This window comes from Netta rufina (assembly GCF_964035555.1).
Source record: "Netta rufina genome assembly, chromosome: 17".
Lineage (NCBI taxonomy): Eukaryota > Metazoa > Chordata > Aves > Anseriformes > Anatidae > Netta > Netta rufina.
In genome coordinates this window covers 5,338,321-5,407,730 of record NC_140141.1, presented here as the reverse complement: position 1 = coordinate 5,407,730, position 69,410 = coordinate 5,338,321, and the positions used below count along the sequence as shown (strand labels likewise).

The window sequence follows — 69,410 nt, the reverse complement described above, 5'->3', positions numbered from 1 at the left end:
TCTTTTTTTCAAGGAAGTTTCTAACCTTCGTGGTTGCAAGGAGTCGCTGTCTCACCGCAGGCTGCAGATGCACCAGCACCGATCCTGCCCAACCCTGGGGACGGGACACAGCTCTGCTGAGCGGGACCTCTCCGTACGCTGCACACACCTGTATCAGCTCAGGGTTCCCCCGCTGGCAAAAGTGGAACGGAAAAGGGGCTGCACTGATGCTGGGGAGAGGTGGCAGCTGCTGCAAGGACAAGCATGGCAAAGAGAAGAGGCAGCTCACAGGGATGGAGATGGACGAGAATGGAAAGTAGGAGGCAGGAGAAGAGGGATAGAAGCAATTGTGGGAGCAGAGTAAGAGACTGAAGAAATGTAAGGGTTAGGTTGTCACATAGAAGTTATTTTCTTACCTTTGAGCTCAAAAATGCTTGTGCTGACAGCCCACCTAGGGCCTGAGGGAGAAGTGGGTAGCTCTGAATGCACAGCCCAGCAAGCACCACCGCCTGAGACTCACCCTGTCCTATGGAGGGGCCCCAGCCCCTGCCCCTGGCAGAGCTCCAGAGAGAGCCATGCATGCTGAGAAGGCACCCATGGCTACTGGAGAGTCTTTATATTTTATTAAATGACAATGGAAGGGAAAAAAAAAACAGATGGTGTTGGGCATGCCAAGAGATTGCCGAGTTTCACTGCTACCCACTTGGCCAGAGGACTGTTCAAGCTTACAGATACCCATGATGTGAGGTCAGAAGAGTCCCAGTTCATCTCCTGGAAGTACAGGACAGGAGCAGGGCGCAGCTCCCAGCTCTGCTCTGCACCTCTACCACCCAGCGCAGCACTGCCAGGCCGGTACAACGCGGAGAGCAGCTTTGCCTGACAGTGGCATTTCCGAGAGAGGTGACAGCCACCAGCCCGAGCCCACGGCCAGGCTGATGCTGGCGTGCACCAGGGCGGCTGCCATGGCCTGGCCATGCAGAAATAAAAAGGTGCCTACCAGCAGAGTGGGACTCAGCGCACTCCTCGCGCCAGGAGAGATGTCTTCACAGCACTGCACGTGCCTAATATTAATCTCCTGGTGTTTTGAGAAGGAGCTGTTCAAATATTTTGCTGGGAGCAGTTCTGCGGGTGTGAAAACATGCAGCTTGAGCAAGGTGGCAGGGCGCTGAAGGCTGAGTGATGGACCAACCTGCTGACAAGGGGCTGGAGGAGGACCGGCAGGTCCTGCAGCCTGCGTGGGGCTGGCAGGCAGCACGGGGAGCAAACACCTTCAGATCGGGGGTTAGGGAAAAGACACCCCCCCAGCTCCCACTTTCTCTGGATTAGCAGCATTTAAATTCTTTTTTCCAGAGGGCTGAAGTCTCCTGAAGCCCCAACAGCTGAAGGGGCTTTGCATGCTGGAGCTGTGAACCACGTCAGTGTGATAGCCAAGGGGCTGGCTCTGCGCGTACAGATCTCAGCAAACCTTGGGAAACCCGGCACTGCTCCAAGGCGCAGGGCTGTTCCCCCAGTCCCCCCACACCTTGACTCTCATCCTTTCGTGTTGAAGACAAAGCCATGGATGGTATCACTGACACGCTGGGATAAGGCAGCCAGGAAGCAGCTGCTGTGAGGGTATCTCGCTGGGTTCGGCATTGGGTGGGTGCCACGAGCCCTCCCACACCGCCCTGCAGCACAGGAAGAGCACGGAGCCAGAGGCCATGAAGCGCGGTGCCATCAGCCCTCAGCCCTCCACCTCCACCTGCAGCCGTCTCCGCGCCCTCCCAGGACTCCAGCAGGATGCTGCCAGGGGTCACTCACACGCCGCATACCCGAGGAGTGCCAAATGGCAGCTTTGCCACATGTCCACCTGTTTCCTGACCAACACGCACCCCGAGTGTAACCCACACCGGGCTCACGTCACCTCCGACTTTGCTCTGAGGTGTCAGATGGACTCAATTCATCACCTACTGTCTGTGGAGCAGACGGGAGGGAAGGGACAACCCCCAGGGGCAGAAGAGTCTCCGTCACATCTGCCGAGGCCCACAGCTTTGTCAGGGGGAGGCAGGGAGAAGGGTGCAGGACGGGGCCGTGCAGCCGAGGCCCGTTATGTGTCTGAGCCTTTCCACGAGAGAACTCCCAGCGGTTGTTAACGGGTTGCTCTCCTCAGCTGCAAATACCTGGATGCACGGGAGAGGGAGGGAGGTGGCATGGCCATACGCACAGCCCCCGTTCTCCCTAATGCTCACCTCTGTGTGACTTCCTTCTCCGTTCTTGTTTGCTCCTCTGCTGTGACTTTACCTTCTGTCTGAGCAAATATCACAGAGGAATCTCGTGTAAACAGGGTGACATGACATTTTTACAAGCCCGGAGTTCGAGATGTGTGCTTTCTTATTTGTTTTGGAGCCCCTACAGAGCTGGACACACAGGGGATTACCCCAGCCTTTGCCTGCGGAGGCAGCCGTGCTCTGCACAACCCGGCCTGGGGCACACGGGCTCGGTGCTGCTGTGAGATCGGCCCAGACCCGTCTGCTTTCCAGTAAGGGCAGCGCAGAGGAAATCACCCTGAGCTCACTACACTTTGTTCCTAGAAGCCACGCAGCTCTGTGTCTGTGTGCAGGCCAACCAGCCAGGCCGCCATGGCTGCCTGCTGCAGCTTTCCAGCCAGATTCTTCCTTCTGGTTGAGGACATCTTGTGTGGGTGAGGCGCTGGTGGCCGGCAGCACTGAGTGGGCATCCTGCTTCTAGCTTGGAGCAGGAGAGCAATGGAGTAGGAAAAACACCTGGCACCCTGGACTCCCAGTTCCCCTGTCACAATGCTGCCCTCCTGGAAGGGCTGAGGGGCTGTAGTGACTGATGGTGCTTGTTGGATGGGTTGTGCAAGGTGGCCTTGGAGCTCAGGGAGGGTTTTGTCTGTCCAAGCAGCAGCCTTGCGGCTCCTCTGGGCTAGTTTCTACCAGCTGTACCTTGTCAGGGCTCTGGTTCTGGCTTCCCAGTGGCTCTCTCCTCCTGTCTCCATCCCGGGATTTAGCACTCCAATAATACTGAATATACTTGAAAATCAGATACTGCCCTGGTGTGAGTGATGGCAGAGGGGCAGGGGGAGCAGTGAGCGCCCCGCTGAACCAGCAAGCTGCCGGCTGACCGGGAGCATCTTCCCACTGCTCCCTGCACGGCTGCCTCCCTTCCTCATCCATCATCCCTGTTTCGGGACCAGCCAGTTCCTATGAGGAGGCTGTATAATCCTAGCATAGCAACAGGCAGACTTTCAGTGGGGACACAGAGTGCTACTGAGGTATGAATCCTTTGGTTTTATTGATCCTATTCATTAGGCGTGTGTGTAAACGTGCACAACAGCGCTGCTTGTTGCTGGAGTGCGCACAGGACAAATAAACACCCCTTGCTCCACCACGGGGCCTGCCAGCCCAGCCCCTACAGTGCCTTCAAAGACCACGTACCTTTAGCAGGGCTTGCTGGAGGAGAAACCGTTCCTTTGTCACCAATGTCATAACTCAGCGCAGTTGATTTATTGCTTCCTGATTCCCTCTCTGCAGTCCCACAGTGTTATCGTAAGCGCGCGCTCCCCGGCAGGGTGACTGAAACCAGGGCCAGTTCCTGTCGTCTGCGTCAAAAGGATCGGGATCAGGTTTTATTAGAAACAGCATGTGGACAGTCTGAGCAAAGCCAGCATTGCGAGCACGCCTCCGGTGGCTGCAGGCTGGCAGGACGAGGCGCCCAGCGATGCCCGGCACGCGCCCGCCGGCTCCAGCTGAGCTGCGGGGATGTGGCTGCAGGGCCAGGCCAGCTCAGGGCACAGCCTGGGGTCACAGGGAGCTCAGCACGGGGAGGGGGGGAGAGACAGAGGCGATCAAACGGGAGGTGGATCAAAAATTTAATGGTTATGCCCTTTTAGCGGAAAATAGATATATTTTTCCCTACCTGGAAATACAGGAGGATATTTCTTCTTGGGCAGCAAATCGGCTTCCTAGTAACTTCCAAACCAGACACTTCATGGAGGCGCACTTCTCACCACAGCGTATCACAAAACGTACCTGTGCAGCTCATCTCCAGCAGAAGAGCCAATGCCTTTCTGACACTATTGATCTCACTCGCACTAGGGTTTGGCTTTACATTTCTTTCCCTGGAGCTGCCAGCATTTCCTGGTGGGGTGTCAGGTGTGTATTCAGTGGGACTTTTGTTTTGGCATGGAAGCAAAAAAGACGAGAGCAGACGGGAGAGGGGCTGAAGGCTCCTGGTAGGTTCGAAGGGATGCGCAGTAGTTAAGGAAGTTAAGTGGATTATACGGCATGGTTGTCTGCGGCTGCCGAGGACTAGACTCAACACGCAGGGGATCTTTCTTGGCCCAGCTGCCAACCTGGGCATGTGATTCGGGTTCGGCTGCAGATGCAGCCTGGAGAGCCCCTCTCCACGCCGCTGTCTGCCCCCAGCCTGCTTGGGCAAGTCACGTCCCCGCTCAGAGATGCTCGAAGAGGAAGCTAGCTTGGCTTCAGCTGAACTTTCTTTTTATAACCCGTGTGAGCTCCCGTGTTGACAGCTGGGTTTCGGTGTGCCTGTCTCCCGGGGACACCTGCACCAGGGGCTGCGCCACTTGGAACCCAGTCGTAAACTGGGACCTGAAGTGGGGCAACTTCCTGAGGAAGAGAAACTTCAAAGCCGAATCTTCCCCACCTAGATGCTGTCCGCTGAGCTGAGCAATCGCATATGGGGCTACTCCCAGTGAGGCTTTGCCAGGCTTAGACTTTCTCTAAACAGCTATTTTTAGGGTTGATGCCATAAATCCCACTCTCTCCCTCTTGCTGCTTCTTCTTATCTCCTTAAATCATGCGGTAGCAGCTGCTTGGCTCTACCTCTGGCTTCTCCCTCCAAAGGGCATGGAAACTATTTTGAAATGAAAATCCTTTCCCTCTTTTTGCGGTTGGGAAAGACCTGACCTACAGGAACCATGCCGCCGAGGTACAGCACCTTCCCGGTGCTTCAGCTCGCTGTGCTGCCCATCCGTGCTTTCCTCCCCTCTGCCCTGCTCCCTACAGAGGTCCGGTGGCAGTGCAGGCTCTGAGCACCAGGGCTTTGGGGCCAGGCTGGGAAGATCTGGATTTGGCTGATGAGGTTTGGAGGAGTTACGGGGTTTTGGAGGGTTGGCAACACATGTCAGAGCTCGGCCTGCTGCGTCAAGCCCGCTGTGTCACTCCGGATGTCGAGGCGGGTGCTCAGGTGTTGAGCCACCATGGCTTGTTCCTCTTGGTGTCAAATTAGTTATGATTCATGTGTTGCCATGACTTCACTTCCCATTAAAAAGCTGGGCTAGCAACCCAGCTCGTCTGCCGCCAGAGCAGCTGGCAGAGCACCTGGCCGCCTGCCGCCCTGCCACCAGCATGCCGGCGGTGGGACCTGCCTCCAGCCCCCTGCACCTCACCCCAACACAGGCTGGTGGCTCGCGAGGCAGGCGCACGTGGCTCCTGCTGCTGGGAGAAGAGCTCCTGGGGTGGCTTGTGTGGCTGTGCTGTGTGTGCAGGGCGGGGGGCCGAGGATGGGTGCATTTCTGCAGCGCCCTGTGCTCCTGTTTGCTCAGCTAACACATTTGCTCTTATTCAAGAGCAGAATCACAAGGGGATAATTTGCAAATAGCAACTGTATGTTAAATACTAATTTGTATGTACATGTTTGGGTTGCTTTCCAAAGTCCATTTATCATCTCAATCCCCCTGCATCTGCTGCTACGAGGCTTTCTGCCAACTCAGCAGAATGGGAACTCCAGCTAATCCTGCTTGCACTTGTCTCGCTCCCAGCACCTCCGGATGAGAAGTGAACATGGCTGGATCTGCCACGGGATTTCTCCCTCAGAGCCATACCAGGGCTTGGGTTGTGTTCGGGTTTCTATCCAACAGAAGATAGGAAGCATTTACATTCATCTGGCCTCGCTGGAGTTTCCACCCAGCTACCATTGTCACCGTTCGAAACGTCAAAAAACAGCCCAGACGCTGGTAGGAATCACACATTTCTCAGCTCCCCTAAACTTGGTACAAATTCGGGATGCACAGACAAGCTGATGTCTGAGATCTGTGGCCCATGAAGGTACATCAGCTTGTAGATGTGCCGTTCTGCTCCTTTCTGCTGGAGCTGCCACCGAAATGCAGGACTCGTTCATGCACAGCACAAGCACAGAGCCACCCACCTGCCCAGAGAGCTCGGGTGCTATGTTATACCTGGACCGGCACCTAATCTGGGCAGGTCGTTTCAAAGCTAACCATGAGAATTAGCAGCCCTGCTAGAAAACAGATGGAGGAGAATTTACTACTATTTCCTACAAGCCATTTAGGATCAAATCCAAACAGTCCCTGCTGCCCGTGGGCGTGCAGGTGGTGAAATCACCAGCACCACCATTTGCACAAAGCAGATCGGTGCAGCTGAGCCCAGAGCCCGTCTTCTGGGGAGGCTGGCATTGTGTGTGAGCTGGAATTTCCTGTAAACCAAGTGCCCCTGCAATAGAAAGAAATGGCCAGGAAACAGCTGCGCACAAGCAAAGCACTTTTACTACTTGCCTGATGTTTTCCTCAGCATCACATTTTCATATTACTTTTTTTTTTTTTCAAAATGCTTAAATCCTGTGCAAACAACCTTTTTCTCACCAGCTTCCTGCGTGACAGTAGCCAAGAGAAACAGCTTCATTTGGGGTGATCTGTTTAAGCCACACACCATATTGTCTGGGAATATGGGGACCAGGGATTATTCAGTGGAGGCTGAAAAATGGTAATATTTTATCAGCCACAGAGTAAACAGATAAAGCGGAAACCACTTTATATTTTTCTGAAATGTTAATAATGGGCTGATAATCTCCAAAGCCTACATGCTTCCTGTGATTCAAAAGGCACTGCGTGTACTCAACATTCACAGTGCAGCCCTGGCACAAGTTACACACCCTCTCCGAGAAAGGACAGCGTTGGTCTTGTTGGGAATGTGGCACAGAAGCCAGAAGCTGCTTTCTGCAGTTTCTTCATGGCAAGTGGAGAGCCACAGGGAGGAGCACCCCTGGTGAAGGCAGCCCTCCATAGCGGCCTGGAGCCCGGCCCGCAGATCTCCTTTGAGCTGGCGCCCAGCAGCACGGGTCCAAAGCCTGGAAGCACCTGTAAGTGGCTTGGCACCTACGGAGAGATCATCTGCAGCTGCTGACATTTAGAATTATGGAAGGGCTTCAGGATTCAGGCCAGTCCTGAGGTACTAGAACTAGATCCACGGTGAGGCTCAGGTAAAGGGCATCACACCACACACCTGCTGCAGGGGGTTTTGTGCCTTCCCCCTCTGCACCAGGCCACCCCAGCGCCTCTCAGCAGAGCCCTCCTGCACTGCTGGGCTGGAGCCCAGGGGCCAGCTGTGGTGGTGACTGTGGTTCGCATCCCACAGCTAGCCCTAACACAGAGGCTAGCCCCTGCCATGTGGGAAGGCAGAAAACGCACAAATACCATCGTGGTACCAGGCTGGGAGCACTCCCATGGAGAGGGCAGAGCTACGCATCACCTTTGCCTTGTGCTTAATGACACTTGGTCTCCAGTGCCAGTGCTCTAGATCCTGCAGGAGAGGTCAAATCAGCCCCTTCACAACCATCAGTGACTATAAATCAGTGCAGCTTTTAGATGCGTCTCCTAAAGAGTCTTATGTTGGTGCTTATAAGCTACAGGCTGGTTTGAGTACAGAGATGTCAGATATGGCTCTGAGTACCAAGGGCTATTGACATTGTGATTGTATTGGGTCTCTGCAAAGTTACTCAGCTTTTACATCCAGAGTGACTGTAATGAAATCAAAATCAAATTCTTATATTTGTTCTAAATATATCATCTCTCTGGCTTTGTGTCTGGGAACCCTGATGCTTTTCTGGCAGATGTTGAAAGTTTCTGCCATTTACAGACCTGTGCAGAAACTGACAGGTATAAAATTCCTTTTTTGTGCCAGCTTAATGCCATTTTTCTTTTGCAATCAAGGATCTAAATGCACACACACACATTTTCTGCAACTGTTGCCAAAGCCTAGGGGGTGTTGCGGTCTCCCCTTTCTGCAGGGTTTTGCCGAGACTCGGCATTTCTCGACAACGAGTAGTGTTGTACGGAAAGGCTGGAGCCTGAGCAGAACAGCCCCTGCAGCCCTACCTGGCAGCACAAGCTGACCTTCCCTTCAGGTTAGGCTTTGTCTCAGGTCTCTGCATGCACATCCCTGTATCTTTGTTCAGGATGTACCCACTGCCAAGTGCAACAGATAATAACTACTCTTCGCTGTATTGACAGCTCTTCCTCCAGATCTTCCTCCAGAGGCATCCCCCTTCCACGTTAAACATCAGAGACAAGGGGATCTCTCCTAACTTGTTGGTATACGTGAAGCAAATCATATTCTTAGGAAATCATATCCACTGCATTGTCTTTCTTTTTTTTTTTTTCTTTTTTTTTTCTTTTTTTCAAATCGAATATAACTCAAACATAAAACTTATGGAATTTTCCCGTGTCCTTCCTTGTAATTAAAATCCAGTATTTCCCCAATGTCATTTAGGTTTTATTATGCAGCAGGTATATATTATCAGCAGCAATAAAGTTTAAAAAATGCTGGGCAATTTTTTTTGTATTACTCACTGCAACTTCATTTGTCGCCAGTGTTTTATAGGTCTTCTTAGCAGAAGTCTTTAGAGAACTGTCTTTGTTAGCACTGCATTTCCAGTCGAGCTGCATGCAAACAGGGGGACCAGGTGCCCAAAGCTGCATTGCCTCGTTGGTGGGTGGGCAGATCCCTTGGGCAGCTGGAAACACTGCCAGGAGATGCACAGCCCACGAGCATCATGTGCATAGCAGCAGGGCAGGGCAGCCTCATAAACTGATGTTAACAGTCACAGCTCCTCTATGTTGGCCTCTAGCATCTAACCACGGAAGCCTTTGAATTACACCAGCTCACCGCTGCAGGTATCACCCACCCAAAAGCGGAGGCGATGCCTCTGTGAGTGAGAGCAGGGCATTCTTCCACACCCAGCACAGCGAGCCTCACATCCCTGTTCGTTCTACACATCTCTGGTCCTCACCGCCCACCCTCAGCTCCAATCCAGCCCCTCCAGGCACAGGCATCAGGAGAGGAACTGCTCCCAGCGATGGGCAGACTATCCCGTAAGCCCCGCAGAGCAGGGGAGGTGGTTGGAAGCACCACGGCTCTGCTGCAGCACTGGCCCTGGGTCACTCTGCTGGGCTGCTGTTCCCTGCCTGGAGGGAGCTGCGTGCACACGGAGGATGCCTGATGGGATTCCCAGACGTCCTGGCTCCTGTTCTTGCCCACAGTTTCACGTAAACAGTTTGGTACCACTTCCCTTTCCAATTCCTGTTTCCCTTTGCAGGCTCACAGGCAAAACAAGCTCACATTCCTGAGTCAAAGGGGCAAGTACAGCCAAATTGGTTGGGCCTTAAAATGCTGTTTTCTTTCCTCTTTTTTTTTTTTTTCCTTTCCCTTTGTATGCATCTTGCTGTTTCCACAGCAATGACTAAATATTGACCGGCAATATTCACCAAACAAGAAAAACAAGTGTACAAATAAATATGAGCCGAAACAGAGGGCTTTCCAGTGGCGGGGCTCGCTGGCCTGCTCCGAAGCAGAGGGTGGCAAGGCAGTGCCTGCCCTCCGCCCCCTCTCCCTGCGGCAGGGCACTGCCCAGGCTGCCAGGCCTTGAAAGCCAAATCCGGCTGCTGGCAGCACTGGGGGTGCAATCACTGGGATGTGGATGCTGGGGATGCTACTGGGATAAACTGATCACCGGGGAGAAGCCTCCCCTCCTTTCTCCCTAGGAATCCATGTGAATAGTGTGAATTTACAATATTTGCGACAGCCTCCATCCATCCACTCGCCTGCATTCCCCAGCAGGTGCTTTCATTGAGTTATTTTTTAGCAATGTGTATTTACCAAGCTCAGCTGAGATACAACATCTGCTTTCAGCAAGATCTCAATTTTTGCACAGTTCTACAGCTGGGCTGGGGGCTGAGGGGGCTAAATGACTTGCTCAGGTTCAAAATGTTGGGCAGGGACTTTGGGGGGATTCGAGCCCAGGGTGCTCCCAGCTTAGTCCTCGTTTTCTCTAACCACTGCTCAGCCACTTGGCCTCTTTGGGTGCAGGCAGAAATTGTTCCTGACATCAGGGTGTGTAATTCTGTAGCTGCAAGCACCAGCAAGTGATTTACCTAGAAAGAAATGCGATCAATCCCCAGTTAAAGTTCAGTTTTATGTTACTCTTAGCACAGGATTCATTAGCTTTTAGGGGTGCTGTGATGAGAACCGCTCAGAGAGCAGAAGATCCATTTCATGAAAGATGTCAAGTTTTAAAATTTGGTTTCACTCCAAGCGAAAATGGACACAAAAAATGTTGCAGCTTTCGTCACAGCCTGCTCTCAGCTTCTCCTCAGTGAACTATAGAGACTACATTCTAGAAGCCTTTCATTGCATGTCATACTTTCCGAACCTTGCCTCATTCAGATACACGTTTTTGGGATTTCATCCCAGTTTTCTCCACATCCTTTTGAAGGGCAGACCCAAGAGCAGGACAGAATATTCTTGCAAAGGTCTCACTAATTCCTCAGGCCAAGATAATATCACTTTCTTCTCCCCCAACAGTCTCCTCTTTGAAAGTCCAAATGCCCTTACTCATAGTCTTACACTGCTGTGTCTGTGCTCCCCCAGTCTATTCTAACGTTTTTAGGGCTTCACATCTTAGAAATAGGACCTCCAATTTTCACACAGTCTCTTCATTTCTTCATTTGGTCAAATTCAGTCTCACACTGATCAAACGAGCCCAAGCTCCCCAGCAATCTCTGGAGCTGCTCTTCGTCTTTGTTACCGGCAGCCACATCGAGCTAGCTGTAGGCATCATCTCTGGATAAATTGCCTTTTGGTTCAATATCCTTAAGAGAGAAATTGGCCAGCATTTGGTCAAGGGCACTGCCTGCTAGGGCTCTACCAGACACAGCCCCATTTCATCACATTTCCTCATTTACATCTATTTCATGTTCTAACAGTTCCCTAATTGTAATCAGCTTTAGAAATGCTACACTATTTCGCAGAGTGCTTACTGTTTTTGTCAGAATGTCTTGCAGACTAAGCATTATGCCTTACAGGAAACTCTCTGCATTACATCAACACAGACATTTTTATTAATGAAGCTTTTAATTCCATCAGAAAACAATATAACATTAGTTTGGCAAAACTTGTTTTCCCCAGAACTACGCTGACTGGCATGAAATATGCTACCTTTCAAGTCTTCAATGCTTGTATCCAGTATCAGTCTTTCCACAACTGGACCCAGAATCAATATCAGATTAGCTGGCTTAATACCACCTGGGGTTTCGTATCCACTCCTGTTCAGATGTTGGAACAATTTGCAATTCTTTTCAGTCCTGTGGAATTTCCCTCATGTACCAAAATTTCCTTAAAACCAACAGTAGCAGGTCATACAGCTCCCGCTTCTGCTGATCTTAAAAATACATCACTTGGCTGATTCCTGTTGAAAGTTCTCCCTGGTTTTGAAGGACCAGAGAGGAGGACATTATCACTGAGAGGTATAAATTTGCCACTGTTCTTTCTTTTCAAATTCAGACCAAAAGTAGGTATTTATGAGTCTGCTTCCTGAGTGATGGGGTGGTCATACGTGGCTGTAATGGGGTTCACTGCTTCTGGATATGTTTCTTGTAGTTTTCTACAGCTCTTCTCACTTTGAAAGGCAGTTTTTGCTTTCCCTCTCACAGTGGGAGAGGGAATGCAAAAACAACTGCACTCTTAAACACCACTAAACTGGAGGGGCTTAGTTTCCATTGCACTTTGCCCGTAAACAGGTCTTGATTAAGCATATGTTTAAGCACTTAACAGAGATCTGAACAACCTCTTAACTCCAAAGCGTCAACACCGGTGAGTGCTGAAGTCACGTGCAGAGTGAGATTGCCCTGCCTGCAAAACTAATGCCCTGTGTCTGTGCGCAGTGGGACCCGTGATCTGATCTCTGCTGGGCAAACATCACCCCTGGGCTTCGGGAGAGACGGGACTCCCTGCCTCAATTAAGTAATGTTGGTGTCTTTATTAAAAGATACCGTACTTTATATAGTAAATACTTAGCTTATATGCTCCTCTTGAACTCTCCATTTCAGGTGCGGATGCTAGTGAGTAAACATTTTGTCTCACCGCCAGATCTGTGGGTTCACACAAGTCTGGGGGGATGTAAGTAGGATCTGGCTGACTCACAGAACATTTCTTTTCATCTGATAACCAACATGGAAGCCCAGTATTCACAGTCGGTTCTGCTGGGTGCAGAGAGCAGTTATCTGCAACAGGAAGCTTGAGGCTTGCCAAAGCAAGGATGCTATCTCAAGCTTATCTCATCCATCTCTCTGATCAGATTTGTCTCTGTAAGGATGCGATTTGCCTTTGTCAGCTCGTGCCATAGCACAGACATCCACGGGCACTCTGGGCGATGCTTATAGAGGAGAGCTGCAGCTGGATGCGGCTTTGCTGTGTGTTGGATGCTGCTGTCGGTGGTGCCTGCTGAAGCCTTGCCAGGCTTTGCAGAAGTGTGAGCCCTTCTTAGTCTGGGCAAAAGAAAAGGGCAGAACCTTTGCCTTTTGCTGGTGTTACCCAGGAAAAAAACGGATTATGGTTTATTTGCAAATGGCAGCATGTGATTTGCTGCCTTAGTCCCAGGAGTTGTTTTGCTCTGCCTGGTTAGTGACATTGTTTCAAAAGGGAGGATATCCAGGGTTGTTTGCTAATAAAAGTCATCAATAATCATGTGTGTAAAGTTCATGAATTTCCTAACACTTGCCAGTGCTTTCACATTAAGCCAGGGGCTGTCCAAATTCTTGTAAGTAATAAATCACACGCCTCACCCTCCATACAACAGCAGAGCCAAGTTTACTGAATAAAATATTCACACGGTGCCTGTTCATCTCCTTGTGGTTAGGACCCATTCAGGTGAGCACAGGAATCCAGTCGGTGCCTGGCAGCACTTTCCTGGCCCATCCCACTTCCCACAGCGCCCGATGCCCCGCTGGCCAGGCTTTCCTGATGCCTTTAGCACACAGCAGGGAGAAGGCAGCGACCCACCTGTGGCTGCTCCCTGGCCTTGCACAGAGCCTGGCTGCCTGGTGCTGTCACGGGACGTTCATCTCGGGCTGCAGGACCTCGGCAGCGACCCTGTGTTCAAACACAGCAAACTGCTTGTTGCATCCCACAAAGCAGACTGTCACAATAAAGGTTTAACAAGAATATTAATGTCATTGGCTAGAGAGAAAGATGCTGTCTAAATGATTATTTTCCTTGAGTATTTTAACAGAAGTTTTAGTTCAGCGCGAAGAGCAGCTTTGCCTCCTTTTATAAGAATTGGCAGGAAGAGGTAATATTTTAGCTGACGCGTAATCTATCTTGACTCTATTGCTTTTTTATTGTTTGTCAGAAAGGCCCTGGGGGTAAACATTATTTCTTTGTCTGTTTGGGCCCTGGCTTTGTGCCAAGGACTCATTTCTCACACCGAGCATGTTTCTGCATACCGGTGGGGGATAGACTGGGTGAGGACAAACTACCAGCTCTGCGCACAGGCCTTGGCGGTGCCATTTACACATCCGCGGAGAGGTCACCGGAGTCTGAGGGTGTGAGAGGGAACGGGCTGCAGGAAGCTTCCCTCGCTTCCCTGGAAGCTGTCAGTGGGTGATTTCAGTCCAGCACCCCGTGCCTTGCTCCCAGCACTCAATGTCTGAAGAGTCACAAACCCCTCAGCCCGCGCTGGTGGAGGCCGGCCGGCTGTGCTTGCTGTGCGAGGAGATGAGCCCAGGCAATGACCTAGCAGGGATCTGCTGGTTCAGGTGAACCAAATTCTCTCACTTGGTCTCCCGCACAAGTCAATAAAGAAAGAGCCACTTACATTCTCAGCAGCTTTACAGTTTGGAGAGCTCATTTCCCTAGGTGCCAGTTCTGGAGTCAGTTTTCCTGGGACACCAAGCACGCAGCCATCACTAGAGTGCCTGTGTTATCATCCGCACCTAATAAAACCTCACAGTTGTGTTCCCTCCTTTGTCCCCCCATGTCAGCGTCACCTTCTCGGCGAGTTGTTGAGATGCTAAGTCCTGTGCTTTTCTGGCCTCTTCAGTCCCTGGAGCTTGTATGGGCAGTCCTCTATTAAACTGAATGCAAACATCCCCGAGGCACGGGGCTCCCCGTACAGGAGATTGCTATTGCTCCACTGCCAAAACCCAGCCCAATTCCCAACCCCCCTATCTTGCAGCTCCCACTACTGACATAGAGACTGTTTGGCCTGATTTGACCCTCGACACGGCAAAAACAGTTATTCTCTCTCCTTCCTCTTGACTGCAGGCAGGTTTCTAGACCAGGTTTGGCTTATACCTTTTGCCAGAGCCACGTTAGTTCCTGGTGTCAGCCACCAGACTCTGTTTTAGAGCTGTCATGCTTAGGCTCAGCTTCTGCTGTGCGCAGCACAATGCCATGGGCAGATGTGGGCAGAGAACAAGTCCCTGAGATGGTGTCCACCACCCAGCCTCCCCTGCAGACACCAGAGCTCTGTACAGCAGAAGAGCTAGAGCAGAGGCCTGATCTTACTGAAATGTGGAGGATTAACTTGATAGCTGTAGCCCTGGACTCTGCATTGCAAGAGAACGGAGCATGAAGGAAGCAACGAACAGCTGGGACGTGTCAGTGAAATCCTGGCCTTTCAGCAGGGTCAAGGTCTTTCAGCCAGATCAGAGGTCCCAGGGATCTGCAGCCTCTCTGGACTTCTTCACTGAGCAGTGAGATGCTTCTTGATCAGTTGGCTCAAATGAATTTGAAACAGAGCCAGCCAAGCTGTAGGAAAAATGGGCTACCAACATCATGATGTAATGGGAAGGGAAAGGGAAAGGGAAAGGGAAAGGGAAAGGGAAAGGGAAAGGGAAAGGGAAAGGGAAAGGGAAAGGGAAAGGGAAAGGGAAAGGGAAAGGGAAAGGGAAAGGGAAAGGGAAAGGGAAAGGGAAAGGGAATATTTCTTGTTAAGACTTGAGACACATGGCCACAAGTGTTGGTGAGGAAGGAGGAAACAGGACCAGTTGAGGTGCTATGAGCCGCTCATCCAGCAGGGAGCTGTCAGGGTCTGAACAGTTGATCTCCCTGGGCTGCTTTTTGGATGGTTTTGTCTCCTGTCACCCAGAGCACGGCGGGCCAGCCAGCTGCCCCCTCCCTCTCTGCTGCTTTAGAAAGGCTCTGTCTGGCTGGCACCCGTCCTTCCCCTCGCCAAAAGAACCAGGGGGCCTGTCTGGATACATTCAGCTTTCCAGCTTGGCTCTCGAGGCTCACCGAGGCTGACAGTAGGGAGAGAGTCTGGGATGCTCCAGCTCAGTAAGGGGAGCCAACCACCCCGGCTGGGTTCAGCTGGATGGGAGGGCAGTGCTGGAAGTGCTGGGCACCCAGCCTGGGATGCTCTGACAGCAGCTACGGTGGCACCGTTGGGTCCTAACAGAGGGGTAGTGTCAGCTGCCTTGCGTGGAAATAATACAGAATTCAATTGCTTTTTCATTTCAATTAGCTTCTCAAATTCTGTTGCTTAGGATTGCTGAGGGGCAAAGTCCAGAGAGAACAGAAAGATCTAGACAAGGCCCTTTGGAAATGACTCCTTTTTTTTTTTTTCTTTTTTTCTTTTAAGATTCGGTGGCTCCTGTGGGTTACATACAAGCTGAACCTTCTGTCCAAACACAAGGGCAGAAGGGTTTGGGTCACAATCTGTAAAAATCATCACCTGTGCTTCACCTCACAGGAGTCTCAGTAAGACATTTCCAGCATCCTTCTGAGTATCTGTTTGGTACCAAGAAGTATTAGGAGATTAAAAAATACTTGGTTATTGTGAAGCTCACACCCCAGCCATGAATATTTTTCATGATTTCTGCTCGCTACGATTTTTTTCTGATAAGGTCATTTAGGGAAGTCCCACACTTTTCACAGTAGAGATGGCAACAGCCATTTTATTAGATATCTCCAAGGGTGAACAAACCTTCATGCAGAACAGGAGCGCTCATCCTTCAGACCTGGGTTCAGATCCTGGCTGTGCCACAGACCTCCTGGGTGAGACAGGGCCTAACCCTGCCCTGTCCTCGTGTGTACGCCCTGGGTTCTCCTGTCATTGCCATTCAGGCCATCAGGTTGTTGGGGAAGGGAGCTGACACAGGCAGTGGGTATGTAACATCTACTCAGCTCCATCCAGAGCCTGGGGACAGGCCTGTGCCCTGCTCCACCTTGCAGTACCGAGCTGTCCCCCGGCAGCCCCACCTGACGCCAGCAGTGCTCTGGTGAACAAGAGCCCAGGCGTTGCTCATTGAAAGCAGGCGGCGATGAGAGTTAGCAGGAAATGGGCCTTAGATCAGGGGTTTTCCTTGCATTTCTTTTACTACATCCATTAAGCTCACTTCCCCCACATCTGGCATGTTGGGGCCTTCTAATCCTTAAATCAGCTAGAAGAGAAAGAATGGAAAAGGAATTGAAATTACAAAGGAGACTGCGCTCGGAGCTCCTCCTTTTGTAGGGGTAAAAGCAAGGAGAGTGAAGCGGGAACAGATTCTAAAATATTTGCTCTTTCAGGGATGGGTGCAAGTGCTGGGCTGTTGTTTTTGTTGAAAGCTCTGGGGGCACAGAGGTTTTTGTCAATGTTTTACAAGTCTCTGGATGACGGTTTGAAACTGCGGCAAGAAATGTGATTCCTGGCTTAGCAGACAGGTTCTGCAAGTCAAGCTTTCTGTTTATTTTAATATTTCAGGGATCCTTCAGTGCGTGTCACATGGACAAAAAGAAAGGGGGAAACTCCTCCTCCTGCATGAGCACGGCCACAGAATTGTCTTAAAGGTGCCGAGTTCCTGCGAGCCGCGTGCCAGCACGCGCTGTCTGCTCCCAGCCCGACCGTCTCAGCAGGGAGCTCTCGCTGGGCCAGCTCAGCCCACGGATGCTCCTGCGGGGACTTGGGCTAGCACCATGAGTACTGGCACGCTAAATAATAAGCTAAAGCCAAAGGATGTCCAGGGGATGGTTTCTAAACATCTTCCAAGAGAAGTGAGGGAAACCCCTTGTCCAAAACACGTAAAGCTCTGCTGCTGCCAGCTGCACACAGCAGTGTAAGGCAGGGCTCTGTACCTGGGGACCTGGAGGGACACAGGGGCTCCATCGCTGCTGTGGGTGATCTGAATCAACTGCCTAAAAACTCGAGCCCCAACTGTAAGAATATAGAAAGTTACAGCATCCAGCTCAAAGTGCTTCCATCTGCTTCCAACGTTCGTAGCGTGCAATTGCTGAGAAGGCCACGGAGGGGTTGCTCCAGTGACCAAGGCTGGGTTATAGAAGTGTGCATTAACCTGGAGATGTGACCATCTCCATGGGCAGCCCTTCACGTTTGTACGTGCTTGTTTTCCAGACGTAGATGCTCCTGAAGGCTGTGGTCAGGCAGATGGCGATATGCTGGGCTTCTTAAGCGAAATTGGCCAAGTTTTCACTGTCCAAATCCTTGAACTGCTTTAACAGCTGGGCAGGTGTTTGCAAGGTATCCCACCATTTTGGTTGTGATTTCTCCATATTGGATCCATAAATTGCTTGGTTGGTAAGCTTCTTGTGAAATTCACCTGTCTTTGAAATGGCTTTCAGAAGCAGAAATAACAACTGTGCAGCTGGCGAGTCTGTATTTCGATCAGAAGGAGGGTGTATTTTCTAAGGGACTGGTTTATTTGTGTGAAAAGATTTTGCCCCAGCTCTAAACTGAAGAGGCTTCTTGGGTTTCTATAGGTTTCTGCAGTGCTCCGTGTCTCTTTTGCCTTCCTACTTTCCTTCCACACCAAAATGCCCAGTATATGTTACACTAATCACTGAATTTTGAGCACATACCTGCCAACGTGGGGCTGTTTGCTGGGAGGGGTTATGGATCCTTTTCATAACAAAGGGAAGGATGTGATAGCAGCCGTTTTTCAGGTGATGCCATCTGAAAATTAAAGATAATTAAAGATAATTAAGGATAGGAAAGTTATGCATCGGTCTCAGAGAAGAGCAGCAAAAATGAGGCACAGACCTTTTAGGAAAGATGAACCAGTGACATTACAACCTAGCTTCTTCCACCTTGCCAAGTCCATTTGCTAGCTGAGCACCTTGCTGTGTCCCCGTGGAGGAGGTTTTTCTTTTGGAGCTGAGCTAAAGGAAGCACACACACGGTCCCTGTGCCCCAACCAAGCCATTCCGCCGTGGCAGCGTGTGACTGAACAGCACTGAGATAAGGGCAAACTGGGGTTGTGATGTTTTTAATAGCAAGCAGAAATGGCTTCAGCCTTGATGAATCTGAGCGCGTTCCCAGTTTGGAAGGGAACTGGAGGGCAGACCCAGGAATTTTAATCAAACCAGGGAAAAAGGAATCCTTGTTCCTAGCAGGTAATTAATTTAATTTTACAGGAATGTTGATACTTTGCACCTAGAAGTGTTCCTTCATAGCCCATAAAAAAACTCCCTGGTGCACCCCTGGTGCACAGATGGTTTAGCCTTAGAAAAACAAGGAAAAATGTGGTGTATTTGGTTAAAACAAGCCTCCCTGCTGAGGGGAATTATAGGACAATGGAGTAGAAATCTGTTAAACACATAATCCATAACTAGAGAAAAGCAAGGAGGTGTTTGTCCAGTAGTCCCTCTTCCACTGTGTGTCACATTTTAATGTATGGACATCATTCCTAGAGGGAGCCCATGCTGCCACTGGGCTTGCAGGTCTGGGGGCAGATGAACAGTTTTGACATGAAGTCATTAAGCACGCCAGCGTTTCATGTCTTGGCTTTGCAGAAAATGTGGGTGGATTGACACAGTGCTGGACAGGTGGCATTCAGCCCGCAGTTTTCAATGCAGACACACCTGGGTTGGTCCCCAGCTCCCTGCGATTTAGGAGTGTGCAGCTCATCTAAAGCCTGCTGCAAACAGTGAAAGACTTCTTTGCTGAGTGTCCCTCCTGACTGGAGGACAAGGAGAAGTTAACAGGAAAGATTGCTGCAAGCTACTCTCCAGAGATGAAACGGTACGGTGGCGAGCAGGAATATTGCTAGGAGAGCTAGCACAATGAAGGCTCAGCCCATGCCCACGTCCTTAAGACCATGACAGACAAAAATGAAGTCCTAAGAGGGGCTTGAGGTGTTTTCCAGCTTGTACCTTCTCAAAGGAGCAGGAAAATGAAGTCACTGGAATCTTATCTGCAGCTGTTTGGGGAGCATCAGAGGCGAGTGGGACAGACCAGGAATCTGCATTCATCTGGAACGAGGCAGGAGGAAGATCTGACAGCTCCCCAAAGCAAGGGCAGGTTAGTCTGGCGTAGCTCATCTCTCACAGAGAGCCCCAGCTAATTCATATGGAAGGTGCTGAGATCCAGCAAATTGTTTGCAGACTTCAAAGAAAACAGTTTTGTGCATCAATTCGTGGAAGAAGCTGCCAAGAACAACACTCCAGCTCGGGGATTTACATGCATATCAAACTGTTCATAACACTCTCCTGCACAGATGAATAGCCTGTGTGTGAGTGAATGGGTGTTGGGAGAGCAGGTACCACATCTGCTCCTCATGCTGAGCTGCTTCTGATGACAAAGAGGAATGGGAGGTGTTTGGAGCAAAATTTGGCTATCCAAATAAGATCAAACAAGAATATTTAAGGTCAGGAGAGAGCACGGGCCCACCTACAATACAAGAGCAAGCACAGGGGCTTGGCAGCCAGCGTGGGTTAGATCAGCCTGAAGGCAGCTCCTGTCGGTGTCAGCACCTGGGCAGCCTCTGCACCCTTCCAGGCCAGGAGCGTGCAGCCACCACCCGGTCGCTGTGCTCCAGCTGCCCTGCCTTCGCCATGCCGGGGGCTCCGAGCTGCGGGACCGAGACACAGGCTGTCTAGACTGCACGTGCAGGATCACAGGCTCTGATCTGGGAGTTGGATGACAACATTTCAGAGAGGCAATATTTTATTTTCTCTCTCGCCCAATGGCAACGGCTCCGCGCTGGGAGGACCCTTTTGGGGCAGCAGGATTCCTGCGGGGAGAGCAGCCGAGCCCCTGCCCCTGCGGGGGATTTCCCGCGACGCGTGGGAGCCCCGCGGGCTGCCCGGAGCCCAGGACCCTGCAAGCACCGCCCGTCCGTCAGCATGTTGCCCCATGTGTGATTACAGTGGTTTTCACCACCCTCACCCCTCTCCGTGTGTTTATAATCACCGTCATTATTCTAGAGTTACAGAGCAGAAGCATCCTATGCAAATCAGGGATGCCAGGGTCAGCTAATGAATCGGTTACACCCCTTCCTTCCAAAAACCCCGAGCCCTTGGAGGGATACTCCCTGTGTACCACGGGGAAAGTAAATGCAGTGGAACCCGTGAAAAGCTGAGTCACTGTTTTTTTCATAGCATGGCTTTGCCCTAAACAGCTGAGTTTCAGGTGCAGGAGCATGCTGGGTTGCAGTGAAATCACTTCAGGGAGCTTTGCTTGGTCTCACAGTTGCATCCTTCATGTCTCTCTCAAGAGGTACGGGCTGGCTCCTGGCTCTGCCCATGCAGCCAGCACACCCACTGTCAGCTCAGTTTGCCTTATTTTCCCTCGTCCATAACCTCCAATAATAGTAAAACCCCCTTTTCTCAGGGACAGGGAGGCCACTCAAAACGCAAATACAAGATCTAGTGCCAGGACAGCCCCAGCAATGCTGTTGTAATTAAAACAGAGGACATTTTTGTTTCTTGAGGTTTTAGGAAAGTTGCTGTGTAACAAACAATAAGCAGGACACCGTTCTCATTGCTCCGCTTCTTGTGTTTCTGTTTCTGAATCTCAGCTGAGGCTCATTCCAGCTCTGTCTTTCTGATGATCAGCCAAACCCCAGGGTGGCAGAGTAGGCAAAAGTCACCCCAGGGGCTGCACAAAAGGGTCCGGCCCTGCTGCCTGTGCAGGTAAAGCAAGTTTCAGTGAGATGTGTTGTCTCACCAGAGAAGGTGGGATACACTGCTCAGGACACATTAAACACAGGCTCCAGTTAATTTATGTGACCTGGCACTCTGAAAACTAATAAAAACCAGTTTATGCTTTCACTCGCACTTGATTAATGGGAGAGCTCTCCATCATATATCACAGACCGTGCCCTAGCTGGGACAAAAATATACAGATTATGGGAGAAATTGGGAATTAACAAAACAGCTGTTACCTGAGCTAGAAATACTCTACCACATTGCTGCTGTAAATCAGAGAATCACCCTGTGACAGTTCTCCCTGGGCTGTTCGGAGCAGGACAAGCAGAGGAGAACAAGAGGATTCCCTCACCCAGGGCCCAGGCTGGCGCTGCAGTGCTCAGTGCCAGGTGCTGGGTGGACCCGGGGCAGCCACATCGCTGCCCTCCAGGAGCCTGCCACCAGGGCAAGGGAGGACAAAGGTGCTCACTGCACAGGCGGGTGCTCCCCTGGGTCTCGTGAGTGTCCTGCCTAGCAGGTTGGTGCACAGCTCCCAGCTGGCAGTTAACCTGCGGTAACATTTCGTGTATCTGTACAGATGCGAAGAAAAGGAGCTTCCATTCTCAGAGGACAGGCAGGACGCAGGGTGCCAACGTTAGACAAAGGGCGCTGCTGTGAGGGCCGCTCCAGGCAGAAGCAGGTTTCCAAGAAGCAAGGGCCGGCTGCTGGATGCAGTGACCCATGGTCCTTCGGGATCACACCAGCCGAACCCACAGGACCTCACAGTCCCAGAGCCCATGTCCTGGCTGACACACGGTGCCCATCTTGCTGTGCACATTCAGCACAGGCAGGTCGATAAAAGCCTGCCTTCCTGCCACTTTCCAAATTAGTTTATTTCCTGACCTAGGCAATATCACTGGGCGGCGAGAAAAAGCGCTGGCGAACAGGCACATCCTTTGCCTGAATCTCCGAGGGCCAGAGGCAGACCTTGCCCAGCAGGATGTGGGGAGCCAGGGCACTGCAACCGCTCACCCACTGCCAGCAGAAACAAAACAGAAAAGATGCTTCACAATAGTGAAAAATAAAATAGAGTGTATCGAGGGTATTTATGTCATTTCCTGATGGGCAATCGTATAGCATGATAACAGGATGGGGTCCCGCTGTCAGTTCCTGGATAGCTCAGGCTATTTCCCATAACCCCAGTGACTAAATAATGCCGCGAGGTGAGCCTGAAGCCCGTGATGCATCCTGCTTCCCCATGCGGATTTCCCCAGGCACCACAACCGACACCTGGTCCATGCAGGAAGCCAGGATCCATCCCACAGGGGTCAGACGCACCCTGGGAACCACGAGCCTTTCACTGGCTTTCAGAGATAGTCAAGAACAAGTTATAAAAAATCTCAAATGTGCAGCTTTGTGAGTATTTGCCCAGCAAAGTGTCCTGGAGATGCTGGGTCCCACCAGCTCCCACTGCTACCCAGGGCCCTGGCAAGGTGCAGCAGGCAGCACTGGGTCCAGCCACAGCTTCGCCAAAGCCCACGCTGGGATTGTTGTGCCCTGGGTAAGGCTGGCACAAAGGCACTCCACTTACTGCTCATGGGAAAGGAAAGGCAGCAGTTTTTGTCTGTGGGCAATGAAGACGCATGGTCCACGGTGTGGGTACTCGGGAGGCTGCTCCTTCACATCCTCCTCATCTTAGGAGCAAATCACTTTGTTGCTCCAAACCTGGCTTGAGATGGTCAAAGTGACATCCAACAGCCATCAGGCAAGACTTCAAACACCCACCCCTATCCAGCAAGGAATTGCAAAGCTCTTATTTTCTAGTCCTGCTACCCCAGTTGGTTCTTTCCAGTAGTTTGACTGCGGAGAGCAGCAGCAGTGGCCTCCCCAGCCCCCCCCAGCTGTGTCGCAGCAGCAGGAGCCCCGGGCAGGGCACGAGCACGTGGAGCCACGCACAGGCTGTGCCGAAGCCGGCTGCCTGCAGCAGAGTCCTTGCTCTCGCAGCGGGGTTGCTTGATGGATCATCTGGAAAGAAAAACCAATTAAAGCTTTCCAAGGATTCAAACAAACTCCTCACGGCCCATCAGGGGATCTCCCCTTGACGTGTTTCTCTGGATCATGTGTTTAAGTCATCATTTTCTAGCCCCGCTTCCCAGTTCTGTGACTTGCTGCTGGGGCACTGTCCATCCTGAGACAAAACCTGTGATGTGCTCCACTGAGGGCTCCTTCCTGGTGTCCATGAACCCTTCCCTTGCCCCTGGAGAGCAAAGGTGTGGGAGAGCCTTACCCTGCTCACAGAGCTGTTGCCCTGGGAGCCGGTTGCTGCCCAAGAGGTACTCTGCCAGTTCACAGCAGAGATACTGACAGAGAATTTAACTTTGTGGGAAGGTGACAGGCATCGATAGCTTTTTTACAGAGACTTTATGGTGTCCAAACTTGGAACTTCCTTTCATTAAGACATCAGCCAGGGTTTTATAAGGTCTGAAGTTATATATATATTTATAATGCTTTTCTTCAGTTTGGGCATGGGTGTTGTTTTGTGGCATTAACTGAAGGGCAATTAGATGCTATTTCAGTCGCAGAACAGGTGATCTGGGCAAGAAATGAGTACGTATCCTATTTGCTCTATAGTTTAGTCTACTCATAAAAATTCACTAGCAGCTGTACAGCCTCTCACCAGTAACAAAAGCCCTTTACCTTTGGCATTTTAATAGCTGCAGAGATACTAGTAAAAATGTTCGTGGTTTTTAAAAGTTGTATTCCACCGTTCCTTTAAACACTTCTCTTCTGCAAGGCGGTTACTGGAGGACTAATGAGGTGATTCTGGGTGAGCAATTGGTATAATTCAGCACTGTAAGGCTGGTGGCTTTATGACCTACCACTGAAGTCTGCCTGGCCCAAGGAGTCGCTGACTATGGACTGAAACCCCCAGCTCGTGGAGTAGCAGTGACAGAAGGGCCCCGGGTTGGGCTGCACTGCCCATCGCTTTGGCCTCCCCTCTGCTCTGAGGCCGTTTCTTTCCAAACCTGCCGAAACCAAGATCTTCGGGACGGACGGGCAGGCCCTGCCGGCAGCCCAGCCTTGGCATTGCAGCCTGGTCCGAGAAGCACAGCAAACACAGCGTGATCGGCCCCGATGGGAACGGCATCCCGTGATGACAGAGAGAGGGCACGAGTCCTTCTCCCCTGCTTGTATTTCTACAAAAACAGCTGGACCAAAGCAGCCTGGTTCTTGGTCAAAAAGAGGCAAGGAATTTGAAAGTTGTTTTATTAGGAGAAAAGAAAGAATTAGATCATTTCTCCCTCAAACAAAAGCCAGACTAGCGGATACTGGCTTTTGCTGTGCCGCCTGCTGCAGAGCAGCCCCTGTGCCCAGGAGGTGCTGTTAGCTCGGCTCTGCTGGCGGCTCTGGCCCTACAGAAGGATTTCCAGCCCTTTGAGAGACAGCTTTTTTTTTTACCTCGTATATGATGTAAAATCAGTTTCATAATACAGGCAAAATCTATCATAATCTCTCCATGCTCAGTGCTTATTTCAGAGCCAGCTGCAGCTGTCACAGCCTAATACTCTCTGCTTAGGGTCTGTGTGTGCACAGCTGGCTCTGGCCCGAGCACCTGCCCTGGGCCCTCAGCAGCCAGCCGGGATCCCCCCGTCAGGTCTGGGCGCCGGTACTCGCCTGCTGCTTTTAGTTTGAACCCCCCCTGTCAAAAACGTGCCGAGGGGAGGGTGCCCGATTCCAAGAGAGCCTGGCCGGATTATTTGGACTTAGAGAGCAAAGTGTCAGGTTTGTGTTTAATGAATATCTCCATCAATCATCCCGGCTGCCCCTGGAATAATTACCTTGCTGAGCCCACAGCAGCAGGTAAGCGCCTGGCTCAGGACACAGAGCGGCTTTATTAGCAGCCCCGGCGTTACGCTCGCTGTTGCTGTCGTTTGCCCCGGTTATGTTCATGGTTGGTGCTTTGCAATAGATGCCTATTTGTGCCTCCCCGGGGCTGCTTCAGCAGGTACCTCACATTCCTGCGGTGTCGCTGCCCAGGGGAGCTCACCCTGACCTCTGAGGCACATGAACAAAACCTGCCAGAGGTGTCATTTGCCACCGCACTTGGTGAAGTGCAAACGAGGAGCTCATCTGGGCCTTGCAGTGTATCTGCTGTGCTGAGCTGGAGTCTTTCATGCTCATGCATCCCCATGAGGATGTAACTAGCCCTGAGCGGCTCTCAAGAGCTGCAAGGGAGACAAGCTAGGCTGATTTTATAAAGGCAATAGTTAAACAATTACTAACTCATTCCCTGCGTAACCTCCAGTGCCTGCTGTCACCTCAGCAATGAATCTGGCCCCTTTCGCCTCTGCCTTCGCTGGCCTTTATCCCTGAGCATCATTAGGATGAAATGCCCAAGCTGTGGGTTTTAAAGGACTTTACAAGTTCATTTACAAGCTCCATAAAATTACAAATTCTCCCTCCCCACAGCAGAAGTACCTTGTAAAACGTGTCCTGTATTGTTTCAGTCTGACGGGACAGGCAGCAAAAGCCAGGCAGCGTCTGAGCGGCAGCAGGCAGCGGAGGGCCCTGGTGCAGGGCAGAACGTCTGACTGGGAGAGCAGAAAGCTGGCCGTGGGCATGGTCAGCAGCAGAGGACGGTAACTCCCTGCCTCTGGCTTGTGCTCTGCTTTCATTTGCCAAGGCCCTTCTCCTGGGAGAGCCCACGGACCAGTTCCACCTTGCCTTTCTCCTCTCTTACTGAGCAATTACCTGCAGCGTACGTCCTGGTCACTTTGCTTTGGGGTGTGACACCCGTGAGCACCCCTGCTGGCACGCTAACCAAGCCTCGGACCTGGTACTGTACCTGGGAGCAGGCGGTGCAGTCCCTGGGGGAGCATTTGGTGCTCTCAGCAGACTGCAGTGACCCCCTGCTGCAAAACCTGGGCACTGAACTGGCCCGGGGCAGCACGGGGCAGCCCCCTCGCCCCCACTCCAGGCAGCTCACACCGCCGGTGGCACGCCAGCAGTCGTGTGCTCCAGCCTGCTGTGCTTCTCTGCTTACGTTTGGCTTGCCTCGAATAGCATCAGGCAAGAAAGAAAGCGAGCAGCAGCCACAGCACACGCACACAAGACACTCACACGTCTTGCACACGTCTATGCCCACATGATCTGGTGTCGGGCTGCGCACAATGAGTCACGGCTCACCTTTTCACTGCAGCTGGAAAAAATACTCTCGACTTGTTGCCAGCGTCAGCACCACTGCCAATATTTTTAGCGTCCAGGGAAAGTGTTAGTCGAAGAAGAAAGCAAACAAGGTCCTCCCAACATCAGCTGAAAGATTGCCAGCTAAGGATGGAAAGAAAAATTCTGGGTTCTGCTGATGGCCTGTGCCAATCCGTCACGTCCAGAAAAACACCCGCCGGGCTGCCAGCCGGCAGGGCTGTGCCAGCACACGGCGCCGGTCAATCAGGGCCAGCCGCGAGCAGCGCGGAGGCACCGGGAGCAGCCGAGCAGCCGAGGCATCTCCGGCGGGGAAAGCCTGAGGGAGCAAACACCGGGCAGTGCACGAACGGGAGCCTGTCACTGGACCCAGTTTTAAAGATGTCTCTTAAAATACACTTGTTGCCAGATATGATGACAGGTAACACAATCTCAAGGGCACCCTGAGAAGAAAAAGGGATGGGAAAAGCTTTGCCAAGTCAGGTGGCCCGCAGCTGCCCCCCAGCCCTGCGGTGCCTGGCGCTGTGACCCCTGCAGCTCTCTCTGGAGGGTGACAAGCCCCGGCTGTCCCGGCTTTAAGGTCTCGGGTCAGGGCTGCAAAGCCCACGGGTGTCTCCAGGGGTCACAGCTCAACAGCTTCATGCAGCGGGGCTGAGCTCCCACAGGGACCAGGACATTTCGGGCTGGGCAGAAAAGCAGTAATCCTTCCCAAACCCAGAAATCCGTTCATGCAGTCGTGTCAGGGTATAATTCTGTCCCTATTACTGTGCAGGGAGATTATTGGCATCTTCTTGCAAGTTTTCTCCTTTTGATAACAATCTCAGCTGGCTCCGAGCAGGGACTCGTGGTGGAGGGGAGGCCAGGGAAGGACCCAGCTCTGTGTCTGGTTTTCGGGGCTGGGCACTGTGAGGGGCACAGGGTGAGGGGATGGGGGCAGCGCCTGCGTTCCAGCCCAGCTCTACGCCACCCGGCAGCCACCCAAGCTCTTTGCAGCAGGACACCAGCTTGTCCAAAGTGCCCGTCAGCCCCAGCCTTGCCTTTTCGCCACAAAGCACTCACCTGCCCCACAGCGTCTTGGCTCCAACCGCTCGTATGGGCCTCTGCCTCCTTCCTGCCCTAAAAACCTCCTCCTGCCGGTCCCTACCTGGCTGCGGGCTCAGGGACGGCTTCCAGCCCCAGCAGAGGCAGCGCAGGGCCCCGGCCAGCTGGCAGCTGCGGGCTGTGTGGCTGGAGGCACGGCGGCTGCCCGGTGGCTACTGGCCCTTTAGGCTGGCTCCTTCAATCTGCAGGGGCAGTGCCAATGAAGCTGCAACATTTCCAAGATGTTTGAGGGGACAAAGTTGATACGCGATTCCCCTGCTCGCCCCCCTGCTAACTTTGGATGCAAAATGTTTACAAACAGCTGTTGTAACATCCCTGAGGTCCAAAGAAAAACACTCTGCGAGAGGGAAAAAGATCTTAGCATGGACTTTGTCCAGGAATTCCATGAACAGAGCCAGGAGCTTGTTCAGATGTTTCCCTTCTCGGCTTTGGGTTAGCAGGGCCCGTGGAGATGAGCGGGTTTATCATTTGGAGCAGCTGTGCCGGCACTGGGGCTGCGATACAGCCCGCACGGGGACATCAGGGAGGGTGGTTTCGGGGGGGACAGCCCCCGGGGCCCAACCTGCAGCCACCACGGACAGGTGACAGCAACTCGTCCCAGCATCCCTGCTCCCACCTGGGGCAGGAGCATTCAGCACATGGTCCCCGGGGTGCTGCTGGGCGTCACAGCCAGCCCTGCTGGCAGCAGTCTGGCTGTGCGGTGTATTTAAGAGGGAAACCCTCTGCTCCCTGTCCCCTCATCCCACACATCACCCCACTCCTCTCCCCGCTGCCATCGCTTTCCGCGGCAGGCTGGGCGCAGGGAGCTGCTTTCTGCCCTGGGGAAAGCCCTTGTCCAGCCACACACGGGGGAAAACAGCCCGTGAAACAGAGGCAGTCGGATCCCTCGAGCTAAAGCTAACTTTTCTTTTAAAGAGTATCCCTTTCGGGAAGCAGTTTCCTGCTTCTCTAATTGGCATTTCTGAAGGGAGAGAAAGAGATCCCTGTTCCAGAGGCATTAAGCCCTTTAAAGATGCTTTAAGTAACAAAGCAAAGATTAGAGAACACAGATCAGATGTTTTTCCTATCAAAGCCTTTTCTTTTCTTTCTTCCTTTTTTTTTCCCTGCTGTGGATGCTTCGAGTCTCCGCAGGGCCGGGCTTCATTAAGGCTGTTAACATCGCGCGCTGATGTCTCTGCCCAGCGCACGGTTTGGGTGGCCTGAACTAAAATCTCCCCAAGGGCTCATTACAGGTGGTAGGCAGACAGGGCTGGAGCCTAGGCCACACCACATAGCCCTGAGAGAAATGTGTTTCCCTGACCAAAAAAGCACAATATTATATTCTTAAAACATTCCAGCCCTGTCTGGGTGTTCTCTGCATGCATTCCTGTACGTGGGATTATTATTGTAGAGAATTTATAAAGTCATTCATTTCTCTGGAAGTGTATGACACGGGTTTTGGTTGAATGGGCCCAGTGCAAACTGAGAGCCATGTGGTGCTATAAAAACACAACAGTAAATAAATCAGCAGGGAGAATTTACACTTCAGCCTTCTGATTGTTTTTACATTCGGAGGCTCAGACTCGGAGCCAGAGTGTAAAATAAATACCTGGAGCACCGAAAATGCAGCGTCACACTCTCGCCTGCGAGCAATCACACCGGCAAAGCCGAGGTACGTGCAAAGCGAGCGTGTTTACAGCGAGCCCGTGGTGACCTTTTTTTCTTCGGCTGCTTCCTATTTTTCTTGGTGATACCTCAGATCTTTATTATGGCACTGTCGGCCCCACTGCTCCTGCGAGTGAAGGTTGCGTCAGGCCCTCAAGGATTTGAGCACTTGAGTTTTTTTGTTTTTTTTTTCCGGGGGTTATTTTTATCATGGCTCTTTAGAAAAAAAAAAAAAAAGGAAAAAAGGAAAAAAGGAAAAAAGGAAAAAAAGGAAAGAAAGAAAGAAAGAAAGAAAGAAAGAAAGAAAGAAAGAAAGAAAGAAAGAAAGAAAGAAAGAAAGAAAGAAAGAAAGAAAGAAAGAAAGAAAGAAAGAAGGAAAGAAAGAAGGAAAGAAGGAAAGAAATCACTCCAGGCTGAAACTTGCCAGCTCCTGGGTGTTACCAGGAGGAAATCATTCTTTTCATCTGCGAAAAACAGCAATGGAAGGAGCAGGGAGATGGCCGGCCGGGCTGGGTGCTGTCACGGCCCTGCCATGGCACCGGGAGCTGGGGCTGGCAGAGCCCAGTGCCGGGGGGAGCCGCGGGGCACAGGCCCCCCTCGACCCTGCCCTCGGTGGGAGCCGAAGGGACGCCTGCTGCCTAGGCCGACAAGGTGGGGAGGTGACAAGGTGACCCCGCGATCCAGCGCTCTTCGATCGGAGGAATTTGTGCTGCGTGTGTCCCTGCATAACGTGAGAATGTCACCCAGCTGCAATTTCACCCCTGAAGAGGCAAAGCGTGAAATCATTGTTGATGACATCAAATTGTTTTCGGAAAACCAAAGCTATTCTGAGACGGGTGGAACTTTCCTATATGAAGCAACCCTTTTCCGGGCACAAAAAAGGCTCACAAATACTGCGAGGCAGTAAAACAGCCGCGGCTTAAACTTCTCCCTCGAAGCCCCCCTGCATACCCCAGGGTTGCTCTGGTTGAGTTCACCTCTGCTGACCACTGCACAAATCCAGATTTTTGCTCTACTGCCAACAAAGCTCTGGGGTTATTCAGCTCCTCAGAGCTGGGGCCCCTGCCAGTTCCGATGGCCCGTCTCTCGTTAGCAATCAGCATCTCTCAGGCCGCCGATATCTCCTCCAGGAGCGATCCGTACGATCCTTTCCCTGTCAGCCTGAAATCACCTCTTCCCACACGGAGCACAGGGCCGTGTGCTGGTGGTGAGGTGGCTCTGAGGGCACCTGCGGCACCGCAGGGCTGCCGTAACCCCCCGGCTGCTCCGTCCCGTGGCGGGGGACCCCGGGCCAGCCCCGCAGGTGGAAGCCGTGCCACAGCTCCCGTGGCTCTGCCGTGCCGTCCTGCTCTGAGAGCCTGCTGTGCTTTGTGTACAAAATAATGCTGCTTGTGGGAGTGTCTGAGAGCAAAAATGTGGAATTTGGCTTAGTTAAGGGAATGTATTACTGGCATTTGCATTTTCTCTATTTCCTTAGTAAAACAAATCTCTGGTCTAACAAAAGGATGAGAACGAAGATAGCGTGGCTCCAGGCCTTTGGTGGAAAGCATTTCTTACACACACCCCTCAGGTACCCAGAGCATGCTAGGCTGAATGGGCCACCTTCCCGGGCAGGCTAAGACCCCAACAACTCTGTTTTGGTGGCTGAGATCAGATTCAAGCTCACAATCCCAGTGTACGTGCAAAAATGTGAACCCAAACTGTGTCTGCAAGAGATTGTCCCCACCAGCACGCCGATCCTTTTAGTCTCTCTGAAGGCACAGCAACTCTGAAAACTGTTCAGCACATCAGTCTCTATGAATTCATTATGCTAGCCAGACTCCTGGTATCTTTACTAAGGGATTATTTTTGTTAGCTGGCAGTGGAGTTATCGGATAGGAAAATGGACGCATTTTCCTCCGGCGGGTCCCAGCGCGCCGCCCTCCCCGAACAGCCGCCCCCTCTGCCAAGCCCCTTCCCCGGGATTGTCCTCCGCTGTGCATACACTTTTCATGGGTGAGGAAGATTTTGTTGAGTTTTTGGGTAATGGATCCTCTATGCTCACTTGCTCTCTGTTTGGATTGTGAAGGGGCCATTCTGGCAAAGCAGTATTCGGTGGTGGTCTCCAGGAAAAGGCGTTTCTTGCATTAAAAACAATAAAAGGCCCAATGTTTTACAGACAGATGTCCATCAACAGCTGGCGCTGGAGTGGGAAGAGAACACCGGATCTTCTCCATCGTCACAGTGCTGGGGCTCTGCATAGCCACTTGTTTATTTAACAAGCTACATTATTAAACTGGACCTTGGTTTGGGAGTGGAAAAGCCACACAGATGCTTTGATCGTTTATAAAGACCTACTTGAGAGACTGTGCACTTCTCCAGGGCTGCAAGGAAGAAAAAGGGGAAAGTCTGCATTTCACCAGCTTTCACTTAGCTGGGCCATTGGCTCAGCTTGCCTTCGACTCAGATGTCTTTGGACTTGGTCTCATTTGCAAAATTAACGGTATCAGGATCACACAGCTGGGGCAGCGTGCTGCGCAGGGAACCCCGACACCCAGGTGTAGGGAGCTCTCTCCCCCATCCCAAACCACGTGCCCTGCTGCTGGCACTGCTTCGGGCAGCGATGGCCCCTTTCCCAGCCCCGTAAGTCCCGCTTGCACTTGGCTTTGAGCCCTTCTCTACCCCATTGCTCCCTCCCGGTCTTGGGTTCGAGCTGTTCTGAAGCCCAGGAGCGCTCATGGCCAGGCTCCCTCCTATGGCCGCATACCTGGGCTCGGGCAGCCACGTGCCACCACTACGTCTGCCCTCTCCTCGTGGCAGCTGCCCCCACGTTCGTCACAGCAGCTGTTTCCCAGGGCATGGTAACACTTCCAGAGGGGAACACTTTATCCAGCCGAGACTGGCCGGCAGTTTAAATGGGGAAATGTAATTACCCACACTCAATTTGGCCGTGAGATTGTATCCGATGTCTGTTTGCAGCGAGCAGCCATCGCGCTGTGTGCCAGCCCTGCCTCGCAGGGACGCCTCACCCGCTCGCTAGAGGCAGTGCAACGCTTCAGAGGTCTGTGCCCGGAGATGCCCGGACGGCTCGGTGCAGAAGGAACATGAAAGGGTGTGATTGAACCCAGACTTCCCGAAATATACCGAAAATCCATCGCTGCCCCAGCTCGTCCCTATTCTGCTGTCACTTTGACTTGGCAGCATCAGCTGTGCCCCAAATCCCCGCACACTCCACAGATGGGCAAGGCAGACGGGTGCCCAGGCTGCCGCACGGACCCAGAGGCTCCCTGTGCCCACCGCATGCCTCGGACAGGAGATTTCACAGGGAAGCACATTTTCAGCAAAGGAGCTTGAAGCTGACTCAGCACCCGGGCAGAAGGAAAGTTTTGTCCAAGCCGATGGGCAGAGTAACCACACGGCTTTGCCAAAGGTCTCCTCTGCGCCCAACAAGGGTGAGTGCCGCAGAGAAAGCTGCGCCTGGTTCCTGCCTCCACTCGCCCTCCGAGCTGCCTGCCCCTTCTGGCACAGCGCAGCCCTTCACACCGCGCCAGGCAAAGTGCTCGAAGGTTTGTCGGAGCATGAAGGAAGGTGGGAATCGCTAAAACCCGGCATTGAAGTGAGAAGTGCTCTCAGCACAGAACACCAACAGAAGAGCAGATCCGGCAGCTTATTTTGCAATGACTGCACACATTGATTGTCTTACGGAGATTTTACATTTACTTTTTTTTCCGCTTAGCCAATGTATTCTCTCTCTATCCATGTTTTCAAGAAGCCTAAAGTCATTACAGCACAACCCAGCCACTGGGCTGAAAACGTGATATTCCCAAAGCTGTTATGTAGTCCTAGGTATTTTGGACTACTCCTAACACAAGTAACAAAAACAAACACAGCGAACAGATATGTAATTTTACCTAGAAGCCAGTCTAAGTTTTAGGATCATAAACAGTACAATCATTATTTACACTTGACTACCTTGTGCTTCAGGGCAGCCTTACAGTTTCTGTTGCATGTTGAATCAGGCTGTAACTTCAGGTTGACCACTATATGCCTCTGCTAGAGAAAGAAGATGGAAAATAATAAATTCAGGCTCCAATAAGGCAATGAGGCAGAATGCTTCAGCATCAGATACAAAGGTTGTGTTTACTTGCTCTGAGCCCAAAGTTAATCCTATTCAATACGTCAGCTGCTCTACTGGAAAGGTTGCACTGGACAATGCCCTTTATTGGATTAATAAAGCTTAACTTTGGGCGTGCAGAGCCACCAGTGAGCCCCAAGCCTGGGAATTTCCATTATCCAGCACGAGGCCTGTGTTGCACTTTCTCACAGTCCCACATTTCTCTTCCTTTGGTTTTATTCTTGATGACCTCAGAGTGGTGTTGGTCCGCTGGGCAGCAGGTGCTCGTGCTGTGCCCCCTGGGATCCTTGTGCCAGGGGCAGGGACACGAGGCAGCACTGCCACGGAGATGGGCTGCAGCACCAAGCAGGGCAGCCCCACGGGGGAAAGGAGCTTCCAAGAAGTGAAGGGCTGAGAAGAGGCATGGGACCTGACACAGTCGACGCTCACCGTGGGTTAACAAGTTACCTGCAGCAGCTGAGCTGCTCCAGCTGCCCTACACGCTGCTGCCTGCCCTGGGGGAAAGCACCTCCAGGGTCCCTTAAGAAGTGCTGGCACTCCCAGAGTTATGGATGTAAGGGCATAAATCCCCCTGAGAGTCGGTGAGACTCAGGGTAGCATTGTCAAGAGAGTCCAAGCAATCTGGCAGCCTGCATGACATCTTCAGACGTGTGTAAGGGTCCCCGGTTAGTGCAGAGAGTGCCGAGGGAAATTAATAAGGCCTGTGGGGAGGCCAGGGCCAGCATTGCTCTGATTTACTCCTCTTTGCTGGGCTTTGTTCTCTCTCTCCATCACTGACCAGAGTCTGAACACCTCCAGATGGCAAACCTGTGGGTACTCTTGGACAGGCACTGAAGTGCTTTCTCCCCCCTGAAAATGGGACTGCTCCTCCTGAGCTGCTGCAGCCCTGTAGGAGGTAACCCAGCAGGTGTAACAAGCAGAGCCCCCGAGTCTGCGTGGAAATCGATGCAGCTCCGCTGACTTTCAGCAGCTTCGGTAACCTGTCAGCTGTCCCATGCTGTAAGCAATTGAATTATCATCACTTCTGCTGTGAAGCATGTCGTGTCACAGCCAGACACAGCCACCCATGTGAGTTTATCACTCCCAGCTCTCTGCACGCTTTTCTCTGCTGTTCCAAAAGACCTTCCTGTACGTGTAAGCTCTGCCTCCGCGAGCCCCGTGGTGTCTGTCCCTGCCGTGAGGAGGGTTTGCAGCTTTCCCTGGAGGCTGGGCTGTTAATGGGGAAGTCGCTAGGGCTCGGCCTCCCGGCAGACTCACATTTCCATCAGCACACTCAGGCTGCTGCTGAGTCCACGAAGCTCCAGGCAGATTTTCTGTGCGCTGCTCGGCTCACACATAGCAGAGTGATGCCACACAGGGGTGCTAAAACTTCTTGTATAAAACATCTTCTTGCAAACCCCATTGTTCGGGTACAGGAACCTGCCCCTGTGTCCGGAGGGCAGATCCAGCAAAACTGCTCCAGGGCTCCTGCCCTGGGCTGCCCCGGGCTTGCCTTGGCCCCTTGCTGCAGAAGGGGCCGACCCCACACCGGGAGCTGATGCTGGCACCGGGAGCAGCACGGCCACTAGCACCGGTACTGAGAGGTGTTACCTGCTTGTGAGTGTGCCAGTATCCAAGTCTGCATCTCAGTCTGGTAACTTCACCATAACGTAGCTCAGGGCTGTGCTGTCTCGATCCCTGTTGTGCAGGGCCGTGTGCTTCATTACCCTAAAGCATGAATCCAGTTCCCGCTGCAGCTCACCTGCCCGGCACATCCCAGGGGCAGCGCTCACGGCTCTCACCAGCCCGGGGACCCTGCCTGCTGCCGGGGCAGGGCCAGCAGGGAGCGGCACCGCGGCCACCCCAGCCCCGGGCTCTGGCCTCCAGCCCCGTGGGAGCGGGGCCGGCCCCGAGGCCGCTGAGCAGCTGGCCACTGGCCGGGCAGTAACGCGAGCCCTGGCGATGGCTCCAGTGGTGGACAAACAGTAATAAATAAGCAGCAAAGCACCGCGACTTGACAAGCCCTGGGCATCCCCAGGGATTTGTAATGGGATACAGAGGTTTTCACCTCCTGCTCTCTAGTTCACATTTCAAATCCAGCCCCGCTCCGTAGTGACCAAAGGTCATTGCCAGGCTCAGTCGCCCGTGTGAAGACATAAATGGCCTCATTTCTCTAATTCCTCAAGCAAGGCTGGGGGGAGGACCGGATTTGTTTGGGTTTTGTGATGCTGCTGGTACGGGGCAACAGCCGGGCTCTGCGCCTTCCCATCCCACCGCGGCTGGCACCCGCTCACCTGCACGGCACCTCCCGGCACCGAGCCCAGCCCTGGCCCACGGGGCACAGCGGGGCTGGCACCACTCAGAGACCTGCACCTGGCTTCATTGCTCCCATCTGTAAAGCTAAGCCAAAGTGGGAACGCTCTTCCCAAGCTGGAGAACAGCATTTATGGCTTCCCCAGCCCTGTTGCACCCTGCTGGCAGGGAGGTGGCCAGGACGGGGTTGTCCCTGCCCTGCGCCCTCACGGCAGCACGGTGCCAGTGCCCACGCCTTGTAGCAGCCCTTTGCAGTGCCCCTCCAGCCCGCACGTTTCCCATACCATTCGATGAGGTACAGGGGTCGTTTTCCCTTGGTGGCAATCGCCAGAGCCGCTCGTGGCTGGCAGAGGGACCTGCCTAGGTTTGCAGATTGCTCTGGATTCCCAGGCATGGAGGTGTTTTATAAATATCCCCTATTATTATGGTGCTCTATTAATAACCGCCTTGGGGAACAATGGGAGCACGCAACAGCTTCGGTCATCCGATGCCAACCAGCCGAGCCTTCGTGGGGCCATGGGACATTCCCAGAAAAGCAGCTATTTGGGGAAGCACAGCATTTGTGCACGAGCACGGGGGATGTGCGAGGCCCTGGAGGATACCAGGCTGTGGGGCAGGCTCTGGCTGGCAGCCTTGACCCAAAGTGGGGACGTGGGGGCCCCGTCCTGCCCACAGAGCAATCCTCACCCCAGAGTGAGCGATGCACCGGGTGTGACCCTGGGAATCGGGCCCTACCCTTCCTCCTCCCCCGTTGTCACAGCCACAGTGTCTGTGGGGGCACGAGTGGGTCAGAATGAGGCAGCTTTGGGGCAGCCCCGATGCTCGGTCAAAAAACAGTTTTGGGGGAGACGGCTGGTAAAAGAGGCAGGGTGAGACCTCCCTGCTGGCCTCCCCACCCTCTCCCCAGGCTCATCGCACCAGGGGCATGGCAGCGGGGTTTGGCAGCGGAAGAGGATGAAAAAGCCAGGGGGAGCCCAGCCCTCGTTCACCCACGAGGGGCACGGGGAGCCCTGCTCCCGCCGGGTGTTGCGGTCCTTGCTTGGGACCCCGCCAGGTTCACCAGGGAAAGCGGTGCCGGCTTTTTTGCACATTGTTCCTGATGGCCGGGCACTTCCTGAGCCTTTCCAGCATCGCGGGGAAGGGGAGCGAGAGGAAAACGGAACCTTTTTTTATTTTCCTTCCTTTCGCAATTTCTCTGCGATCACAAAAAGCCATATTGCGGCTAATTTTCCTGCCTCCGTTCACACGGGCATTCTGCAAGGGCACAGGAATTCCTCTATGAGGGCCGTGGGCTCCTCTGATGCCCCGCGGGCGGCGCAGCGCCTCGCCGTGCTCCCCGAGCCTCCGACTTATCAGCTTCCTGCACTCAGCAGCGCGGGCGCAGCGTCGGGCCCCGCGTCCTGCCCTAGCCCGTGGTGGCAGAGGCATCGAGCAGAAGCAGAGGCAAGCGCAGAGCCCACGGCCCCAGGGCCTTTGATGGGATGGAGGTGGGAAAGCAGAGAGGCAGGGGAGAGGCTGCGCTGCCATCCCCGTGGGGTCCAGGGGTGGGAATGTGCTGAGAACCGACACATCTAACCCCTTATTGCACTGAATCGGCACTGATTTGCCCCAGCCAAGGAGCGAGGCCCCAAAATGTGAAGGGAACCAGAAGTCGCAGAGCACTTTGTGCTCCCTGTTCATGCCCGGCTCACTCAGCACCTGGGTAAGGACCTCGCAGTGCTCAGTCGGTACCTAGGGGGCTTTCTGTGGGACGTGGAGATGGAAACCTTCCAGCTCATCACCGCTGGCAAAGAGCTTTGCCTAACCCGAGCGTTTCCAGGGCTGTGACAGGCATCGAGCCCCGTGCTCGGTGCGGGCAGGACACGGCATGGATGCGGGTGTGTGGCCGTGCTGCTCTCCTCTCCCCATGCTGCAGTTTGGCAGTGAGAAACAAGCAGTGGCCCCCAGGGCGTTTCAGCAGGGCCTGGGCTGGGAACAGCCTTGCTCTCGCCCCACGCGTGGTCGGAGCCCTGAGCAAGCAAGGGGACCTGGCTCCGAGCACCCACCACCCCCTAATTCCTCCCCGGTTCGGCTTTCACTCGCTTTCCCTTAGTAAGGACATTCTTTTTCTCTTTACCAACTGCAAGCTAGGGAAACCTAATGCCAGTATTAAGAAAAATACTTTTCAAATTATCCTTTAGTTCCAACAGCTTAATGTCCTTACACACGCTTAGTGTGGAGTTTCAGCCTCATCTGTCTGCAGCAGCAGAGCCCGCCCCGGTGGGGAGCACAGGACCCCTTTCATGTCGACGTGCCGGTCCCCGGCCAGCTGCGGGGAGCAGCGGCCACGCGGAGCATCGGGTCCTCCCCAGAGGAGCCTCCCGACAAGGGCTGAGCACAAATAGCTGGTTGTGTTTTGGGGCTGTTACAGAGCTGTGCCGGGAGAGCTGCGATGGGCAGGATCTGGTGCTCGTGACCTCGGCGTGGGCAAAGCCGAGCTTCATGCTCCGTGTGTGCGGCACCCAGCGCACGGCACGAGCCTGGGGGTTGCTCACCTGCTTATCCCTGCTGGTTTTAGAGTAACCCTTTTTTAAACAACCCGAAATGCATCCCAGCTGGTTTATGGTGGGGACAAGGCACGATGCCTACCTCCCCTGCGTGCTCTGGGTTCTGCCCTGCAGATGCTCGCTGCAGGTATCCACCCCTTGGCACCACCGCCCCGCAGCGCTCCAGGTGCGTGGGTCGTGGTCCGGGTGTGTGGCCGTGCTGTCCTTCCCCAGCAGCCGGTGGGGCAGGCAGCACCTGAAGGCTGGTTCCTCTGTTGTTACTTCTGGCGCTAGACCTGGAGTTTGCCGAGGGCTGTGAGCCGGTTACACAGGGCTTGGTGCTGGCCCCCTCCTGCTCTCCCCATGGGGCAAGAAACGATACTACTAGAAAGGAGTGGGGGGCAGCACCTGCACTGCCAGGAGGGACAGGCAACCAGCGAGCAGTGGAGCTGCCTCTTCCTTTTACTGGCAGAGCCAGGCGAAGGTTTTCTTGGGGGAGCCAAGCTGCCGGCACGGCCGGGCACCCTCGAGCCCACGCCGCTCACCTGGCTTGCTCGGGGCGAGAGCGGGTGCTGGCGGGGAGCGCCCGGCCCGCCCGGTGCTGTGACACCTCGGGGCTGGGGAGGGCCACGTGGGGGCTGACTCAGGGAAATGCCTGGAAAACGCTGACGAAAGTCAGAGGCGAGGGAGGAATACGGCAAGTGTTACTGCTGGAGGAGGGACGTGGCGGGGGGAGGCTGATGCACATGGAGCAGGCGGGCCACGGGGCAGCACCTGTGTGTCCCCATGCGTCGCTGAGCCTTGGCTGTGCCCAGTGCAGAAATGAGAGAGTCAAATGAAATGGGTGGATGGATAGGGAAAAGGCAATCGCTCCCAGCTGGGGGCGGGCAGGCTGCCACGGGGGCTGTCGCTGCAACACCTGGTGCCCTGTTCCTTGCGACGCGCAGCCAAAATCCCTGCCACCGGGCTCACAGGGAGGGGATACATGCGGGGTGGGTCCCTCGGGGAAGGCACTGCCTCTGCACACACAACAGCACGCGTGGGACGTGGCCACCTCGGTCTCTGCCCCCCAGGTTCCCTGGCTGGCAAAGCGCCCTGCGGCTGGAGGGGCTGGCACAAGCCCGGAGCCTGAAAAACGGCCCTGAACAACCCCCCCCCACTCCTCACCCCCCTCCATCCCTGCTACCGAGCGTAGAAATGAAATCTGGCTTCTCAGAAGCCTTCGCTGCCCCAGAAAGGGGATTGTTTAGCTAAGATTCACGTTCACACAATGAGACCTTTATGGCTCCTAGGCAAAGAAAAGGCACCAGTGGAGCCGCAGTCTCTCAGTAAAACAAAGGGGTTGTTTTCAAGTAACCCAGCCTGCTTCTTACCAGCACAGGAAAACACTGAAGCTTTAGACAAAAACCAGCAATTTGGATTTCGTGAGCGTGGCAGAAGAGCCCCGGTTCAGCCCGGTGGTGTGTGCACGGGTGCAGGCTGACACAGTGTGCTCACACCGTGCACCTTGGGCAGGTGGCTGGGAAGCACTGGAGAGACGGGGAGGGAGCGAGCAGAGCGGCTGGGCAGAGCTTCGTGGTGGTGATATTTTACTGACCTGGCTGGGTCCTGCCTGGTGCTGTGCCAGTGGTGGGGGCAGCACCTGAGCTCTGGCTTCGCTCTCGCCCCTAGGGGACTCTGAGACACCTTTGCGAAGCCTCCTGGTGCTTCACTCATCGCATACAAAACGTGCTGCGAGGCTGCACCCAGTGCCTTACCCTGACAGGTCTGTCTGTCCCGCACCGTGCTCTGGGATAAGCAGTCCAACCTCACTGGGAAAAAATCCCTCACTGCCCCAGGTCTGCTGCAGAGACACCTTGAAGTTGTCCTCGGCACACAGTGCAGTAAGCCCAGAGAAGGCTCCAGGCTTTGGACCCAGCCCTAAAGCGAGGCCCCGGTAGCAAACACCCCCCTCAAACACCCCCCTCTCTCCCCTACCACCATCTGGGTGCTGTTCCCTGCCCACCGCTGGGAAATGCCCGTGCCTCCCCAGCCTGCTCAGCCCCTGCCCCTGCAGCTCCTCCACCACACGGCCATCCCGCTGCCCTCCCCAAGGTTTTCCGGGTGAGGGATGGCACCACCCCAAAGCGGGGCTGCCCCCCGCTCCCTTCCTCTCCACAAATAAACAGGGAGGTGCTGACAGCGCCCGCCTTGCCCAGCAGCCTTTTGACGGACAACTGAAGCCCCCCGGTGAGGAGGGTGAGCTGGGGGGGGGCTGCGTGCTCGCAGGGAGCCAGGAGCTCAGCTGCCCCAGTAAAGGCACTGGGCTGTACTGGTTCTACCTGGGCCTGGCCCGGTTCATGTCGCAATGAGCAGTGCCACGGGGCTGTGCGTCCCCACCGGGGCTGTGGCACTGACATTGGAAATACCCCGAGAAGGGTGTCTTAGTATTGTAATTTTGAGTTAAAAAATAATAAATCAGTAATTTCCTGGCATTTGGGGAAGCCACAAACCATGGCTGGAAAACGCTCCCCCAGCCCAGGGGAGCCCGGGCTCTGCCTCCTCCAGGAGCCCCAGGGGCTTGCGCTGCCCTGGGCCAGCTGCGGTGTCCTGGGCCCCACCTGGGGCTCCCGTGCTGGCTGTGCTTTTCGGGAGTGGGACCAGCACAGCCTTGGCTTGATGTCTCCTCCCCTCAAAAGCACCGCGGCTGTGGGGATGGGGGCGGGTAATTGAAGCAATCAGGTTGTTCACTCTGAGGAAATCTTGACATTTTTAAAGCAAACGCAAACAGCAGCCTGATGCTCACCTGAGTGGGGAGATCTGCAAAAGCCCAGCCCAACATTTAATTTACTTTTCTTTCTTTTTTTTTTCCCCCCTGAAGTAAGTCATACGTAACATCTGGCATTCATCTTTTCTTTCTTTTCACAGGCACGGCAGAAACCCTGGTGTGAGTCATGTCCATTTAAATATGGAAGCACATCATAAAACCTAATGGAGAGTCCAAAAGGTGAGCTTTTATGTGGTTACAACTCATAGAGAGGTCAAGATTGTTTGGTTTAAACATGGGGGGTCACTCTGCGCGTGAAGGTGGTCCTCTAAACCTTTCGGAAGGCTTGTTTGCTCAGTGCGAGAGCTCAGCTCAGCGCCCGCGGTTTTGCTGCCTGGCTCCCGACGAAGCTGTGGCCGTGCGGGGAGAGGCAGCGGCACCGCAGGGGAAACGCGGGCACAGCCGCATCCTGCAGCCGGGGGGGCAAAGCCTCAGGGAGGGTCCCCAGCCAGCAACGGGAGCTGGGGCTCTGCTGCTGGTGGGGTTCAGGGGTTTTCAGATGCATTCGCTCGTCACCTGTAAAACCCTGCCCATGTTCTGTGACAGGGAAGAGGAGGAGTGTTAACGACTCACTCCTCCTTGTTAAGCTCTCCCTCTGTTTTATTGACTCTGAAATAATTTTTGGTGACCACTTATTACTATTTTATTGGCTTGTTTATTGTGACTAAACATAAGATAAAGCAAACCTCCTGTTCCGGGCTGCTGTAAAGATGCTGTTTGATCTCTTTTGCCTGCTGCACGTTACATGGAGCCAACTCCAGGCATCTGCACCACACCAGGCTTGTCGCAGCGACTGTCCCAGCCGTGGGCAGGAGTCCCAGACTGGAGCAGGATCTGTCCTTCTCCCGATGGAACAGACCAGCCCAAAGCTCCGGGCTCCTCCTTGCTGATCACAGGGATGATTTCTGACTGTAAGCAAACAAGACTTCAGCCTGGGTTATTAAACCTGGCCTGGATCAGGGTGGATGAGTGGTGCCCCCAGCGCCATGCCCAGCTCTGGCATCAGTGCAGCCCGGGCTGTGGCAAGCACCAGAGTCGCTCCGTCCCCTGGGTGCTGTCCTCGGACACCTGCTCCAACCAGAGGCTGCAAATTAGGATACAATTAAAATACTGCCAACAAGGGGCAAAGCACCTGACATCCTGGAGGCATTAGGCGCTTAGGGTCTGCTCCATGATCCTCCCTCCCTCCCTGCAGCCTTGTTTCCATTACTGTTACATCTCTATTTACTGCTGGTGCCCCTGGTTGTCTCATACTAGCAAGCCGTGTGTCTTGACCAGGACAAGCCCCTTCCTCAGCTGTGGTTTGAATTTTCCACCATTTGATCCCCAGTTGTCACGTTTGGGCTGGATGGGATGATTGGAGGCTGCACATTCACCTCTGAGAGGGAACGAGGAGGTGACAGTCCCTGCCTGAGACCCACTCCTGCCCCAGCATCGTGTGGCCACAGGGGTTGGCACGGCTGAGCTTTGGTGCAGGACCAGCCTTTGAACCGATCGAGGAGCTCCAGCTGGCCCCCGTGGTGGTGGGAAACCCCTCAGGTAACCGAGCAGCACGGGCTGCTCCTGGCCCAGAGTCCGGGGTCTGACTGGCAGAGGCTTGACCTGCCCTGGGATCCTGGGGGTGCCCTTCACACCTCCTGCTCCTCCCTGCAAACCCAAGGGAGAAACGATGCCCTCATCCCGTGCTGACCTGGCTGTGTTTCCGCAGCACACGTGTTTATCCATCATTACCCACCAGGTTGCTCTCAGGGAGAGCAAAGTGAAGCTGGGTTTCCACGCTCTGGCTGATCTGTGGTTTCTCCTCTGCTGAAGACATTTCCCGGCGCTCGGGAGAAGGTGCGATTTCATTTAACGTCGCTCTGTCCTGTCTCTCACTGCTTCCTGCCAAAAACCTGTCAGTTCCAGCCAAGCTTCCCGTCTGCTTGTTCTTTGCCATACCATGAAGTCTGGGCTCAGTTTGTAGCTCCTGTGACTGCAGGAAAACAAATCCGTCCTGCCCTTGCAGCCCAGGGCTGTGCCTGAACTTCCCTAGGCCCTGAGTTTGCCCCTCCGCGATTCCTCCTCTGCCAGCCTTGCCCCAGCTTGCTGCCTAAAGGCAGAGAAAATGGGACCTCCAGCTGCCAAACAGCCCAGGCTGAGGTCTTGTTTGAAAGCAGTCAGAAATGGCCCCTGTGAGCTCAGAGAAGTGGGTACGTGTGAACTGGGCGGTGTTTGGACCCAGACTTGTGGACGAGGGCAGCAGGCAGCAGGGCTGACACCAAACCCCACTGCTGTAGTTTCACATCAGGGCACGACGACGGGATTCGTTTGTACCCCAGCCCCGTTCCCCTGTCGCTCTCCCCTGCACATTTCCCCTTCCCAGGTACGGGGTCTGCTGGTCCTTCCAAGGGGTTTCCATTCAGGTCTGGCAGCGCCGCTGCCATGTGTTTTTCATTTCGATGACTCCCCTACGGTGTCTGTTATCACCCAAGTCTCTATTAAGATTTATTCCTGTTATTGTAGCAGTCATTTTCCCCAGTACATGTGCATTGTATTTGGAGAGAGTCATAACCACTCTCCACATCCAACAGATGCTGTAGTCAGAGCGACTCCTGCTTCCACTTACCAGACCTTTCTACTAATATGGGATTTCACCAACAACCACAAGCGCTGTTCGCTCCCCAAGATTTCCGCACGGTCGTTTCTTGACTGTGTTAGTGGCAAGGCACTGATCAGAGCTCCAGCTCCGCGCAAAGCAAAGCTGCAGAAAGGTTTTGCTTGGCTTTGCTTTTAGCCACTTTTCCATTCAAAGTGGTGAGAGGCTCCTGCTCCCGACGGCTGCGGGGCTGAGTGTGAACGGGGCCTCAGGGTGGGCAATGGCTGCTGTGAGAGGGGCTAAAGGCTGGGTCGCCTCGCTCCTGGGACCTGATACAGGCAGGCTGGGGAGGGATGGGACTCGCTGGACCTGGAATATTTATTTCAGAAGGGGTCACAGTCTGTCACCTGGGGCTGGATGCAGGCAGCAGGGGTTGGGCTGTGCTGGCATCGAGTTGGTGACACGCTGCCCCTCTCCAGCCTCCCCTGCTCCACCTGCCCGGCAGCACCGAGCACAGCCCGTCCTGCTGGCGGGCAACAGAAAGGCAGGAGCTGCCTTGGAGGACAACAAAATCAAGGGGCAGACAGCCCGAGGGCAAAGCAGCACAGCCTTCCCCTCTGCCACGCTGCCTTGGCCTGGTGAGTCCCTTCCTGTGCCCGCAGCCAGCACAAGCGTGCCTCAAAGTCACTGGGTAAAACCAGTCATGGGGGGCACGGTGCTGTAACAGCGCCTGGGTGGAAACCTGGGGGTGGCAGGGTTTGACTCCATCCCAGTTTCAAAGCACCCGGGCTCTGCCAGCAGCAGAGCGGGGCTTTTGGCAGCTGCCATCCCCACCACGGCTCTGCCTCCTGGCAGCTGGTGGCAGTGCTGCCCTGCCTCCCCTGGGGCCCAGCAGTGACCCAGCCCTGGTCCCCATCGCAGGCAGCAGCACAACGCTGCCTGCCCACAGCATCCACAGACCCTTCCAATTTGCCCCTCTTTCATCCCGTAGCAGTTTGGTCGGCTCATACGGAAGAAAGGAGCTCCAAATGCTTTCCGGGCCTAATAATATCCATCAAAGCGTTTCCAGGGCTGAGGCGAGGATATACACTGCAGCACGCAGAGCAGGAAACGGGCTCGGGTTTTCCAAAGCTGCCTCTTCCAGCCAGAGCAAACCACAAGATCACGGGAGGACAAGAGCGCTGCGCTCATGGCTTTGTTTGCCCCAGAAGGAATTGATTTGATGAGAAAGGAAATTGGCTTTCTTTAATCTGTCCTTGTGCAAATTCCGCAGAGGAAGGACTGAGCCGAGTTGTGCTGGCAAGGAAAAGATCAGCCACCGCATCGGCAGTTCCTGACAGCGAGCCACCCCTCAGTGCCACTCGGTTTGCATTTTTTGCAGGGCTGGTGGCGATCCCCGGGCCATGGCCCCGCAGAGCTCTCCGTGGCGGCTGCCGGAGGCACGGAGCCCTCACCACGGGGCCGGCAGCCGCACAGCTCGGGCCCCACAGGTTACAGGTTCCCCTACACATCTGCCTTCCTCGGGTGATGGGGGTCCCGCTTCTGGCTTCGCCAGCGCCAGGTTTTCCCCTGCAAAACCGGAGAGGAAGGAAACGGCTGCTTTCCTTCTCACCTCTGGGAAGCCTGACTGTGCACCTCCACATCCGTAACCTGTCCTGGACAAGCAGGAGGATGTTCCTCACGCAGCAGCCACCTGGTTGAGAACAAGTTGGATTCAATCACCATTTTCCTTTAAAGGCGTTATTTGAAAGAATCACAAGAAACACGAAAATCCGTGGGAATGGTGATTCCTGACCGGTTCCAGGCTGGCATCTCAACTACAAAGTGGGAAGTCAAGGTAACGAGTAGGAAGAACAAGAGTTAACTAAGATGGCATTGGAGAAGAGCTAGAAATGGTGCAGGGTTATTTTATGCAACAAAACCTAAAAATACAATAAATAAATTATACAGAAGCCTAAGCCAAAATTATCCTGGATCTCTTTCAATGCCAAACAGACTTCTCAAGGTGACTAAACGTCTTCGTTGTTGCTTACATTGAGCACATCAAGATGCAGCTAGAAAAAGCCTTTAAATTAGTGCCGAGTGACCTGGGCAGCCCACACCCAACTTGTCTGAGCCACGGCTGAGGCCGGATTGGCAGCACTGAGCCTTGCTCAGCTCCGCTCTGCTTCACAGCGCTGAGGGAGCTCAGTAACACGCATTGCCCTTACCAGAGCTCGGGCAGCGATTACAAAGCCCATTGTGAGGCCTTCCCGGCATCTGGGGAGGTCCCTGCCCCTTCCTGCCCATACGGCGCCTGCTGCGGGCTGCCAGGTCCCTGTCCAGGACTGTGCCAGCAGGAACACGCAGGGAGCTGGGCACGAGCAAGGCCACGTGTTGCCCACGGGTAGGGCTGAGCACCCGGCCGGCCGGTCCCCTGCGTGGGCAGCCTGCCCCCAGCACCCGCGGCAGGGCTGCGTCCTCCTGGGCTGCTGGGTGGTGGAGGCAGGAGCCAGAGCAATGGCCCGAAATCCTCACGTGCCTTGTGTCTGGGGACGGCTGTGCTGTGTGGTGTGGGTCGGCAAGCTGGGAAAGGCCCTGCCTCATCTGTCCTCCCTGTGAGGTGCCCCACCACAACGCTCCGAAAATGGGCAGTGTCCCACTGGGGAAAGGGAAAAAGGGAGAGACCCACAAAAATGGGTCACAAAATCCTCTGAGGATGGGCACATGTATAGGTGGGCAAAGGTAGGAGGAGGAGGAGGAGGAGAAAGAAGAAGGAGAAGGAGAAGGAGAAGGAGAAGGAGAAGGAGAAGGAGAAGGAGAAGGAGAAGGAGAAGGAGAAGGAGAAGGAGAAGGAGAAGGAGAAGGAGAAGGAGAAGGAGAAGGAGAAGGAGAAAGAGAAGGAGAAGGAGAAGGAGAAGGAGTGGAGCAAGCTGGTAGAAGCCACGCTGCCTTTATGAAGACAAATCTGGGCTCTGGGAAGCATCCCAGGTTTATTTTCAGGTCTGGTCCGTGCTCCCAGAGGCTGCACTCTCCTGCGTGCTGTTAACATGCGCAAGCCGCCCTCAGTGACAGCGCAGAGCCCGGGTGCCTCTCGGCTGGATGCGTTCCAGAGGGTACAGCTCCAGCATTGACGCAAGAAGAAAAATCTCTGGGATGGAGTTAGTCAGTTTTTATGCTGGATTGGATTGGAAGAAGCAGCTGACGTTGGCTGAGGCATCCGTTCCTTATGGTGCTTGGGTCAAGTTTGCAACATGTCCAGTGAAATACCCAGCAATGTGGGGAGAAGAATTATCCCAGCAGGAGCCCTGTAGGTTGTGCAGCTTCCCGTTAGGACGCTGAGCCCTGCTGATTATTGTTTGTGTTAATTTGTTTGTGCTGGCACAGTGTGTTATGTCGGTAATTAATATATAGCATCATCTGCTGCACCAAATCCCCGTGAAAACATGTGAGCTGCAGAACAAGTGGCGATGATCTGCTCTTTGCCATGACAGGGAACAAGGTGGGACAGCGAGGAATATCGGGTATCCCAACAGAGAAGGGGGGAAGTCCCTGCAAGGAAAGAGCCCTTACGGGACAGTCTGCAGCAGCTGCAGGCGGGGAGCTCTGGGGACACCGCGTCTCCGGGTGGTGGCCGGGTTCCACTGCGCACGAGGACTGTGCCTGCCTGCCCGCTGCCCCGCGCAGGATGGCTCCGTCTGGGCCCCTCTGCTTGGAAGCAAACCAGCAGGCAGCCAACCTGTGTGGCCAGCACGGCTGCACCACACAGCCTCGCGTGGGTCAAGCCTCAGCAACTGCATCCAAATGCAAACCGGGCCGGCTTTAGCCAAAATAAATGTCTGCACAGGATGCTGCTCAGGGCTGAGCGAATATAAACCTTCGGTACAACAACCACCACTGAGTCACGGAGAAACGCTGCCCTTTCTCTCCAGTGACTCGCTCACGAGTGGAGGGCTTGAAAACAGCTCTGCCCCCCCAGGGGGCACCTGGAGAGGAGCGCTGCAGTCGCCGCTTTTCCTCGGCTGCAGCACAGCGGTGCTGTCCTGCCCCGCAGAGCACAGGAGGGGCTCCCCGCTGCTCTGCCCCAAACTTGCACTGCAATAAGGAAATACGCTTCAGTTGAACCAGTTTTGGCACCTCAGTACCGGCGAGGGGGATCCTTCCTTCAAACTAAAAGCGCCTCATTTCCCCGCGGCTGTGGCCCCAGTTCTGTGCTCGGGGCGTGCAGGAAACCAGGCAGGAGCTTCCCCCCGCTCACGGGGCTGGGGTGCGAGCAGGGAAAGGGCCAGGCTAGAGGGGACAGGCACAAATTCATTCCCTACAGAGCACAGCACAGCAGCACCCCTGATAAGAGCTCTCTGACAGCATTCAAGAACAGCACACAGAGGGGCTGCAAGGAGCGGGGCAGGAGCTGGGGGAAGCCGGAGGGGCAGCCTGTCCCATGCGGCACCCGACTCCGCAGACATCTTGTTTTATTTTCTTTACGAGCCCCTGATCGCCATTAGGACACGTTTATACCTTTTTTTGTGGGCTGCCGAGGGAGCCTGCCTGTGCACTGGGAGCGTGCAGGGCTGCTGATGGGCTCTCACCAAGGAAAGGGGCTCGTGGGGGCCACGGCTGGAGCGGGGGCAGGACAGAACAGCGGGCTCTGGGCTGCTAATTAACACTGCCCCTCCGAGCTCCAGCTCCCTCCCCGCATCCCGTCTCACCCCGATCATTTTCCAGCTCCGAGCAGGGCCACTTTGCCCTTGAGGGCTCTGTCACCCCCTGCACAGCTGTGGGATGAGTCCCGGTGTGCTCACGACCAGACGAGCTGGGGTAACCCCAAATGGCAGGGCCCTCGGCCAGGCCAGCCCCAGGCTCCCCGGGGAGCTCAGGGGCCAAGCAGGGTCCTGCAAACTTCGTGGTCCCAACCTGTGAGCACGCAGGGCAGCCACGCTGCAGGAAGGTACAGACCTTGCACTGGGGAAACACAGGCTCTTGTCAGAGGGAAAAAAAAAAAAAAAAAAGGAAAAAAAAAAAAAAGGGAAAAAAGAAGGAAAAAGGGAAAAAGAAGGGGAGAAACCCCACCGGCTGCATGCCGGCAGTGGGTGGCTGACAGCTTTATTTCTGAGAAATTCACTGTGCGTGATCTCTCTGCTGGGATCTGCAGGCAAGTGACCCCATAAAACCAGCCCAAAATCCCCATAGCAAATAACGCGGAGCCAAGGCTGGCAAGAGGGAGCTGGCGGGGGGTGCGGGGGTGTGGGGTGCGGGAGCCAAGCCCCACTCCCCGGCCCCACGGACCCCACGAGGGCTGCCCCGTGCCCGGCCGTGGGGTCAGGCGGCCCGTGGAGCCGCCGGAGTCCCGGCTTCCCCGGGCGCATCACCGCCTGTCTGCGAGAAAGCCGCGGCTGTTCGGGAGGACTGTGCTGGTTGTAACAACAATTTTTTGTTCTTGAATTCCTTCTTCTTCGGGGCTTCTCTCTCTTTTTTCTTTTTCTTTCGTTTTTGTTCTTTTTCACAATCAATTTTCTTGGTTTGCCTCTCTTTCCTATTTGCTTTCTTTCCTTCTGTCTTCTTTTCTTTTCTTTTCTTTTCTTTTCTTTTCTTTTCTTTTCTTTTCTTTTCTTTTCTTTTCTTTTCTTTTCTTTTCTTTTCTTTTCTTTTCTTTTCTTTTCTTTTTTTCTTTTCTTTTCTTTTCTTCTCTTTTCTTCTCTTTTCTTCTCCTTTCCTTTCCTTTCCTTTCCTTTCCTTTCCTTTCCTTTCCTTTCCTTTCCTTTCCTTTCCTTTCCTTTCCTTTCCTTTCCTTTCCTTTCCTTTCCTTTCCTTTCCTTTCCTTTCCTTTCCTTTCCTTTCCTTTCCTTTTTTTTTTCTCTTTTCCTTTCTTTTCTTTCTCTTTTCTGTTTCTTTTTTTTTTTTTCTGATTCTCTTTTCTTTTTTGTTTCTCCTTTTTTTTGTTTCCTTTTTTTCTGCTCTTTTTTTTTCTTTTTGTTTGTTTCTTTTTTCGTTTTCATTTTCTTTTTCTTTTCATTTTCTTTGCTATTTTCTTTACTCTTTCTGTTCCTCTTCTCTTCTCTTCTCTTCTCTTCTCTTCTCTTCTCTTCTCTTCTCTTCTCTTCTCTTCTCTTCTCTTCTCTTCTCTTCTCTTCTCTTCTCTTCTCTTCTCTTCTCTTCTCTTCTCTTCTCTTCTCTTCTCTTCTCTTCTCTTCTCTTCTCTCTTTCTCTACTCCCTCTCCCCTTCTCTCCCTTTCTCTCCCTTTCTCTCCATTCCCTCACCTCCCGCCTTTCTTCCCCAGCCCGGGTCCCGGCCCAGATTCCCGCAGCAGCCCCGTGCGGCGCCCGGGGGAGGCCGGAGCAGGACCCGCTCCCGGCTCGGCCTCAGGTGGCACCTGCGGGGCAGCGGGGCCGGGCCGAGCCCAGGCAGCGCCGCGCCCCGGGGGGAGCGGGCTGGGGGCGCCCCGGGGGCAGCGGCGAGCGGCGGCGGCGGCCCCGAAAGCGCCAGGGGCGAGCGGGGCTGCGGGGCCACCAGCCCGGCTCGCCGCCTCCCCTCGCCTGCTGTCTGCTCCTAGCGGTCTCCCCGACGTCGTGGGCGCTCTCGCTTTCTTTTTGCTTTCTCTTTCTTTCTCACCTTTTTTTTTTTTCTTTTTTCTTTTTTTTTTTTTCCTTCTCGTTTTCTTTCTTTCTTTCTTTCTTTCTTTCTTTCTTTCTTTCTTTCTTTCTTTCTTTCTTTCTTTCTTTCTTTCTTTCTTTCTTTCTTTCTTTCTTTCTTTCTTTCTTTCTTTCTTTCTTTTTCTTTCTCTCTCTCTCTCTCTCTCTTTTTCTTATTCCTGTCTTTCCTTCTTCTGTTCTGTTACTTCGTCAATTTCTTCAATTTCTTCAATTTCTTTTCTTCTTCTCTCTCTTTCCTTCTTTTTCTATCTTTATGTATCTTTATCTCTTTCTCGTTTCCTTCTTCTTACTCTCGTTCTGCCCTTCTGTCAGTCTTTCTCGGTGGCTGCTGGTTAACGACACGTTTGATTTTTCGATCCGTCAGATGCATTCGTTAATTTCGGTTCTTACAGTTCAAGCGGCAGTTGCAAAATAATCCTAACAGTCGCCGTAGTCGGAATAATAACGATGTTGGCTGCAAGAGTAACAGCAGTGCTCGTCGATAACGGTCCCAAACCCCACGGCAGAAAATCCGCGTTTTCCCGGGGAGCTGCGGGAGCTGCGGGCTTCCCTCACCTGCCGGCAGCCCCGGCTGTCCCCTCTCTGCCCTCTCACAACGAATCCCGCACTCCCCGCGGCTCCTCAGCCCAGCTCCCCCGCGGTGTCGCCGCGGTGCCGGCTCCCGGTTTGTGGCACCGGCTTGCAGAGACGCCGGAGACCGGGACCGGGACCGGGACCGGGACCTCTCCGCTCCGCTCCGCTCCCAGCGCGGGGCTCGCCCGGCCCCGGCCCCGGGGCTGTTCCCCTCCGGGCCGTGCGCGGAGTGCGGGGCTGCCCCTGCCCGGCCGCAGCCCCGGCTGGCTGCCGCTGCCCCCCCACCCCCTTCACCCCCCCACCCCCCGCTATTTATGTGCTGCTCCCCGAGCCCCGCAGCTCGGCGGGGAGCCGGGGCTGCCGCCGCAAGCCCGAGCCGGGCCGTGCGAGCCCCCCCAGCTCCCCCGCAGGCCGGGCTCGCCGGGGGCTCGTCGGGGCGCAGAGGTGAGGGGCGGGAGGGACACGCGGGGCCTGGGGGGGACGGGAGGGGAGCTGCGGGAGGGCTGAGAGCGAAGGAGCGCGGGGGCTCTGTCCCCGCCGGGCCCCCGGGAGCGGGCAGAGCCCGTCGGGGCCGCACCTGCGGCACAGCCCGGCCAAAGTGCCACCGCCCGACCCCGGGGCTGGAGCGGAGCCGGAGGGGGAAAAACCCTGCGAGGGAGGACGAAGGGAGCTGCCCGCGGCGTCCGGCCCCAGCTCGCCTGAAAGGTGCGGGGCGTTGCGGGCTGCGGGACCCCCACGGGGGGAGCCGGCGACGGGGCTGGGGCTGCCGTCGGGGGGGCCGCGGGGACTGGAGCGCCGCGTTGTTTTCCCACTGCCGCCGCTGGGTTTTGCACCGCCGAGGCCCGAGGACGGCGGGGCACAGGAGAGGGGTGCCCCGGGCCGGGGGGGCGGCTTTTTTTTCGCCTCTCCCGCAGCGCAGAGCCGCTCCCGGTGGGACAAGCCCGGGCTGCCCCCCCCCAGCCTGAGAGGGCGAGGTGGGGGAGGGGGTTTCAGAGGACCCCCCCTCACCCTCGTTGCCTTTCCGACAGCCCCCAGGCTCGATCCGTTCAGCCCCGGACCGGGGAGGGCCGCAGCGCCGGCGGCAGCGCAGTGTCAGCCCGGCGGCGGCACAGCCCCGCGTCGAGGCTGGATTCGCTTCGCAGCGCTCCGGCGAAGCAGAGCGGCCGGGGAGCGGGACAAGCGCCCGGGGGCTGGGGAGACGGCCGGGAAACGTGGCCGGGGGCTTTAGGGTCCTGGTGGGAGCACGGGGAGGCCGACCCGGGGCTGGGAGCGGGGCCGCGGGGCTTCCACGACCCCCAGGGCAGCAGCGATTTGGGGGCTGGGGGGGGGCGGGCGGCCCCGTGGCACGGCTGGAGGCTGTTCCCGGGGGATCCCCAGCTCGCAGAGGGTCTCTTGATCCCGGGGGGTCCCCTGATCCCGGGGGGTCCTGTGCAGTCCCCCGCGGGGGGCCAGGCCGAGGGCTCCGCACCCGGGCTGTGCCCGACGGGGCGCCGCTTCCCGCTGCGGCTGCAGCCACGAAGCAGGAAGGGGAAAGGGAAAGAGCCGAGAGAAAGGGAGAAAGTCGGGGCAAGCAAAGCACGGACAGCAACCCCTCAGCTCCCTCCTCTGTTGGGGCGCTGGGTTCGGGACTCTTCTTAATTCCCAGGTATTTTTTCCTCCCGCGGGAGAGGCTGCCCCAGGGCCGGGCACCTCCCGGGGCCGCTTTGCCGCTCGCGTTCGCGGCTCCTTCGTTTCCCCCCGCACCCCGGGAGCTTTGCTTCGTGGGCTCCTAACGAAATCCGTTCCCCTCCTGCGTTGCTCGCAGCCAGGCAGCAGCGCGGGGCCGCACCGGGCCCCCCTTTGCCCCTGCTCCCGGCACCGAAAATGCCCCGGCCGGGAACCGCAGCGGCACGGAAACAACCCCCGCCCGCGTCCCGTTGTGCCCTTGTGCCTTCAGCTGCAGGAACATATGCTCAAATATGTACGAGTAGTCTAGATTTTTCTCTGCAAATATTTTTACCGCATCCAAAGATAATATTTCAACAGAAGAATCAAGCCCCGCAGGCTACAGACAGGGCAGCTATATATAACCCGCTTGCTCACTCGGGCTCTCGGCGCACCGCTCGGGTTATGCAAGCCCCGGTGCGGCGGTAGCCACCGGCGCGCCCCACGGCTCCGCCCGCCCCGTCGGGGGCAGCTCCCCCGGGACTTCGCCGCGGCCGCCCGACGGAGCCACCGGCACCGGCACCGGGGCCGGGCCGGGGACAGGGGCCCGGGGCCGGGCCCGGCGGGGCGGGTGAGCCGCCTGGCCCCGCGCCGATGCGGAGGACGGGCCCGGGGGACGCGGCGGCGCTCCGAGGGGCCGGTGCCGGGCGGTGAGTAGCGAGCGCCTCGCCGGGACAACGCCGGGGACCGGGGACGGCGGCCCCCGAGCCAGGCAGGTGCTGCCGCCACCGCGGGCTCTCACGCCGGGCCGCGCAAGGGCTCGCCTTGTGCCCCGCCGCTTGCTTTCCGTTTTCTGCGCTTCTGAAATGTATTTTGGTATTAGTATTCTTTTTTATGGGCGAAGGGAACGCTCCAACGCCTGCGTGCGATTCGTGGCTCTGGTGGCCCGGGGCTTGGCTTCCCAGGGCTCCCAGCCCGCACGGCCGGGGCTACCGGCGGCACCGCTCCCGCAGCGCGCCCCGACGGGCAGCCCCCGCGGCCACCGAGCCCCGGGCCGGGCCGGGGCAGCCCGGAGCCCCGCGGCGGCTGGGTGCCGGAGGAAGGGAGCAATCCCCTTCTGGTTCCCGGACATCCGCAGCGTGACGCCGGGCTCGGCTCGGCCCGGCTCGGCTCTTCCCTTCCCTTCCCTTCCCGTCGGCCGGCTCCGGGCGCCGTGATTGACACCGGCGGCCCCTCCGCCCGCCCCGCGGCACATCCCGGCCCTCCCCGGCGGCCGCTCGCCGTGCCCGGGAGGCGGGGAAGGGCCTCCCCAGCCCTTTGACACCGTCTCGGCAGGAGTTTCACTTCGCTTTCGCCGCCGCCGCCGCCGCTTCTGCAGGCAAACACCCCCGGCTTCCATGTGACGCCTCCCAGCCGCTGAACGGGGGAAAAGCGCCTCCAAGGGAGCCACTGTCCCTGCGTGCGGGGGGGCACGGGGGGGCAGGAGCAGGAGGTGGCGGCTGGGGGAAGGGAAGAGAGGAGAGAAATTAATAAACTGCACAGAGAGAAGTTGTGGGGGAGAGAAACTGAGACCCCGGGGAAGGAATTCGGGGGGTTATTTATTTGTCTCCCCCCCCCCCCCCCGCCCCAATTCCCTGTCCCCAGCAGGGCTCGGTCCGAGCGCTGCAGCGCTCGGCGCTGTCCGCACAGGGCCCCGGGGCAGATTTTTGCTCCTCAACGCCTTTCCCGAGGGGGGGCAGAGGCTTTGGGTTGTTTTCTTTTCTTTTCTTTTTTTTTTTTGTTTTGTTTGTGTGCGTTTTTTGTTGTGTTATTTTTTTAGCTCCCCTCCCCCCTGTGTGGAAGGAGGGGGGGTCCCGCTCGCACCTCCCTGGATGGTGCGCTAGAAAGGAGGGGAGTGAGGGGCGGGAGGGGGGGGCTCGTGGTGGGAGGCTGCCGCGGCTGCCGCTCCTGCATTGGTGTCTCCCCTATGGACGAAAACAGCCCTCTGTCTCCCAAGGCAAATGCTTTCAGTATCGCCTCTCTGATTTCAGTCGCCGCCGCCGCCGAGCGAGCAGGGAAGGGAGCGCTGGAGGAGCGCCGCGGTGGCCGCAGCGCGCCCGCCGGCCCCGCCAGCCGCCCGCCGAAGATGCACTTCAGCACCGTCACCAGGGACATGGAAGGTGAGCGCCCTGCGGGGAGCCGCGACCCCCCGCCCGCCGCCCGGCCGACGCTCTGAACGCCCCCCGGCCTGACGGAGGGGCCGGGAGCCCGGCCTGCCCCCGCGGGGCCGCTGCCGGGGGCTCGCAGCGGTGCCCCCCACCCCCGGCTCGGCCGGGACGGGGCCGAGGCTCTGCCCGCGGAGCATCCCCGACGGCACCGGCCGTGCCCCGGGCTGCGGCGGGCCTGGGCTCGGCTCCCGCCGGCGCTGCGGCCCCTGCCCGGCCCGGGGGCTCCGCCGGAGGAGATCCCAGAGACCGCGGGGCCTGGAGCAGCCTCGGGGCCTCGGAGGGGACCCGGAGGAGCGCGCCCGTCCCCGGGGCGGCCCTGTGCTGCGCCGCGGGGCCCGCTCGGGCCGGCGGCCGGGGGCTGCGCTCCGGGGCCGTGCCGGGGGCCCTGGGCCGAGCCCGGAGCCTTGCGCTGGGCCCCGGCCGCCCCCTGCTCTCGCTCGGGGATGCCCACACGGGGGGGGATTTGCCAACCCCGCTCCTCCTGCCTCTGGCAGCCAAGGCCCCGCGGCTCCAGAGCGAGGGACTTTACCTGCAGCACCGGCGCTACACGGAAATAAGAACCGGTTTCGTTCTTTTTTTTTTTTTTTTTTTTTTTTAATTTTTTCCCCTCCTCCTTTTTTTTTTAAAAAAAAAAAAAAAAAGAATTTGGGGGAGGGGGGGAAGGGGAATTTGCTTTGTCCCATTTCGCGTGCGGCGAGGGAGGCCTTCTGCAGAGATAACACCGGCAATGCACCGCCGCGGCTCTTGGCAGATCTCTCGGGTTTGCAAAGAAAAAAAAAAAAAAAAAAAAAAAGGGGGGGGAAAAGCGCCGAGGCAGGCAGGCAGCGGGAGCAGCGAGCTCCCCGCCTGCCCCGGGGGGAGCGGGGCCGGGGCCAGGCGAAGCGGGAAGGGGGAGGCGCCCCGCTGGGCCGGGCGCGGGGCAGCGGCGGAGGCGGAGGGCACCCCGCGGAGCGGCGCGGAGCTGGGGGGAAAGCGGTTGCCGGAGCGGAGCCCTGACCGCCTGCCTGTTTTTTGGAATGATTTCAGCTATCTCCAGCCCCTGGCTCACCCAGCTGTCCCATTTTTGCGATGTTGCAGCTTTCACGGCCAACAGCCTGAGCAGCCTGAACGCCTCCGGGGGGTACCACCTCTCCCCCTCCCCGGGGGACCCGTACGGACAGCATGAGCCGCCGCACTACGAGCCCTGCACGGCTCAGCAGCACCCGCACCCGCCGCCCCAGCCCCAGCACGGCTACCCCTTCGGCGGGGCGGCGGCGGCCGGCCCCAACCCGCCGCCCCCCGGCCCCGAACCGCCCGAGGGCGCCGGGGGAGCCGCCGCGGGACCCGCCGCCGTCTCGGGCTGCTCCGCGGGGGCGGCCGCCGCGGCCAAGGCACCGGTGAAGAAGAACCCGAAGGTGGCCAACGTCAGCGTCCAGCTGGAGATGAAGGCGCTGTGGGACGAGTTCAACCAGCTGGGCACCGAGATGATCGTCACCAAGGCCGGCAGGTCAGTGCGGAGCCCCGGGCGGCCGCGGGGTTGCCGTCGGTTGACCTTCGGCCTCTTACCCGGGGAGAAAGTGGCGAGCTCCCGCGGCCCCAAGGCCTCCGGTGCTGCGGGGAAGGGGCGGCGGGCGGCGGGCAGGGCCGAGCCGGGCCGGGCCGGGCCGTGGAGGCTCCGCCGCGGGGTTTCGCCGCCGCCGGGAGGGCGCCGGGCGCCGGCTCTCGGTTGTCCCGCTGGGGATTTAAAGGCGGCCCCGTCCCCGGAGCACACGGACCTGCCCGGGGCGGGCAGCAGCAGAACGGGAGGAAGAAAAAAAAACAACACCCGACCCGCACCCGCGCAGTACCTGTAACTGGATAAATGCTGAGCACGGGCACAACTTTTCCTTTCGGCGGGGACTGCAAACAGCCCCCGGCTCAGGCGGTTTTAAACCTCAAAGCGCCCTCCAGGCCGACCGCACTTCCCGAGGAGCAGGGAAGGAGCACGGCACAGCCCGGCCCGGCTCGGCTCGGCCCTGCGCGGCCACGGCGGCTCCGCTGCGCCCCGGCACCGGGACCGGGAGCTCGCTCCCGGCCGGGCTGCACAGGATGGGGCCGCGCTGGAAGGGAGCAGAGCGCTTGGGGGGATGAAGAACGGTAATTGTGCTAATTACTGCGGTTAATTGCGATCGCCGGGGCCGCTCGCGGAGAGCTGCGGAGGGCTGCGGGCAGACGCTGCCTCCTGGGGGGCGAGCTCGTCGTTCCCGTGATTTAAAGCGATCCCGGCTGGGGGGAGGAAAGCAAAGCAAAGCAACCAAACCAACGAACGCCCCGGTGGCTGCTCTCCCTGAGCCCCGGGAACGGCTGCAGCGGCCGGGGCCGCTCGGGAACGGCCCAGCCACAGCGGCCGCGCGTCCCCTCCGGCCATGGGGAGGGTCCTGGGGGTGCCAAAACTTAAATATATTTATAGGCAAATATTTGCGTATTTTTTTTTAAAATGCAGCGATTTCCTCAAACTAAACAAACTAAACAAACCACCGCGGCGCCCGCCGGAGGAGCAGCCGCCGAGGGGCCGGCCGCGGCTGCGGGACCCCGGGCGGCATTTCCCGCAGCCGGTGGCCGCCCGGCGCCGGGCCGTGCCGCTCGCTGCCGCCGGGCTCGGCGCTGCCTTCCTCAGCGGAAAAGGTCGGCCAGGCTCCGGGCGGACGCTCTCTGCAAACAGGAGCCCTTCGCTCTGCCTTTCTTCGCTCTCCCGAGGCAGCGGGAGGGTCGCCCGTAGCCGACTCCGAAAGGGCCCCTGAAGGAGCGAAGTCGATTTGAATCGCGGGTTTTCTTCCCCCTTCTTCTTCGTTTATTTTATGATATCGACAAATCTGCAGGCAGGCGGATAAAAACAGGAGAAAATGGGGTAAAAACGGCAGGAAAAGGCTTGGGGAAGGCGCTGCGAAGCCTGTTCTCTCCCAGCGCCTCTGGGCCGGCCCTGCTGTTTGTCTAGGTGGGTCTTATCAACTCGGGTTGTTTGTTTTAAAACTTCGTTTTAAAACAAGAAACACCGGAACTGGAGCTAATGGGGGCTTTTACACCTTTAAAAATAATAATAACAGAGGAAGCTATTGGAAACGTCCTCCAGACTTTACTAAGGCGTTACGGAGAAGGAGACCCCGCTCCTCGTCCCCGCTGCTGCCGGCGGGGCCGGGCCGGGGATGCCACGGCCGCGGGGGAAGGCAGGGGAAGGCAGGGGCAGGCAGCCTCTCCTCGGCGGCAGGGAGCAGTACGCAACCAAAACGGTCCCGGGGAGGTGCGCAGCAGCCCGGCCGTGCGCCCCGAGACAGAGCCGGGGGGGCTTGCTGGTACCCGCTGGTGACCGGATTGCTTTTGCGGGCGGCGGCTTCAGTTTGGTTTTTCAACGGCTGCAGCCCCCCTTCCCGAAATGCCGCCCGCCGCTGCTCGCTTTGTTTCCTACTCGGGAAAATCCTCACGGAACCAAACGGAAGCCGCAGCCAGCGCCGGCGCTCGGGCGCATCTTCGGCGGGTCCCGGTGGGGAGCCGTGCGCCCAGCCCGGCCCCTGGCCCCACTCCCACCGCAGCCCCTCGGGGGAGCCGTGCCCTCCCCGAGCCCGGCACCCGCGGCCCCAGCCCGGCCACCTCCCCGGGGGCTGCGCGGAGCAGCGCGGGGACAGCCCCGGGGCCGCCCTGCCCAGCGCCCGGCTCCTTCTCGCCCCGCTCCTGCTGCAGAGCTGCGGGGACCGGGAGGGGGCTCGCGGGGAGATGCCGGTTGCCCTCCAGTTCCTACCAGCCTGGGGGCTTCGTTTGCCCCTCCGGGCTGGGGGAGGTTTTGTTCTGTGTGCAGGGGCTGCGCTGCTCTTGTGGCTGCAGCTTTAAAACTGCGCCAGTTTTGGAGGGGTAGAAACGGGAATTTGGTTCCCTGGGGTCGCCCGCAGAAGGGCCCGGCTGTGCCAGCCCAGGGTCCTAACCCAGCTCAGGTGTGGGTCCAGGGTAGGGGCAATGCCTCTCATCAGCCTCAGTTCAGATCAGCAGGAAAAAGGGGAAAATCCAGAGTGAGGAATTATGCCCCTGCCCTCCTCTCCCCAGCCGTGGGGCTTCCGCAGCCGGCCCCAGCACCCTCGTGTGCCCCGTCGGGGCTCCCTGTGGCCCCTCAGCTCGGCTCAGCTCAGCTCTCCCTTCTCTCTGCTCTGCGGCAGGCGCATGTTCCCCACCTTCCAGGTGAAGATATTCGGCATGGACCCCATGGCTGACTACATGCTCCTCATGGATTTTGTCCCTGTGGATGACAAGCGATACCGGCAAGTACCCTGCTCCTGCCTGCCGGGACAAGTTTTGGGTTGGGGACCCCCCCTGACCTCCTGGGCTTGTGCACAGCGACTGCAGCACCCAGACGCAAGCAGGGCAGCCAAAAGCGCGGGGCTCAGTGCTGTCCTGCTCAGGACAGCCTCCCCACCCCGCTGCTCCGCCACTGCCCCACGCAAAAATCCCCCCAGGGGCTGCTTGTGCCCGCTGAGGAGCTCGCTTGCCGGGCGCTGGGGTGAAGAGAGCGGGTTTTGTTCGCAGGGAAGGCACCGGCTGTCCAAGCCACAAAACCCTCCCCTTGTTTCCAGCAGCAGCATAGGAAGGCCTCGGAAACGGGCGAGTCGCAAGGCAGAGATGCGGTCTGATTTGCAACCCCTTTAATTTTAAGACAGTGAAAGGCGCATTATGTATTTAGCTTCAGATCAGGACGCCGAGCAGGCAGCGCGCGTAGGAATCGCAGGTCCGATATATAAATATTTAGACAGATATCCAAATTCTCAGGGCGTCCTAGAAATGTTTGCTTGTCAAGGGAAGTGGGATATATAACATCCAATTGAGTATATCTTTAAAAAGTAATGTTTCTGCTCGAGTCCAATGGTGTCTAAAATTCCCCCTGTGCAAACACTGGCTTTTAAAGTAAACACGTGTATAGAAGATTGGTTTCTCTGTTTTAAATGTTACTGTTGAATACGGACTTTGAAAGAATGAAACAAGGCTGCTAAACTCTGGACCTGCTATTAATCTGCACATAAATTTCCACTCTTCGCTTAGAGCCAGAACATTACTGTATAGAGAGCTCCCTTTCACTTTTTTTTAGAGGAAGGGGGAGCTTTTGTGGCTTCTCTCCCCAGTCTGTACAGGTAGCTATAAATTTCCTGCGTCCCGCAGATTTCTCTCCCGCCAACTCCATCCCCGTCAAACGCGATTTCTCTCCCCGCAACCTGACCGGCTGTCGGGAGCCTCTTCCTCTCCTTCCCGGGACCAGGGGCTACCCCCAGGCCGGGCTCCTCGGGGGTCCCCAAGCGCTGCAGCCCAGGGGGGGTGTCCGGGAGCACCACGGGCCGTGGCTGACGGTGCCCCCCTTGCTGGCAGGTACGCCTTCCACAGCTCCTCCTGGCTGGTGGCCGGCAAAGCCGACCCCGCCACCCCCGGCAGGGTGCACTACCACCCGGACTCCCCGGCCAAAGGGGCGCAGTGGATGAAGCAGATCGTTTCCTTCGATAAGCTCAAACTGACCAACAACTTGCTGGACGACAACGGGCATGTAAGTGTTCCCGAGGGGAGGCGACGAGCCCCGGGGGCTCCCCGCGCCCTGGTTCCCGGGGGGCCGCTGCCCGCACCCCGGTGTCCCCGCGGGGCTCAGCGCCCTGCCCCGGGCAGGGGGGACCGGGGGCTGCGCTCTCCTCTCTCAAAGCTCCGCCTGGATCAGTTATTGTCTCCTTGCTCGTTTTATCATTCAGATCATTTTGAACTCCATGCACAGATACCAGCCGCGTTTTCACGTGGTCTACGTGGACCCCCGGAAAGACAGCGAGAAATACGCGGAGGAGAACTTCAAAACCTTCGTCTTTGAGGAGACGCGCTTCACCGCCGTGACCGCCTACCAGAACCACCGGGTGAGGCGGCAGCGGGACCGGGGCGCTGGGGGGGAGCCCCAGAAGTGCAGGCAGGGGCGCTTAGGGCCGGGGCAGTGCCGGGAGCCGGGCAGGAGCTGCGCCCCGAGGCAGCGCTGGCCCCCTTGCTGTGTTCCCTGGCCCGGGGGCAGCTCCCTGCGGCTGTAAACCCGAGAACCGGGCTCGGGCTCGATGGGAAACTGGAGGCTCCCCGCTGCGGGATGTCACTCACTATTTGTTTGGCTAAATCTGTGATTTTGCTTCTCCGGGCTCGGTCTGTTCCCGCTCAGAAAACAATATATTTAAAACCGAACCAACCCGTCCCCCAAACTGATGCAGATTTTTGGGCAGCGCTTAATCCAATTGCTCCTCTAAATCACAGATTAAGGAGCAGGAATCCCAGCCGTGATCACAACCACAGTTTGTGAGCAGAGGCTTTTCAGCACTGACCCAGCTCTGCGCTGATGCCACAGGGACTGTCCCCAGGGCTGTCCCCAAGCAGCCGGGGCCGTGCCTCGCTGCACCACCACTCCGGGCATGCCGGGGCCCCTGCGGGATGCTGCGGCCGGGCCGGAGCAAGGCTGTGCCTTTAAGGGGCTCCGGAGTCCCTCCCCGGCTGGCATTTGCCTGATGGCTCCGGACAGCTGCTCTTTCTCTCCTGCTTTCTATCAGTTTGACCTCTAAGGCTGGAACTGTCACGGAGGGGCTTAAAGTTTGTTTTTCAACCCATTCCGGAAACTCACAATCACATACTTTATCCGTGGATTTGCTTAAATATAGAAAATGTCCTGCCTTCTCCCCGGCGAATTAAATAAATACATAAGTATGATTTATCCAGTGATTTGTCTTAGCTGCTCCGGTGGTGACCCATATAATGTGGCATTCTCTTACAAGTGCATTTACACAGCTTTTGCAGCCGCCTCTCCCTTTGCCTTGAACTCGTATTAGGTAGCGTCCTGTCCCGCGTTTTCTAATGGGGAATGCACGTGGTTGTGCCGTGGCAGGGAGCGCCCGGCTCCATTAAACTGGGCACCGCTGGCTCCCGGAGCTGCTCAGAGACACGCTCGCTAACGGAGTTGCCCCGTCTTCCACTTTGAGACATTTCCCACCTTCTCCTTACAGATTACGCAGCTGAAGATCGCCAGCAACCCTTTTGCCAAGGGATTCAGAGACTGCGACCCTGAGGACTGGTAAGTCTGTGTCTTTGATTACTGCTAGCCCCCTTCTCACTGAGCGTAGCGTGCACCTGCCCAGTGCACCTTTGCACAACACTTTTCATGGTGTTTGGGTGCCGCTGGGTCAGCTCTGCTTGCTGGCAGCAAGGCTGTAGGTATTCACTTGGCAGGACCACTGCCTCCGTATTACTTCTCCCCTCCTTCTTCCAGGCCCAGGAATCACAGGCCGGGGGCCCTGCCTCTCATGAGTGCTTTTGCCAGATCGCGGAACCCAGTGTCCTCCCCTGCGCACCAGAACGGCACAGAGAAAGGTGAGCACCCTCCGGGGCCGGGCCGACACATGTCCTCGGGGCCAGCCTCGCTCGCCGTGCTGGTGTGCGGCTGCCCTTGCTCCTGAGCTTTGCACTACCACATATTTCTTAGACAAAGCCAGCCACCTTTTTACCCTAACTCCCCCTTCTTAGGTGTAAAGCTGTCGTGCTTCAACAGCTTTGCTGCTTTCGAGAACAGCAGCTTTTTATTTATTTAGTGAGTCCCACCTGGGGTTCCCGGGCTGCCAGCTCTGCTCCTCACGGTGCCCATGCCCTCTTGGCACACCCCAGCAGCGCGTCGGGGAGCTGCCGTCGGTTCACCCAGCTCCCCCTGCCCACCGCCCCCCCCATCACACACACACACCCAAGGCCCCTCTCCCGCAGCCACCGCGGGCCGCCTCTATTTATTCAGCGTTGCACAACCGCGGCGATGCCAGGCGTGTCGCGGCAGCTCCCTTTGTGGCGGCCGGGAGGTCCCGTCCCACCCTGCGGGGGCCGGGGGGGGGCTCTCCCCGCTCCCATCTCCCAGCTCACTCTCTCCTCTCCTCTCCCCGCCTGCCCCCCGCAGACGCAGCCGACGCCCGCCGCGACTACGAGCGGGAGGCGGCCGCCGGGGCCCCGCTGCACGCCGAGGCCGCGCACCAGCAGCTCCTGGCGCGGGTGCTGAGCCCGGCGCTGCCCGGCGGAGGAGCGGCAGCAGCAGGAGGCGGCGGCGGCCTGGTGCCCCTGGGGGGCGGCGGCGGGCGGCCCAGCCCCCCCCAGCACGAGGTGCGGCTGGAGGCCGGCGAGGCGCTGCAGCAGCACCCCTACAAGTACCCGCCCGCCGCCTACGAGCACTACCTGGGGGCCAAGAGCCGGCCCGCCCCCTACCCGCTGCCCGCCATCCGCGGCCACGGCTACCCGCACCCGCACCACCCGCACCACCACCACCACCACCACCCCGTCAGCGCCGCCAACGTCTACCCGCCGCCCGCCGGCCCCGCCGCCTACGACTACGGGCCCCGGTAACGCCGCCCGCCCCCCCCGGCCGCCTTCCTCCTCCTCCTCCTCCTCCTCCTCCTTCCCCGGCCCCGCGTGCCGCGACCGTTAAACGGCCGCTCCCCTCAGCCGCCTCCTTCCCGCCTTTCGCTCTCGGCCCGCCCTGCGCGGGAGCTGATAGGCCGGCTCGGTGATTGACAAGCGGCCAGGCCAATGGCGGGGCGGCGCCGCGTCCGCTCCGCCGTGAGGGGGCCGGGCTGTGAGGGGATGGCCGCCGCCTCCCGGCGCTCAGCGGAGCCCCACGGGCGTTGTCCCGCCGCGCCCCGCTCGGGGCTGAGGTGCCGGGGGAGCGGCGAGGTGCGGGACCGAGGCCCCGGCCCCGAGGGCGGTGCGAGGCTGGCCGGGGCGGCGGCGGGCCCCGGGAAGGGGCCTCGCCTGCACCAACTGCCGGCAGCCGGCCCGGGATCCTCGGGCTCACCGCGGGGGCTGCCGGAGGAGACTGTGAAAGGACACAGAGTTTAACCTAAGGGAACACTTGGAATCGTCACTGTAAGCGCTGCGCCCCGCTGCTGAGCTGCCCGGCAGCGCTGGGCCTCACCCGGCGGGCCGAGCAGCGCTGGCGAGGCCGCGGCCACCAGCACAGCCACGAGCTGCTCCCCGCTCTCCCACCAAGGTGTAAAAACGAGGCTGGGGGTGAGGGGGGCGTCCCCGCGGGGTGTTCGCAGCAATAGGTTGTGGTCTGGCTGCTTCCCGAGGCAGCCTCACGACACTGCCTTCCTACATCCTGCACTGAGCTCCTGGTGCTCTCCCACTGAGAGGTGCCTTTTAGAGGAAATGGGCAGCTTTTCCCCCTTGTATTTGGTTCACCCAAACTGCAGTAGTCCCAAAGCACCTATTCTGCACCTACCTGCTTGCTGCATTTCCTCTTAAAGTTGGTAAGTACTTTTTTTTTTTTTTTTTTTTAAACTATCTCCTTCAGCAGTCTTTCCTTACATGTTGGAAAGATGGACCTGTTCATCACGGTTTACTCCAGTGATGCGTTTTGAACAGTTGGCTGGTGTTTTTTTATCAACTGCTCATCGAATGTCAGACATGTTGTGTTCAGAGAAGGTATAGAACAGCTCCTCAGCTGTGTTGGTATACAGTATTATGAACACTCTCCCAATTCTTCCACGTGATTCTATGAAAAGAAGAGGGGATATTTTTCTTCTAAGTCCTCCATTCGTCCATATTTGTGCATTTTAACAATAAACTCCGCAACTGTTTGATATCTTTTAAAATATAATCCCTTTGTGCAGGTGGCAGTGTTAATAGCAACATTTATTCTGTCTCACAGTGGGCATTGGGCTTCCAAAACTTTTTGGAAGGATTTAAGAAGGGGTGCAGGATAACATGAATATTTTATGTGTATTTTTTTTCCTGTTATAAAAAATATATCTGGATCCATGAAAAAGACTTGTGCAAGAAATATGTATTTTATTTGACATTTGCAGTGAATTGTGAGATTCTTAGTGTCTGACTAAACCATAATTAATGTTCTCAGAAAGGTTGATGTAAAATAGCCTTGTGCTTGTTATTGGTCAGTGGGAAAAGGCTCTCTGATGTGCTCTGTTGCTTTGCCACTGTTATTTCAGAGTATTCAGTTATGATTTGTTATGTGTAAACGGATTAGTGCCAAAGCTTTGGTCAAACGTTTAATGAAGTTGTTATATTTATTATTTCTTTCAAAGATTATACAAATGCTTTTTTTTTTTTTCCTGTTAGTTCCAGAGTAGGGAAAAAGTGAAGACAACCAAAGAATCATAGCTGCAAACAGTGTAGATAATTGTAGATATTTGTAGATATATGTAGATAATCTTATTATGTTTAAATTGAAAAGACATTGGACAGTGACATTTATAAATGCTTTTCCTCTTCTTTCCTTCCGTCTCTTTATGTTTGGTTACTTGTTTTTGTTGGTCAGTTTGCTCTGAAGTCTAAACCTCCCCTACAAAATGAGGCCATTTAAATAAGGAGGGATGCTAAACTGGTGTTTGAGGAGTTGTTTACCCTGAGCAAACAGTGAATCTTCCCAGCGATTGCTCCCTCCCTGCTCTCCCCCTGGTTGCTGGCGATCTGTCATTGTGCAACAACATGCAGGGTTGGGGGTTCAAGTTGGGAAGGATATGGTACGCTTCTATTTGTGTTTGTTAGCACTTGTTTTCTTTAAACATACATAGAGTGCCGCAAGAAGTGCCACTGGCTCTCAGTACACACCTTTTCAAACCTATTTCTCTGCAAGAGCTGAGAGAACCAAATGACCCAAGACAGCAGGACTAAACTGTGCTCTTGCAGAAAGTGGTGCAAGGTTCCTGCCTTGACTGTAGGAAGCATAACTTAACTCCTTTAGAAGAAAAGAAAATCACAGAACTTCTGCCTATGGCTGTGGTTGCTCAGGATCACTACCCCATCCTCTGGGCTGGAAGAACCACTACAGGGAGTCCTGTACTGAGTGGGAAGGAGAGAACATGCAACTGTGTCAAGACTCACGGTTTTAACTGTGAAAATGGTATTTCTACCCTTGTGTTTAAGCCATCAGCTGGCAAGGTACCTGTGTTAACATTACACTTGTTAGCAGTCCTTTTTATAACATGTTTTAGTCCCCAAAGCAAGCTACCTGAGGGCTTTGACCAGCATTTTGTCCTTGCTACACCTATCTCACTGGGTGGGAGTGTTCCAGAGATGGGAAATGCACAGGATTATTTTTCTGTCACAACAAAAAAATTACAACAAACACAAAAAAAATCTCGTAACACTGCACATTGGGCAGCAGAAGCCTTACGAAAATCACAGAAAAGCTGTAATGCTTTAATTTCATGTTACCTGTCAGGCAGTTAGTCAAGATGTATCGTGTACAGGCCATGCCTTATTTATATGTATTGCAGCTTCTTTTGAAAAATGACTTTGTATGATTTGATTACATGTATGTTTAAACTTCACTCAGTACATGCTGTCACCAAGATCCACGGCACATACTTGAAAGAAATCTGCAGCGTTTCCAGACAATCCTTCCACTTACGGTTGCCTCAAGTCACACGGAACGCTGTATATTTAAAAGCTGCTAGTAAAACAGGCCCAAGCACCAAGGTTACAAGCATCCGTTGTTTCTCCCAAAGAGGGCTAGGGAATAAATTAGCCGTGTGGCTCCACTTGCCAAACTTACATGCTGAATTTACTGATTGCTCCAAAGGTCTGAAAAACACATCAGTCACTCCAGTGGGTAAATAAAGAATTAGGCACTCGCAGGTGAAACAAGGGAGATGTTTGCTTGATCACTTACCCAAACAAAGGGGATACCCTAGGGTTTGGGGGATTTTGTTGTTTTTCATTCCTAGTAAATCTGACTAAATTAAATGTAGGATTAAGAGTGTGGGGGTAAGACTTCAGTGTGCTTGCAGCGTTCATGCATGCTGTTCACACTCTTCATGGATGTTGTTTTTAATTTTTCTTTCTGTTCAGGGAGACCCTAGAAATGCTCTGGATGAATGGTGAAGGGGGTCACCAGTAGTTGCCCCTCAGTCTCCGTGGGGGCTGGGATCTCTTAAGGCAGTCTCAAGCACCCACATGTATGGCCATTGCCAGGAGAGCACCTACTTTGGTTTCCTCCATGCTGCAGTGTGTGCAGAGTGACTCAGGGACAGCACTAGGAGTGAAACGTCATTTTGCAGCCACTGGGCCAGGCTGTGTGAGATGTGGCCTGGGTTTGGTTTGGGCACTGCTTTCTCTGTACCAGTGTGGAGCCTTGTAGGTTTTTTCCCAGCCTGGTCTGATGGTGAGATCCAGCTATATGGCCACAAAGAGTAAATGTTCACCTGCAGAATCAGCTGTGTGTGTGGTGGGATTTGTGCTTCTCACGGAAGCGCTGATGGTCTTTATGTCCAGACTTCTGCCCACCATGAGCAGAGCCCTGCCCCCAGCCTCCATAGTACTTAGATATTCGTGGCTCTTGCTGGATTTCTGTTTATTTCTCCCACATTGCAACCTTTACCAGGATGCAACAACCCTGGAATAGCTTTCTGTGTTCCCCCCTGTCTCTGCTCCATTTCCCCCAAATAAAGACATTATAAATGAGCGTTAGGCTCAAGCAGGCACCCTCAGCCCTGAGGCAAGGGATCGTACCCTGTTTGTGGGCAGCTGGCATAAAGCAAAAAGGGTGCACTGTAAATCCCAGGTTCTCGGTGCTCCCTGCATGGCATCTGGCTCCTGCCATGCCTCACTCCTCTGTGGAGGGAATGTGGGGGGCCGATGCCATGGGACTACTTCCTGCAGCAGCCCCCCCGCAGAAGGTAGGCCAAGGCCTGGAGCACAGCCGTGCTGCTGTGCCAGTGGGGCAGGTACACTCTGCTGGACTGCTGGCATGACGTTCCCCCCCAGTTCCTCCATTCCAGGCTCCCCTTAGCTCAGCAGCCCCCTGTAAGCCAGGGCAGGTGTTCTGGAGGGCAGGGAGAGTTTCCCACGCGCTGGGGATGAGCCATGGCACTGAGGCTGCATGGCTCTGGGTCACCTCTGCTGGCACGCAGCCCCCCCGGCAGGCCGGTCTCTCCCACCCCAGCAGATGGACTTCAGCTGGTGATGCGTGGGTAAGGGGCAGTCACACCTGGATCTCATCTGAAAGGAATTGGAAAGGCAAGTTCGTGTGCAGTGCAAATTCTGCCTGCGTAAAGGGATCCCTGTAGCCATCAGAAGTAAGTTAAGCAGCCAGGGGCTGGGTTGGGGCAATAGGCGCTGATCGCTGCAGCCCGGAGGAGCGTTGGAAGAGCTAACGGAGCCGTACCTGCACGTCGTGTTTTTGCATCTCTGCCCGAGGAGCTTAACGAGTTGCCGTGAGCCTGCTGAACGTGGCTGGGCTGGAGGGTGGTGAAAGCGGGTGCATGTACATATGCTCTGGTTCGTTTTGCCTTTCCTCCTGTTCGGTTTCGTGATGGGTTTCAAAGAAACATTTTTTTTGCTGGCGGAGCTGGTGGGACAGCGGGTGCGAGGGGCTGCGGGGCGGTGGGTGCGGGCATCCCGGCACCACGGCTCCGGTGCCTGAAGGGCAAGCTCCCTCCAGAGGGAAGAGCTGTGCATCGCACGGGTTAGACGGGGAACACCTGGAAAACGAGATCTTAAGAAAACATCTGCCTGAACTTGCAAATGGACAGCCAGAGAGAAAAATATCGATTTGTTTAAGAACGCCAGGGTTCGATCCTTAAAGGCCACAGGCAGGAATAAGGCAGTGTTGTAATCTGTGGGTTAGAATGGGAGGCTAATCAGCCGGTAATAATTCAGCTGTTGCTATTAGCCCATGTTAAGTCCAGCCAGCATAGTGGACAAGTTAGTATGCATGTAACGTTTTCTAAACACATGCATTTTTTCCTCAATTATTCCAATTCAATTGATTGGGAAGGTATTTAATTTACAAGTGTTTCACACTAGATGAAAGCAACCATACCCACAGATTTCTATTAATGGCCTTTATCATAAACAGTGCGTGCTTATAAAATGTGTTCTCAATTAAAGCAACAGACACCCATTGTCTGTGGGAAGGACTAGTTAGTGTAGCAGAGGTTTGCTAATCTCCAAGCACGTTATTCCATGCTTTGTTTTTTGTCTAATGCAAAAAGCAAGAGCTGGTTTTGAAGGTATACATCAATGAAAAATGCGGACATGTCCCATATTCACTATACATGTACATGTAAATTCCTGCTTTTCAAAAGCCCATCTCCCTTCAGGAAATCTATGCAAAGTCCTATATATGTTGCATATGCTAGAAAAATGCATTTACTCTCCCCCATTAATGGAAATGACCTATTGTAAATTTACCAAAGATACTATAGTTTTATAAATTGGCCACATATGTCTGTGTAATATATTTATTATATCACATTTCATAGCATTTCTGTTTTATAAAATTCGGCCTTGAGTATGTCACATATGTTTTGCATATATGTGCAATAGTCGGCCAAGTATATCCAAGTAAAGTATGATAAATGTGTTCTTTCCATATGGGAAATTAAATGTTTTTCCAGATTTAAAAAAAAAAAAAAAGGTTTATGAAGAGCAGCCTGTACAAAATAATTACAATAAATCACTCACTTCTATTTAGGTTGAAATTATAAATTTGAACTTGCAACAAAGTGATTAAGAACAAAAGCCAGATAAGTCCCATTTAGCACTTAATTCGGTAAGGATACCAAGCAGTGCAATGGTGGCGTATGCATTTTCTGGAGTAGTTGCTCCACGGTGTAAAACCGCTGAGGCTTGTATGGCAACTTCCAGCTGATGCTCCAGGGGGATGCTGTAGCTGGTAAAGGCTAGCCTCTCATCACCTCCTTGAGAGGATGAATGTTTCGTGGGGTTTACCTCCCTGAGAAATCAAGTGCCCCTGTAGGGCTGCTCCAGCCTGAGCTGTAGTTACAGCGCTGTGCAACTCCCATAGGAGCTGCTCGTCGTGGTTGTTGGGCGCTGCAGGTGAAAGGGGTATGCTTTACTGCAGCCAGCTATGCGCTCACTAAGGCGGTTCTGTCAGCTCAGGAGGGTGGCACGCTGCTGACGCTGTCATCGTGCCCTGTGCCTGCCAAACAGGCAGTTGCACAAGTGCCTGGCTACTCGGGCTGAAGTCCCTGGGCTGTGTCTGTAAATTGCAAAAGGAAGTTAAAAACAGAACAAGCAACATGTAAGACTTACTGAAGCACATTCATCTAAGGTGCTTGCACTTATTTTTTTCAATGGCCTCAGCTTGGCTGATGGACAAGGGCCCTGCTTTGGTGTTTGCTTACTTGTTTTGCTTCCTTAGTGCTCCCATTGTCCCTAGT

The 69,410-nt window shown here is 55.5% G+C and overlaps 1 protein-coding gene across 3 annotated transcripts; it reads left to right on the top strand.

Moving 5' to 3' along the window:
• Window positions 1–52,601: 52,601 nt before the first annotated feature.
• TBX1 (T-box transcription factor 1) lies at window positions 52,602–63,862 on the top strand. Of its 3 annotated transcripts, XM_084296964.1 has the most exons (9): window positions 52,602–52,799; window positions 54,058–54,186; window positions 55,261–55,720; window positions 58,395–58,496; window positions 59,593–59,764; window positions 59,961–60,116; window positions 61,236–61,303; window positions 61,499–61,599; window positions 62,168–63,862. In XM_084296964.1, the coding sequence occupies exons 2-9, from the start codon at window positions 54,153–54,155 to the stop codon at window positions 62,605–62,607; spliced, it is 1,533 nt and encodes a 510-aa protein (XP_084153090.1). In that variant the 5' UTR covers window positions 52,602–52,799; window positions 54,058–54,152; the 3' UTR covers window positions 62,608–63,862. The 3 variants fall into 3 exon arrangements, with proteins under 3 accessions (XP_084153090.1, XP_084153089.1, XP_084153088.1); XM_084296963.1 differs by lacking the exon at window positions 52,602–52,799 and having other exon boundaries at window positions 54,043–54,186; window positions 55,312–55,720; XM_084296962.1 differs by lacking the exon at window positions 52,602–52,799 and having other exon boundaries at window positions 54,044–54,186.
• The last annotated feature ends 5,548 nt before the right edge of the window (window positions 63,863–69,410 follow it).

Bases quoted from the DNA above. Each gene is read 5' to 3' on its own strand.
- TBX1 (XM_084296964.1), top strand. From the start codon at position 54,153: ATGCACTTCAGCACCGTCACCAGGGACATGGAAG. The intron at 54,187-55,260 runs GTGAGCGCCCTG...GAATGATTTCAG, and splicing joins CGTCACCAGGGACATGGAAG to CTATCTCCAGCCCCTGGCTC. The intron at 60,117-61,235 runs GTGAGGCGGCAG...TTCTCCTTACAG, and splicing joins CCGCCTACCAGAACCACCGG to ATTACGCAGCTGAAGATCGC.